Below are 72089 nucleotides of genomic sequence, written 5' to 3'. Positions count from 1 at the left end.
TTTTATGAATTTTTTAATGACCGAATTTCTTGATTACTTCAAATTAGCACCATATTTTGTTAGTGTTAATGATTAAACTTTACTCTTCATATCATTAATAATATTATGTTTATAATTAAAAATTAGTTGGTAATTACAGAGAGGTAACAACAAGATAAAGCTGCATAGAACTTATTATTTAGTTTAACTCATTTATTATTATTTTAGTTTTTAATTATTATTAAAAAATAAAAACTGTAAATAAAATGTGTGAATATTATTTTATAATTACAGAATTAAATGAGTTTTCTCCCGATTGATAATTTAGCATGAGAATGGATTAAAAATCCGGTATCACCGTTGAAATTTATATTTCCTTTAATATTCATGAAAACGAGTTTGGAAAAAATAGAGAAAGAAAAATAACTGCGGAGTGAGATTGTAACCGAAGTTATTATCACCGGACCAGACAATAGAAAAGCGAACACTTAAAAATGCGTAACAAAAGACGTCAACTATTTATGCATCTTTTATTACTGAGGCGAGATGTTTTTAAAAACATTCATGAATAAAAATAAAATAAAAAGTGGGCGAAAAAAATCTTAAACTTTTTCACAAACAAATACCGTCTAGGGAGGAGAAAATAATTTCATTTCCGCCGCCTGTACAAGCATATACTTTGCATACCGAATGGTTTTAGCTTACCATCGCCCCTTCGTCATTATTTATTATGATTTAATCTCCTTCAAGAATGCTCCTATCTCATTTTCTATTTCGAACTTCTGATAAAATGATTATACAAAACGTACTATTACGTCTCTTATCGAATAAGACTACCCTCAATATTTTTAGGTTTTATGATTTTATTCATTAATTTAAACATTATTTCTTCTAGATAGTCAATACATTTTTATATGGGGGATCTTAGTTCATAAAATTAAACAATCTGTAATCTAAAGTGCCTTTAATTTGGCTACCAAATACAACAAAACGCTATTGATCCTCATGCAACGTTACTTCAAAGAGACAGATATTGTACCTTGAGGCTGGAATATGGCCAAAATCTTTTTTATCCCCCCTATAAAACATACTTTTAGCCATTCACGTGTTTGGACAAGTTTGAAACAGGCTTTATCCGTTCAAATACTCGTAAAAATGTTTCTTTGAAGAGTCCAGGACAATTTTCAGTTCTTAATAAATCCTTTTTAGCGTTCCTCCGAGAAAAGTTGACGCAAGACCCTTCCCTATATTTCATGCAGTAGCCCCAACGATATTACAGCTTATCGTAATATATTATCATTTGACCTTGAGTTTGCAACAAGATTTATTTTATTACTGTTTTAATGAAAATTTATATGGTTTTGTTTTATATTCTCTTGGCGTTGTTCTATTTATAATATACAGGAACTTTAGGAACACCATTTGGTGAAATGCAATTAAATAATCTTTTATTTTTCAGAATTTATTATAATTGAATTACATTTTAATTTTTTTAATAGATATTACCTTCGTCTACCTAAACAAAACTTTTATTGATATAATTTCAGATGCAGAGCAGCAACTTCTAGATATATTGCTTTGTTTTGAACACAACTGAAGTATTAAAAATTCCTCAAAGAAATAATTTCAATTTTCTGCAACACAAAATCCTTCATATAAATGTAGCCAGTGCTCAGTGATACAGGAATCATAAAATATTCTATATGTTGTCGGCAATTCGCGGAGTCTGCTGAATTTTTATGCGTTTGAGAGGCGAACTAATGCTGGCAACTCCGACTATGAAGTTTAAAGCTAAAGAGCAATATAACTTCTCAACACGTACACAAAAATACTCTTCAGAACTTGTTTGGTAAATGCACAATTTAAATAAAAATTTACATAAACCTCTAAATGCGTTAATACCACATAAAAATGAAAAATCTACAGGCGCAGCGTGAAATATTGTGGCTTATATTACTTTAAACGGCTTTCGAAATATATGTCCAAACTTAAATTACTTAACGAAAAATTTTTGTTATTTATTGTCTCTTATTATTGATTTCTGTAAAAATTGGATAACAAATTATAAGTAATAATTATATTTATTACACAACATTTATATAGATTGTTAAGAAAGTCAACCTAAAAAAATTAAATGGACAAATTAATTAATCTTATTAAGACAACTAGACGCTTTTTGATATTTCCAATGTGTTTTAGATGGCTGGAAAATTTAAAACATTGATTAAATGGCTGTTTCATTTTTCTTTTATACAGCCTGATCCTGAATAAATGGCTAAACGATTTCAAATAAAAAGTTTACACTTTAAATCAAATTCTTAAATATAAATTATTATTTAAATTAAACTTTTGGCATAAACTGTAATATTCAGTACTAATTAAACTTAATAAAGTACATTGATTAAACGACTGTTTCATTTTTTCTTTATGCAGCATTCTCCTGAATAAGTAGTCAAACGATTTCAATTAAAAAGGAGTTTACACTATAAATCAAATTCTTAAATATTAATTATTATTTAAATTTAACAATAACTTTTGGCAGAAACTACAATATTCAGTACTAATTAAACTTAATAAAGAACATTGATTGATTTTACCTTTATGCACCATGTTCCTAAATAAATTGCGAAACAGTTTCAAATAAAAGGACTTTACACTATAAACCAAAATCATAAATATAAATTATTATTTAAATTTAACAATAACTTTTGGCAGAAACAGTAACATTCAGTTCCAATTAAACTTAATAAAGTACATTGATTAAATGGGTGTTTCAGTTTTCCTTTGTGCAGCAAGGTCCTGAATAAATGGCGAAACGATTTCATATAAAAAGGAATTTACGCTATAAACCAAAATCTTAAATATAAATTATTATTTAAATTTAGCAATAACTTTAGACAAAAACTACAATATTCAGTAATAATAAACTAAACTAAACTTAATAAAGAATATTGATTAAATGGATGTTTCATTTATAATAAATAAATATATTTATTAAAATGAAAAATAGTAATCAAAATTCAAAACAAATTTTAAGAAAAAATGTCATTGAATTAAATTCTCGGTTTTAACTGATATTTTTAATGTTTAACACGTAATTTACCCGAAATGTTTGGTGAATATTAAGTTTAAAATGAATCCCCCCATCTAGATGCTAAAACTTGGCATTCATTTCTTGGCAACAGCCAGCCAAGCATATTTTATTATTAAGTCTGTATCGTTTAATTTGTGTTTTGTATCGAAAAAGTTTCGCACTCCATAAAATCTTTATATTGTGTCTGAGAAGCTCTGATACGAATTGAAAGTTTTACCACTGGGACCAAATATTTTCCTTATCCCACTGGACACTTTTCTCTATTGCTTTTCCGATACTACGATGCTCGCTTGCTACCAGCTCGATTACGCCATAAATACTATTTTAGAAGGGTGTTATTAAAGAGTTGGCCTAGCGTAATCCCCAATTGGGACGTTTTATATTTTATTAAAAACATAAGTTCACATTTTATTAAATTTAGGTCAGCAGTGGCTTAAAAACGTCCCAAGGCTTCATAATTTTTAAAAAAATTCGGTGTTTAAAATTTTTAATAAAAGAATATTGTACACCGTATTGCGGCATCTTCTCCTATATTAGGAAATGCGAATAGCAAGTGTTGATTAAACTTTTTATTGATATTGTGGTTACAATTCCAATTTTTAATATCGCCATATATGTTAAATATGTTTTTATTAATAAAATTATATTGGTACATTTATTACAAAATTTGCATTTACAACTACGTATTAATTAGTTTTCGTACTTAATATTCGTATGAACTGTTTTATTTTAGACAAAAATATAATTTACGTAGAAATATAAATTAATCTGTATAAATATACTGAAATACCTTTTAAAGTGTAAAAGCAAATTTAGAACAAAAGTTGAGGAGATTCGGGTGCAAAAAAAGGACATACTGAAATTAACAGTAACATTAATTCTCACTTCTCCTTCCTCCAACGTAATCTCCCGTCGCTTCCGCTTAATATATTAAGTGGAGTGCAGTTTTATATGCAACGAGCACACCTACTTAATTTCGAATTCCTCCGGAGCCAGAAGAAAACTACGAGACACATAATTCATAAGAGTGCATCGTTATTTGGTGGTCCCCCAGGACCAAATTAGCAAGTTTCCCCAGTTAGGCTGTCCCGGCTCCGGTGATGTATACGACTCGGTCACAACGAACTCGCCATTAGTTCCAATTAGTGTTGGAAAGGTGGCGCCCTGCCGGCAAGTTTCTTAACCGCAAGAGTCCACCGCACACATACACAACGTGTCTATTTGGAACGGGGCCCTAAATCCCACACCTCGACATCCTTAAATACATGAGTAAGGAAAGCCACTCACCGGCCCCGTCTAATTTAATCTCGGCCTGACTAAGATATGTTTGATAATTTTGTTACCAACAAAGGTTTCTTGCAATCGGGAAAGTTAGACCTTTTCCATCAACCTGAGTGTTAGTAGAACAACAAGTCCAGAATATTTTTTACCGGGAGACCTTAAATCCCGTTATTGCTCATTAAACAAGCACTCAATGCAAATTGATGTCAAGAATTTTGTTAATTTAACCATTTCTTGTATTATTTTCCTTATAGAAGCTGATTCAATTTTTCAACTTATGAAATATTTCTAATAACAAATCTTATGTACTTGTATAAAGTACAAAGTAGAGTACCTCTAGTTTACAAAAGTTGGCAGCATAATTTTTTAGGGACACACATAAATCCATCATCCAATATAATGGCGAGGGTCCGGGGAAATCTTCCAGAAAGGCCAGTCAACAAATGTGTTTCCGTAAATCATCCATTCGGAAAATGATAAAAATATATATATGCATCCAATAAACTACGAAATTGGAACCAAGTCCTTTGACCTAACTCCTTTACGGTCGACATTTATCTTCAGATTGACAATTTTCTTGCCTCAAAATTGATTCATTTATGATAATGATAAAATTTATATTTATAAAATAAAGCACATTATAAAGTCAATTATTATTATTATCATACATTATTATTTGCCTTTTGATTAATTTGAATTTACTGGATTAAATAGACTTAAAAATATTTTCAATATGTTTTTGACCATTTGAATAATACAAGTTATCTAAGCCTATAAAGTATGACAAGCTGTAAGTAGCGTTTGGAATCGTTACCGGTAAACTGATCATGTCAATATATAAAATGGTGGTGGTCCACAATGAGCTACGATCAGAAGACCGTTTTCTGATTATTTCTGGTAGACGAAGTCGTACATTCTCTAAATCCAGGTTTCGTACAGATGTTAGAATCATTGTACGTGTGTCTACCATTAGAAAAAAGTTACATGAAGTTAGTCTTAGAGGCAAAAGACCTTTTCTACATATCCTGTTAAAAAAGGAGCACCTGTTTACCCTCAGAGCATGAGCAACGTAATTCTTGAGATTGTATTGTACTTGGATAGACGTATTTATACATGGTGAGAGATATCACGACTAAGACATGGCTCCAAGCTCCAAGCTATTGAGGTGGTTCTCTAATAATGTGACAGACTTTTCTTAAGGACACTTCCAGGCTTGATTATTCAACCAATTAGTGTTCCATGAATTCAAAAATTTGATCCAGATTTCTGTTGAGGATACAATTTAGTTTGATTTGTGCAGGAGATTCCATTGTTTATTAAAACTTATTTTAATAATATACATTGCGCCGCAAAATTATGGAATACTTTTAAAAATTAACAAAAATGAAATAAGTATGTTACTTTTCTTATATTATTATTATTATTATTATTATTATTATTATTATTATTATTATTATTATTATTATTATTATTATTATTATTATTTTAATAAATTAAGGATATATTTTTAAGGAAAATCTATGAATATTTATTGAAAAAGAAAAAATGCAATACTATTGGAGAAATAATTAAATATAACAAAATTTTAACATTTTTCAAGTTAAGTTTGTTTACAATAATATGGAATATTTCCACCATCTGTATTAAAGACCTTTTGACAACGTCGCAACGCAATGCTTAAAATTATGACATCCTGATCAATGCCCTTTCAAATTTCCTTTCGTTGGTTTAAAGTGTTTGGTGGTGATTGAGGTACTCTTATTTATCTTCCCATATAGTACCATAGACGTTCAATCAGATTTAAGTCCGGACGTCTAGCTGGCCAGTTCATCAACGGAATATTTACCTCATCAAGGTAGTCTCTGACAATTCACGCAGTTTAATGACGAGCACTGTCATACATAAAATAAACTGTTACAAGTAAAAAACTAACTGTTTTAAAATTACAAGAAATGTCAACGTTTTGTTTTTTCTGTTTAATGGACAAAAACAAATATTTTGGCATAAATTTTAGGATATCCAAGTGTCAAAGCTTTTTTAATTTAATATACAAGCCTCAAACTTTAATTAGTTTATTGTTGCATTTTATAACCCCATTCGTACTTTGATTTTTTAAATAATTTAAATTATCTATTTCAAAAGATATAAAGTGTATTTAATGTAATTAATGAACAGAACATGTATTACTTACATTGAATAATTGTATAAAGATCCATTTTCGAAAATTAAGGGAGGAACCACATTGATCATTAATTATCACATTAATCAAATATATAAATTCTTATAATCACCCAAATAAGGATGATAACATACTTGCCACATTTTAAGGATAAATCCAAATCCCAGGAGGGTGTGCCTAAAATAAAGGCCGAAAATAACAGTCGAACCCATACATATAAATTGATTCCTGGTCATAAATAATAAGCAGCGACTAACTCCTGAACACTTTTCCAGATAGGACCCAATAAATTGTAATCGGTCCCGGAGATATTAAAGCGCGCTCTCGCGAGCAGACGACGTGCGTGCGAAACAAGGCGAAGGGGTGAAATTCGCATTAAGTCTGAGGAGAAATGTATGCCCCTTAAACGCCTCCATTGGCACAAATGGTCTGAAATGATCAAATCTTTGCGTTTATTCGGCATTTGATTGTTATGAGAGAAAGTTTCATGCATTCGGTTTTATTGTCGACGTTCCCTTTGTGTTTCTAACGAGCGCCATTACCAGATTAAAATATCGAATGCACTTTTCGGATATACATACATATATTCCACATAAATCTTTCGAAAAATTATTGTATTATTTTTCGTTAGCACAAAAGTGATCACAAGTAATGGAGTTATTCAATAAAAGTATTAGACCACTTCTTCTGTTATTAATAATTACGATGCACCCGATTCACAGAACAATTCAATTTCAGATTTGTCCGATTTTATTCAATCGGTGTAAACGAGATTATGTTTCGATAAAGTGAAAGAGTAAATTGTTTGATATGACCTCAAAGATAATATAATTTGATAAGATTGAACTTTAACAGGAAACTTTTAACTTAAAAGGGATCTAAGAACAAAACTTTTCCAGAAATCCGCTCAAGATAAACCGATCAAGATAAACAAGGAGAATCTTTTACAGTGTCAGTTTGAAATGTTATATTTCTGTTTCACAGTAATTTAATATAGGTATAATATTTATTTTCCTTTCTATATTCGCCTTCTTGAAGATTTTCCTACACCGTAGTACCCCGACCAGTAAATATTTATTTCGTTTTATTCTTAACTTTTTTATGTAGTTCGTTCTTTAATTAAGACTTGGTGTTTTCGTCTAGACAGAAACAGTGTCAAACAACTGGGATTACAGTAACTTTTTTCAGTTCTCATTTCGTTCGACTTTTTTCTAACCAAAGACAATATAAAATGACTTTTGTAAAGTTTGTTCACTATTGATACATCCCCAAATAAACCAAAGTCCTTCGCATTTTCCAGTCAGTATTAACGAAAAGGAATTAATTGTCCAATGAAGTTTATTCAGCGATAAAGATTGGGATAGAACAAAACACGTCAATGTACAACGGAATGCACATTACTAATAATTAAAGAGAACTACAACAAAACATTTCTCTCGTGAATAAATTAGGGGTTGGAAATAGATGTAATTATGACCGAGGTAAACTACACCTTTAATTTGGTTTAGTTGTCTATTGTTTGCTTTAATGTCAATACTAATTACTAGTAAATTAATTAGGCCTCCCCTAGTAGCAACAAACTACGTCTAAATCAAACTGATACATTTACATTGATCAAGTCCTTAAATATCTTACATTGTTTAATACAAATTAATCGACAATGTCCATCAGACTACATCCAATTAGGTGGTTTTGTTCATTCGAAAAAAAACAAGCAAAATCTAATATCCGGGACTATTTTTTACTAATCTGTTCTTAATTAATCCCGGAGAACCCCTAGAAACCTTACAAGAAACTAAATTAAGTTTGTTAGGAGACGACTCCATTGTCCAGAGGCGGCACAACAATGCTGGAAATGCTGTTTTATACATCTTTAACACATTAAAAATTACGCCATAATATATTTTTTAAAACTATCATTGATCTGGATTATATTCCTAAAAACTGTCTGACAATTCTTACGAAAATTTAAGGCAGTTTAAATGAATTCTACTGGGGCAATACATTTTAAATTTTTAATTCGTATTGAACCTAGGATTAAGTATCTGTTTTCTTATTTTCTGATCCGCTACTGATATTGCAGGATTCGAAATGCACTTGTCGAAGAAAAACTTCTACGATCTTAGATTCTTAAGGAGCACAATAAAGAGAAAATAAGAAAATAGCAACACAAAGGCACAAGGTAGAAACTCTTACGAGAATCCGATTAGCAATTAGTTTTGGCTCCCTTTGGGATAATTAAGATGTTTACATGTTGCTCTTTGCCAAACTTAAATACGTGTGGTGAAAAGGAAAAAATATTTAATTTTACTATTTCATTGGAATTATTAGAATATTTATATGCAAGGTATTTCACAACTTATCCAGATAATTTTAACATACTCATTGTTATATAAGAAGTCCATTTATAAAAAAAATTGTAATAGAGCAACAGGAAACGAGATAAAAAATAATTCAATCCATCTATAAAAGCTGTCCTAAATTGTTCCCATCGATTTGAATGCAAGCTTTGGTCCGCCAAATCCAATTTTAGCACGCCGTTCTTTTTAACCTTCTCTACAGAATGTTTCGCAACTTATCCGACAAATTTTAACCACATACTCACTGTTGCATAAGTAGTGAATGAAATTTTTCAGAAATAAAGATGATCCCCTAAATTTGCACCCGTTTAGATCAAATCCGACCACTGGAGAATTTTTTTTATATTTGGAAAAGTCAGTTTTTTAGTCATTTTCATAAATTTGTATCTTAGCTTCAAAATTTTACCTGTTTTCAAAATGCTTTAAATCTACAGGATCCAAACTGTTGATATTTTTTGTGGAGGTGTATTTTACCGATGTAAATATTGATCATTTTTTCGTTAATTGTGTCGATTTCGTTATTATTAATTGGCTTAAATATTAAAAGTTGTGCGTTTAAAAATATTTCTAGACATAAATTTTATTTTAAACCTTCTGCATTCGTAAAAATCAGGAAGGAGTTAGTGCATGATACAAAACAACGGCGACAATAGAATTTATTGCTATGAACGGTTCAGTTCCAATTTAAGCATTTTTCAATAGAAATAAATTTCGTTTTACTTACGGCACCGAGTAATTTAAAGTGGCTAGATCACCACGATTATCAATCCTACCAAGTGAGTGGTCTGCAATTCGGAATTTATTTTGTTTATTAACTGGAAAAGCGATTAAATTTAAGCAAAAAACCCAAATCGCCTTTGTGTATTTAACCGTAATCCAATCTCGCTTCAAGTGTAAAGATAGCAATGAAACAACATTAATTTAAACACAAATCCAAGAATTAGTCAATTTGTTTTTGCAATCCTTTTATCCTTGTCGTCCCCTTGCAGTGTTTTATTGAGCATTATCATGCCAATCGGTTTTTTTTCTCTGATGGAGAAATATATAGAGGGAAGGCGGAGTGGTATAAATTCTGTTGGTTGCCAGAAACTAAAATAAAATAGAAGACATAACAAATGTGCCGCAAAAACGACGTAAATGCTTCGAACCAAATGATATATTTATTATTATGGATGTGATACCGCGATAAATTTCATTGTTTGACGATATAGAGGATTTGAATAAATTTTTCGAAATCATTACCGTTCTTGAAAGTGTTTTCCTATCAGATTTTTCTTATATTGCTACATATTTTTCACTGTTAGATATGATAGATTTTCAAGTTTACTCTGTCTCCGTTACAATGACTGAAATTAACACTGTTTTAAATTTGAAATAGACGTCTTTTGAAGTGTAGAATTTGAGTTCCCTAGTTTAATTAAATTTATTTCTAGTCTAAAGCCTCTAGCATTGTAAATTTATTTTATTTTCATAAATTTAATTGACTTTTTTGGATTTCGACACATTTTATTCGATGATTCTTTATTTATCTGTTGTTTAACAACGAAAAATAACTCAGAGAAAAATTTGGCGGTGCAAAATCATGATTTTACTCAGATCCAGTGGACCTCTCTTTCACCAGATAGCAATCCCATTGAACACGTTTGGCCTACAAAAATAAATATACATTCGAAACCATCAGACCCAAAATTTATTATTGGTTTAAGAGTTCTATTGTTGATTATTTCGTTGTAATATAATGTTACAGCATTACTGATTTTTTAAATAATTCAAATAATAATGATTGTTTCAAAATGGTCAGTGCAAAAATGTTTTATTTGTATTATTTTTAATATTATTTTGTTGGAAAGTATTAATAATTTAAAAATCATTAAATTACAAAGTATAAGAAATTTTTATTTAATATATTACTATGATGACGATCTTTTGTAATTTATGTTAATCTTAAAAAAGCAATTTTAAGTAAAATCTGATTTAATTTTATAAATTAAACGACTTCTTTATACCTTATTAGTGTAATTTATGAAATTAACCATAAAATGTTCACGCCTTCATTGTGTTTAAACCGTAATCCCGTTCGAGATCCTAGATTAAAATGTATGCCGCTTATCTTTGAAGATCCTGTATAACTGCACACATTTTAGCCTTTCAGACACAGGCCTCTCCTAGAAAATTAACACGAGAGCCTTTCTGAATAAAATAAGGAAGCGCATTTAAATAAAACATCACTCCATCGACGCCCCACTTTTACATATTCAAGTTGTTGTTATAAGGGCCAGAGACGAGTATTTCATGTTTGCGGCTGAGTATGCTTATTTTTAGAGAAGAGTGAAACATTTCTCTTGGCAGCCCACATTCTTCAGGCCGACTACAAATGGCTAAAAATTCATTTGTTTTTCCTAACACCAGTAAAACTTTCCTGACGTAGGAATACAAATGCCGAGTGGAAAATTCACTTAGTATGCTTATTGTCTTTTCTATTCACGCACCAAAAAAAAAATTGAAACATTTTAGATGGTTAATGTATACACCCCGTTCATATATGCTTGGCATGCAATTCGCATTGTTTATAAATTGATGTCGTTTGCCATGGCACTTGCAAATAAAAGATTCATGCTGCCGTTGCCACTTTATTACACTGCTTACTTTGCTAATATCAATTTCTTTTTTTACTAGTTGTACTACTGTATTGCATGCAATCTGTACTAACTGCGGCTGTTAGTCATGGTAATTCATATTTTATTTTTTACGAAATAAAAAGTTCCGTTTGTTTTTCGTGCTAGACAAAAAAGCCCTTTTTATAAACACGTACACGTAGTTGTAACATAAAATGTCCTTAATGTTGTTTAAATAAAATTAAAGAGTGATGTTTTCAAGTTATTGATTATCAACTCGTCTTCTTTAATATTTTTACACAAAAATAATTATAAACTTTTAATAAACGATGCCAAGCTGAGAGACTTTAATAAATATTCCGGAAAAGCTTTGATGTAAACCCAAATTGATTTTCCATAAAACACTGTTTGCGTGACAGTAATTACCGAAGTTAAAGTGTAATATTCATTCCCATAAAAAATTAGTTAAAAGTTGCACTAACTCTTTGAGCTCAAAAGAGATAACCTTAAGCGATGAAACCTGCGTTATCTCCGATAGTTTTACATCATTTCAGTACGCTTTTACGGATTTGCGCAAAAGGCAAAGTCAGGCGTATGAAATGAAATTTAAAGAAGTTGAATCACTTTAATGAACAATCCCATTGAACGGCCGCAGAGCTATAGTGTTTAAATATAGGTTGCCCTATTGCAGTAGATTGGGATTCAAAGTGTGCACTTTATACGTTCCTGCTAATTACCACCTGGTATTTCAAACTATTGACAATGAACAAGTAACTTTGAATTAGTCGATTCAGTAAGCAATAATTATCGCGAGTGAGCAAAAGGATATCACAACAAGAGTTAATCGAAACTTGAAAGACTAATTATGTTAAATGGGTCAAATGAACTGAGCTTTACTTCTGCAAAGTTTACGCAGGACGATTAAGGCAACAGTTTGATAATGTGATTGCGGCCGGTAATACAGCTAACTCCACCTAATTTTGATATCGATGTGTTCATTAACTATAAGTCAAATTGGGTATTATGCAAATAGCTTAGAAGGAGGGATGCGTATTTATCTTTAATTAAACAATTTCCGAAGTTATTTGTGCCGTAATATACCGACTCGGGGTATGTGTTTGACAGATAAACATTAATCGCGAATCCTACGGCTGTGGGACAATTCAAATGACCGAATAATTGTTTAATTGAATATCGTATAGTGGACCAATTTATCGTTAATTTAAATTTTAAATTGTGCCAGTGCATGTTCCACTGGAACGTTTCGTATGAATATGTTTAAAATAATTTCAAAATTCAATATAAAAATATTTTACTTACTAAATAATTCATAAGTAAAAAATTACTATTGATAATTAAAATAGTTTTCAGTTTTTCGATTTATAATTAACATCGACCGTTTTTAATTAAAATTTTTTTTATAAAAAATAATAAGATCCCCAAGGACGCTTTTACTATCTTAAATATCTTATCTTATTGCGATGGCTTCATTTTATATTCTTTGCGAAAATTGAATTAAACTAGAAGTTGTTAAAAAGTTTTCAGTGGCTTTAAAAGCATTCATACGTACGTTTTACTGCTTTTATGTCTTTTGGTCCGTTGATATCATTACCAAACTGCCTTTTTCGAAATTTTACTGCAAGAGTAGTTACCAAAGGAATTACTCAAATTAATTTGCTCGTTATCGTGCATAAAGTGTCCTAAAATTACGTCTAGGCCTAGCGAAATCTATTAAATATTGTAAAACATTCTACTCACAATTTCATTTCTGTGTACAATCAGATTAACGCCCATAATTTGAAATAAAATTATGTCTTCACTTAACGTTTAAAATTATCATAAAAAATATCGTTTTATCAATTTATTCCATAACAGTTCTTCTAAAACTGGATTTTGCTTATTCTGATAAGTGCCTTTCAGCGAATTTATGTATTGACTTTTGGTTACAAATTGAAATGTACTTTTCGACTCACTGCTTGATTTAATATCTTTCGAGCGCTTATTTAAACACTCGCTTCTCCGACGCCCTCTCAACACCCCCATGTGTCACCGATTGCTTAATTTTTTCGATATTCACTTATTAAATTTCTCCTTTTAAAAGGCGAGACCCATTTTCGAGTAAATTAAATTCGAAATACTTTTGTGTTAAAACTTCTTTTATTTGAAAAGGGTCTTTTAATTTTATTTAAATTGGTAAATATTGTATAATTATTAATGTCGCAATTGTAAAATTAAGGAAACAATTTTACTTTTAATGAATTAGAATATTCGACAATTTTTGTTTGTTACAAATATGACGAATCAGGCTTAAATGAAAAAAATTAATAACTACCATTTTGAAAATGATTCTAAAAATTATGTTTAAAGAGTGACTTTATCAAAAACTGAAGTGTTTAACAGTGCACAATTAAACAAGTACCAAGAAAAGTCATTTAGGCTTTTGATATATTTTGAATAAATTAATTTATATTTCAAAGCTTTTTATTGATTGGATTACCGATCTGGATAAGAGATTGGAGCAAGTAAAGCTGGTATAACAATCTTAACTCAAGAAAGATTTTCAAGGTGAACTCTGGGTGAAATTTTCTTAATTAACAAACAAGAGGTCCAACGATCAATTCACTGCTTCTTCATAACACTTCACTTCACTTGTCGCATTTGAAGCTCAAAATGTTAAATGGAATGTTCTCCGTTATCCATCATACAGACTTGGCATCTGCCCATGTGACTACTATTTATTTTTATCACTGTTAAATTTTTTAAATAAGTTAAAACTGAGGTTGATTTATTCTTCAATTTATTAAACAAATATTGATATTAGGATGATTAGTTTAAAGAAAGTTATGTTGTTTTAAATTAAAGTTAAAACGTAAATTACTTCACTTAGATATTCTTAAATATTAAATTATATAAAAAAAACTGAATTATAATAAACATTGAGTGAATCAGTTAATTAAAATAGAATTACCCCCAATATGACACAAAAAAGCAAAGTCACTTTTTCCCCTCATCATATGAGAAATATAACACAAATATTCCATGAATACCAAAAAGCATTCGAAAATAAAAACGCAGAACAGAGAAGTGTAATTCAGGCTTTATGTGTACCAATGTATGCATGTACGTTTCCACTTAGTATAAAATACTATTTTTACTAAAAGTATCTCTCTGAAGATTTAGCGTCCGCAGGATAATAAAAGTGACAGAAAGCTCTTTCGAAATTCCCATTCATTTTGAAATTGCCACACCCACCATTCGATAAGCTTCAATAAATGGTTTTTGTGGCCAGCTCACCATTTATTGTCATCTAATGAATCACGGAATTTCTGATTTTATTCAATGGTAATGCAGTCGGTACATTAAAGTTTATTAATTAATTAGGTATGCACATGATTCGTATAGTAATGTTTATTGAACACGGGAATTAAAAAGAACACATTGCTGTTATTGTTGGCGTTTACAATTAGAATTTTATAGGTGTTGTATTGTGATTTAACTGTCATTTGCATTAGCAGTATTCTTCTGTGATTTTATGTTTATCACACACAAATAAATACAGTTGTTTTCGACCGAGCGTGGCAATTATTTAACTTTATGAATTTCATAATGGGATACTGCATTATATTGAAAGCTAATGACTATATTTATGCATTTATTGAATCAGTGTGAAATGAACATGAGTATAATAATTATTATAATTTAATGACCGAATTTATCCCGCAAATTTATTTAATGTGAACTAAATTCAATACGTGTCACGATACAAAATTGAAAGACGTATAAATTCTAGGGGAAAACATCAATCAGCCATTTACCTTCGAATTTCTACGTCCGACATATGAAATAATTCAAACCTCGTGATCCGGGATGCGCCTGCGGCAAGTACCTATCGAACATACGAAATAAAGGTATTCCCGATATACCGTCTTGGGAAAGGCGATTCATTTGTGTCAACATAAACCACATTAATGCGATACTTTACCTGGGCCCATATTTATTATTCAGCGAATTACTTGCATCCGCCGCGTTAAATATGAAAGCTCTGCGTGCGTTGAATGCCGATGCACTTAATAGACTCATGTTCATTAAATAATAAATGCAGTTGGACGGGCCGACTTAAACCCCTGCCATTTCGGTCGGTATTGTTGATTGAGGGTGGAAATGTTACGTACGGAGTACATTTCAATTGGCATTATTCAAACTGGGCGTAAACTCACTCAAATATAAAACATTTTGTGTAATATATGTGCTATATTACATACTATCATACTAAAATCAATACTTTTTTACCAAATTCATGAAATTGAGGAAAAAATCGACCTCAGTTTTGACTTATAACAATAACAAAAATAAATAGCAGTCACATGGGGTATTGTCAAGTCTGTGAGCCTCGAATGTGACAAGTGATCTTGTTGTTATGAAGAAGCAGTGAATTGACCGTTTGATCCCTTGTTAATTAATCAAGAAAAATCTAACCAGAGTTCACCTCAAAAATCTTTCTTGAGTTAAGATTGTTCCGCCAGGTTTATTTGCTCCAATCTCTTATGCAGGTCGGTGAGAATAGACGTAACTCAATCAATAAAAAGTTCATTTGTGTTACGTGACGTGACGTGAACAGAAAATTGACAATTATAAAAATAAGACACATAAAACTGTAATATATATTTATCAACTTTTTCGCGAAATGCCTCTGGCCTATTTCCAAACATGTTTAATAAGGATTTTGATACAGGTTTCAGGACAACTTTGACATTATTCATATGGAATGCTTTTATTGTCATTTTTCAACCGTCGAAACCAAAGTAGTTCACTTCATCAATTAATTATTTATTATTAATAATTTTGAACATAAAAATATATTTCAAATATAATGTAGAAAAAAATAAATATATAAAATAATTATTTATTATCATTAACCTAAAAAAAATCTATACACATATAAATAAAATTGGAGTGTCTGTTTGTAATATTGAAATAACCGTTTTTTACTACATGCATATGAATATAAATACGGTACATACACCAAAATAACATTTTTTACAATTTTTGTCTCTCACTCTGTTTGTCTGTTTGTTCTGGCTAATCTCAGAAATGGCTGGTCTGATTTTGACGAGACTTTTATTGCAGGTAGCTGATGTAATAAGGAGTAACTTAGGCTACTGTTGCAATGTCCAAGTACTGTCCAGTACCACACGCAGCTCACGCGCATGCCACCACTGGGCTGTCACGTCAGGCGCCTCGGACGAAATCGCGGGTACAGCTAGTTAATTTAAATTAAAAAGAATTGTTCTTTTAATAAAATGATGTCTTTTAGTTATTTCTTACGTTTTTACTAATTTTAGAAGACAAATTAGAATTATTTATTTTTACTTTTTTAATGATTTTTCAGGAAATTAGTATTATTAAAAAACTAAAAATCCACAGAGTTATTAAAGTGAAACTATGTAATTTATTTAGAATGAATTTAATCGTGTTGATTTTAATCCAATAGATTTTAATTGTTTGGAAATTAATCGTATGGATCAAAAGATCGTATAGAATTTGATCCTATGGAAAATGATCATATGGATTTTGATGATATGGATTTTGATCGTATGGAAAATGATCATATGGATTTTGATCATATGGATTTTGATCATATGGATTTTGATCGTATGGATTTTGATCGTATGGAAATTCATCATATGGATTTTGATCATATGAATTTTGATCGTATGGAAATTGATCGTATGAATTTTGATCGTATGGATTTTGATCGTAATTGTAGCAATTAATGCACCCAAGAAATTTCGAAAGTATTTACTACTCATACGGGACATTTTCTTCGAAACTAAATTGTTCGAGAGGACCGAAATTTCTTCCAATTTTGCTTTCACAAGAAATTTAACAATAATTTTCACATGAAATTTTTGTAATTAAAAATTTTTTGGTTATAGAAGTGTAATAAAAAGCAAACAAGAGCATGGTATAAATATAAAAAGGTTTCAAATAACAATATTGCTGAAATTTACATTAATTTATTCAAAATAAATCATTAATCAAAAACCTATATTATTTTTCCTGGTACTTAATTGTGTAAATTTGTATTAAATACATACAATTTTTGACAAATCATGCCAATCTAGAACTTATCACATACGATCACGAAACAATCACTCACCTATTACGCATCGATCACATGCCACACACGCACGATCATATGCCAATCATCATCTATCACGCACCTCTCACACACAATCACGCATAGATCACGCGCCAATCACCCACGATCACGTCCTAGTCACACACCTATCATCCATTGATCACGCGCCATTCACGCATGATGCATGCACCTATGACACATCGATAACGCACCTATGACGTATATATCACGCGCCAATCACTCACGATCACGCACTTATCACGCACGAATCATATACAAATTACACACAAACTCACCACATGTTCAAAAAACTAAAGAAAAACTTGTAGTTATCTATTTTCTTCCAAGTTTTTTAAACTAGTTAATTTGTATTTTAGCCACCACTTAACCAGTTTTACCAATATTTTTAATAATATGAGAAACGATTAACTTATTTAACCATAAATTCTGTGAATTATAATTTTCCTTACACTTCGACAATTATTAAATAATTATAATAAGCAAAAAACCGTGAATAAATAATTGATTTACTTTCAAAGAGAGTAATGAAATACTATAAATTAAAATTTGTCATTTTGTCCACTGAAAAATAAAAGGACTACGTAATTTTTTAAAGAATAAAGCTAAAGGATAATCAGACACAAGAATAACAGAAAAAAAACATTATAGGTACTGCTTTCAAATTCAAGTGGTACAGCATGTATTTTGAGTTGTGTGGAAAAATATTAAAAAGAAAACCGCAAAAGTGAAATTCTTTTTAACAAAGCAAAAACTAAATAAATATTTCATCTTATCTAACCATCCAACATGTATAAATTGCTTAGCTGTTGAAAATATCGCCCCGGAATAAAAACTCATTATTAATTTAATTTCGCCGACTCCCCCATCAATTTATCACATTCCTCAGACGTACATATATCCAAAGGAAAGGAAAATTTAAAAGAATGCATCTCGGGTCTGATAAAGCATTCGATATATCTGTAAATGTATGGCACCCCTTCAAATGTCCGTAATATTTCAGACTTGTCTGGAACAGTCCTGTGATACAATCTCATCCCGCTAACATGCGTATATACGATCGTATGATCAATATGACTACACAAAATAAAATTGTAGGCTTTCAGAAGGTGCGTGCGGAGAATGCGGATCTATGTTTTTTTTACATATGCAGAACAGGGTCGCGAATATTACTGTTATTAAATAAATGTTCCTGGGTAAATTGAAAGATTCTCATACCGGCTTGAATTTATGAAAGCCGGGGAGCAATTTATTTTAATGCTAGTTGTTTAAAATAAAATTGCTTGGCTATAAGATAAGATGTTAATGATTTTTGGTGGACACTAAGAATATTTAATATTTCTCTGTGTTAGTAGTTTAAGTATCACAATATGACAAACCGTTTGATAAAAGTTAGTAAAACAAATTTCTAATAATGTTTTTATAATATAACATGATTTTTTAAACTTACTACACGGTATGTATAATTTTGCATAAAATAGTCATCAAATAAATTCTTCAAAAAAAAATAGAAACTAAAGTTCCACCCTTGTTTCAATGTTGCCCTTTTCACCTCATAAATAACCTTAATAAAAAATGTTTAGCATGCGTCAAGACGCTGAACACAAAAACAACGCCTCCTTAAGTTATTGCCAGGTCAACCCATCCGTATTTCTGAATATGTATATGGTTCTTTGGGGAAACTCCTACATGTTATGAGAAAAATTCGGGAATCGAATGGGTGTGAGTTATTTTTAGCCATCACGTCGCTTTTGTCGCATTATAATTATAAATTCTTTAAAAAACTCAGAGGCTATAAATATTGTGGATTTAAATTATAAAAATCTGGAGATAACAATTGGTCGTATATTCTAATAAAGCACATTTTATTGTGAACATTTGTATGCGTATCCAGGATGCAGTAAACACATAAATCCACTAAACGATTCTAGCATTCAATTTACAAGCTACCACCTTCCTTTATTTTCATTTTGGCTGTCGCCAGAATCGTAAAAAAACAATAATTTATTGTATAATGGTAATTTTAACTATTTCTGCTTTCCACGTATTAAATTAGATTAAATTAAGCTTGTGTTGGTGATGGATCATTTCGAAAACAACAACAACATAGTGCAGTGTTGCATAGTCATTCAAACTTTTAAATTATTTGTCGTGCGTAGCCATTATGGAAATTCTTTTGAAATAGTAGCAGATAAATGGAACAAATGGTCTGAAAGACGTCATAAAGATTCTACTTCCACCTTTTAAATTTACGTATGTGGCGCCACTAAATTGTTCGTGGAAATATGTACGTGATCTTTTATAATAAATCTTTCGAATACATTGTTGGAGTTAATAAAAATACAGAATGTGAAGAGAAAAGTTATATATTGTCTAGTTCATTTTCTTTGGCTTATTATGATAATTCGAAATTTGCTGAATAACGATAAGCAGAAGTGTTGCCGGTAACACACTACACACTATAAAATGTAATATTTTATATGAAACTTTATGACAATTTATAATAAGAAGTGTACAGTGTTGTTTTAGTTATAATTAGTTCTTTGAATGTATTATATAATAAAAAATTATATGGTGTTACACTTATTAAATTTTCACCTTTAATACACATTATTCCTGTCTCGAATGAAGAATTGATAATATAAATCCTACGACATTTGTAGAAAATTTATATATCTAAAAAATAAAACAACAATGACAACATCAATAAAAATTGTAATATAATACTTAGTTTAGTTAATTATTTGTTAAATACTATTAACCCTTCACAGTTTAAGTATATTGGACGTTGACTGTGCATTAAAAATATTTTATATAAACACTAGGTACTATTGGTCCAAAATAGCCATGTACATTTTACACATTCCCCGTATGTTTCTTGCTAAATAATTTGTTTGGTTCTTAATATTTTCTATATGAAAACTTACCTCACAGAAAACTTTTTGATCCAAAGATGCACCCAGGAAACTCAAAAGTATTCCTACGAAAATTGTAGATGCTCCAGGTATTCCTTTCATAAACATTTAAAAAATTGAAGTATTAAGAAACATATATAATAATACTTACAGCCATAAGCATAAATAAATGACCGAAACCATTGTTAAAAGATGTGATGTTAACCAAGTTATATTGAACATATTTATTAAGCTGAAACGATGGTAAAACTTCTTACTATAAAGCGACAAAAAATGTGAAATAAAGTAAGTAAAAAAACATTTTTTGTTTCCATATAGAATACTCACAAAGAAAGAAAGAGGAATAATGAGTATGTCCATAAAGTCTACCTGTAAGTCTGAATATATACGAAAAAAATTTAAGATTACAATCATAACTAAATTAATCACAACCAATGTTAAGACGGCCAAGGAAATGAAAAGTCAAATGAAATTTTGCACTAAAAATATATACAGAAAAATCCATCATGTAAAATATTTCAACCTCTAAAACAATATTTAATGTTGAAATAATATTTTTATACTACATGAGTTGCCTTACTTGGTTTATCCTCTGCCGAAATGTTTATATTTCTAGTTCCAAAAACAGAAGAAAACAGGTAAATAAAGTGTCCTGCAAATGCCATATTTTCAGAAACAGTATGAAACTAAAATAATGAGCAAACTACGACGCACTTTAATCATCAATTAATTAAAAATTTACAATAAAGAGTAAGTACATTAAAATCTATTTAAAAGTGATGCGTTTTTAATTACTTTATTTGATTAATTAAAATGGAAATTCTCTTCAAAACCATACTAATTTAAAAGCTTAATTATTAATTAGTAACAATAATTTCGGACTTGAGGTATAATTAAATGTAAACTTAAATCTTGGAGCATTTTATAAATCTAATTATAATATACATACAATATTCTGTTTTTAATTAACTAATTTTTTATGTCCTTTTATAGTACATTTTTATATATACATATGTGTATGTGTATAATTATATTATAAAATTTTCAAAAAACCCAAATTAGCATTACCTGCGGCTGATGTAAAACATCTAGAAGGTATCATTCTTCTTTTTGATTCTAAAATAATCAACTCCTGCTAAACATAATTAAAACTAAGTAAGTTTTATCTTGTTAAGTGCTTAAATAATAAATAAATTAGAAAGAATAATTTCTGAGATAGGAAGTCTTCCACTATTTGACCACCCAGTATTTACTAAGTAAGTTTCTGCCGTATTTCAATACATATACTAGACCATCAATAGACTGGACTGAAGATTTTCTTCTAAATTTCAAAAAATTTGGCCTTTATCATTTTCTATTTTAATAACATGATGTAATGCAATAAAACCTGTATAGATCAGGTTTATTAAAGTGACAAAAAAATTAATTAAAATCTATCAGACAATAATTAATCTTATTTTAATATTTTTATTTACGTTTTGAATAATTATGTAAATAAATAATAATTATATTACATGCTTTTAATATAGATATTAAGTAGCTACAATATACATGAAACATTGAAAACTTGATCATATAAGAGATATAATGCAGTGAAAAATTCAATATTTTTTCTATAAATAGAGTAATTAATTTTTAAATTTTTTTATAAATATTAAGTATGTGCGTTGCATGTGCTTTATTTTAATTAATATAAGCATAACTACAGTGTTAATCAAACAAAACTAATACTACTGATATCCACTTTGTATTCACTTTGTTATTCTCACAGTTTTGAGCGAGAAACAGAAAATATAAAACCGATGAAATTTGTAGAAAATTTATATACCTAAAAAATCATAACAATAGTTTACAAAAGTTATATAAAAAAAATTGGATGTAATACCTGTTTTATTAATTCTTTGTTAAAGAGTATCAAACCTTTACAATTTAATAGCGTTGACCGTTGGCTGTGCATTAAAAACATTTTGTACAAAATTTGATTATTTTTATTCCAATATTGCCAGGAACATTTGACACATTCAGAATATATTGCTTCTTGCTAAATAAATTAGTTATTAATGATTTTTAAATGAAAACGAACTCACCTCATCGAATACTTTTTGACCCAACAAACCACCCAGAAAACTCAAAAGTATTCCGATGAAAAGCAGCGACGTTCCACGTATAAAATTAATAGTATTTCTTTCCTAAACATATGTAAAATTAAAATTTAAAGAAACATATATGATAATACTTACTGCAATAATGATAAAAATAAACATTGAGGGTGGATTTAAAATGGCTGAAACTGTCGTTGGAAAAAGTGATGGTAGCAGACATATGTTTAACATGTCTATAAAACTGAATCAATTTTAATTAATTATTATCTCTTAAACTAAAGACAAACTTACCTTTTAATTATTATGTGGTGATTAATAATACGTTTTAGACTATGTTCAACATGTCGTTGGTATTTATGGTTAATCAATAAAGAATTATTCAAAGTATAACCGTGGTTTATATTTTTTGTAGCGTCTTTGCAAAGGTACATTTGAAATATTACAGTGTACATTACATAAATTAAAATATTAGGTGCAGCAGTAACAACTATCGCAATATAGAAAATACAGATACCAATAATTAGTTTCATATAAATGAGATATTCATTAAAATATTTGTGTATTATCTTCAATGCGAAAAATAACTCTGTATCATTTGTAGACCACGGAATCATACAAGTACTGACAGTAAAAATTAAAATACAACTTGACAGAAAAAGTAATTTAATAAACTTTATATCTGAATTAATTTTTTTGAAAACAGATCTGGAACCAGAATTCCAGCTTCTCAAATTGAATGGACGAGTAATATGAAAATCGTTTCTCCAACGATACAGTGAAATATACAAGCTTGAAAACTGAAAACATGAAATTTAGGAAGAAAAAAAATATTTGTCATTTGATACTTACGAATAAAGAAAGAGAAACAATGGGTATGTTTGGAAAATCTAACGTTAAGTCAGGAGATAAAGGAATAAACACTGTGATAACCATTGCCATTAAATTAAACATAACCAAAACTAACACTGCCAAGGACATAGCCAACTGAAATTTTGAACTGAACACATAAAAAGAAAAATCCATCAAGTAAAAAAGTTCATCCCCTACAAAATGACAATTTTAATTAATTTTCATAAAATCTGTTTCTAGTACATGCGATATCGTACTCAAATTATCCATTTTTGAAATAAATATATTTCTATTTCCAAAAATAAAAGTAAATAGGTGTTTTGTAAATGTCATGTTTTCAGGAACAGTAAGAAAATTAGACTAAAATAATGAAGAATCTACGATACATTTTAATTAAAATTAATTAAAAATTTACAATAAAAAGTATATTAAAATCTATTTAAAAGTGATGTGTTTATAATTACTTTATTTGATTAATTAAAATAGAAATCCTTCAAAACCGTCTTAATTTAAAAATTCCCTTATTAATCAGTAACAACAATTTCGGATTTTAAGTATAATATAACTTTAAAGTTACAAGAAAAAATTGTTCTGGCATGCCGATGTTTCTTTTCAAATAAAAAATTTATTTGTATTATATTAATATTATATTATTTTATTATTTATGATTATTTAAAATTAATACACTGAAATAAAATTTAAAAATCAGTTTAAAAAAAAATAAATTTTACTTTAACATATCCATTTGCAAAAATATGCAGTAAAATCGATTTCATATATTTTCTAATTTATAATTTTATTTATTAATACATTATAGTTTTATTAATTAATTAATTCCTTTTGATATAGCAAGTATGTACTAATATAAAGAATGTGGTTATTTTCTATAAGATAAGTAATAGTGTAAAATTGTTATATAAAAATGTAACGAACAAAGTATTTCATTAAATTAATTTGATAAATTATAGATATAATTTTAAAAACATAATTACATAAAATACTCTTTGAAATACCCTCAACTAAATAATTTGAAATTAATGGGCTTATATAAATTATTATATAAAAACTTTACTAGTTACCGAGCCATTAGTCTTTTAAAAGCAACATGAAGAGTAAGTATGTATATTTATTGTATTTTAGTTAAACCACTGTGTGTTCCAGAATATTTTGCAAGTGCGTCCAATACGTTTAAGAATTTTAACCGATATAAAGGTAATGTTTTTAAAACTTAACCTTAAAATGTGTTTTGTTCTAAAATAATGATTGTATTAGTTTGTTATTTGAAATTAATAAGCATATTATTTTTGTTTACATAAATTATCAGATTATTATTAAATCAACAGTTAGATTATACCATATTGTAATTAAATTCACTTCCTTTGTAGATGATGAAATCAACCATATCATTAATATAGCACTTTTTATACCAGAAAACAAAATGTGGTGTTTATTATTTGTAATTTTCTACACATTTATTTACATTTGCGGAGCAATAATTTATTGTATAAAACAAAAAAATGTGATGTCAATCCTTCAGCTTTCTACAGGCACGTCTGCATACGGGTTGGTAAGTAAGTAACGATCACCATTAATATTAATTGCCTTAATAGCAATTTATTTATTTGTAGAGCTTTGTTATGTCAATGTCCTTATTGTATCGTGCAAAACAATTTCGCAAATTTTCAAGACGTATTCAGGACAATCGCTGGCATTTACAATGCGCCACGCCTTCAACTCGCAAAAATATTAAACAATTCATTGCAAACACTGAGAAAATTTTGATCTTCGTGTACCTTACAGTTTTAACAGTTGCTGTAACATACACTCCAATTCCGTTCCACTTGGAATATAAAGAAACAGCCCATCTTTACATGATCATAATCGGCAACATGAATTTGGCTGATTTTTATTCAGTAATTTTGGTTTATGTTAACGCCGCTATACTTTATTTAGTAGGATATCATATTGCAGCGTATGCCGCTTTCATTATATATTTTACTACATCGTTTCAAATACAATTAATGTTATTAGTTGACAACATATCTAGAATTGGTGAAAGGGGACAACATTCAAGTCAAACTTATGATGAGCAGTATCAAACACAGGTTTATTATGATATTTGCCGAAGTTCCAAACATCATAATCAAATTGTTAAGTTAGTATATTAATCAAAATATTACAAATATACAATTGATTGATATAATTGATCTAATAATTTTAGGTATATAAAAGAATATACTTTAACAGAGAAATATGTAACATTTATTCATCTTATCTGTGCTATTTCATTAATGACCACATTGTTATTCACTTTACTTTTGGTAAGTTAAAAAATATGGCATAAAAATTATAAATTAATTACAATTTTATAATTAGTTTAGAGGATTGAGTTTCCCATTAGGCTGCATTACTTTTCTGATCGGGGCCTTATCTGTCTCTTTCTTGTACGCCTTGTGTGGAATAAGAATAATAGAATTCGTAAGAATATTTTATAATGTTTTAATATTATTAATAATTTATTTTTTATTTAGAATGATATCATCAGAGAAACATTATTAAAAACAAAATGGTATTTGTGGAATACGAAGAACAGGAAGGCTTTGTTACTATTTCTAACAAACACAGAGGAAAACTTATGTTTGAAAGCTGGTCACTTTATAATCAACTACGAGCTATATATTTGGGTAATTAAATTAGTTAAATACATAACATAATAACTGGTTGAAGTTTGTTTTAGATGGTACACAAAGTTTTTAATTTATATACTGCACTTTTGTGCTTGAACCCTGACACATTGCATTTATAATCATAAGTATCCAGTTAGTTATAATTATATTTTTATTATAACAAGTTTCTAGGTTAACAGGATGATTCACCTAACTGATTTATTAGGAATTTATAGAAAACTAAAAGAGACACGAGAAATTTTTTTAAAATAGTTCCAATATGATGAGACTTGATAATATTGAGTGTCAACTCAATAATATAGTATTTTTAAGTTTTGAACGTTTTTCCTATCTTTATTTGTTTTAGAGTATTACCAATTGCAATGTTGAAAAGTTCATTCTTAATATACACATTAATAAATGAGTTTCCTATCAAAAATCATTAATGGTATATCAAAATATTAAACACAAAAATAAATAATATAAAATAAAAAAAGAGAAACACTTGTTAATATTTTATAATACTATTATTTTATTTTGATTATCTTTGGAGTTTTTCATGTATGAATATTTAAAATAAAAAATAAATGAAGTTAGGAAATAGTTCAACGAGAAGTAATAATAGGTCCAGAATATTAGGTAGAATTCAAAAATGCAGTCAAATTTATGAGATTCTATTAAAAAAAAAACAAATTCAATGTCAGTACACTGAAAATATCTTAAATAACGTTATAGCAACAAATTTCAAATTCATTCTCATTTACTTCTCTATAAATGTTTAATAACACATTTAAATGAATCACCTTGTAAATTGATTTCTTAGTATTTCAAATTTACAATAATGACGTTACTATGTCTAGTTTCACAATTAACACATTTATTTGTAACACACTATACTCTGTTCAAATTAGACACAGAGTTAAACAAACATACATAAACAAAGATGATTGAATGATAAGCACGTGATATATTTGTCTAAAAATATTATTTGTATATTTTTATTTTTAAAGAGGGCCCTGTCGATAGAAAATATTATAGTATTATACAAGTAATAAAATTTTATCACAGAATTGTGTTTAATTTATTTATTTGAAAAAAAAAATTAATCTAATAATCACTTTTAATGATAACTACAATAAATTAAAATAATACATTATAATGTTATTTAAATTTCTCACTCCATACTTTCACTGAACCTATTTCCCAATATGAAATATAAAACAGGAATATATAAATGATCACGGGGATTAGAATAATTAAATCAGTATAAGCGGCACAGCAAAAAATCACCATAAGAAATAACTACCCTCTTCCCCATTGTTTTGCGACCCGAAGTGTTATTCAAGCGTCAATAAGAGAGCGTTGTTTTCTTTGGGACCCCGAGCTCTGAATCTGTTCGGCTTTAATTGCTTTAATGCATGCAAATGATTTTCATGGAAAGATAGATGTAAACAGCGACGTTAGTGAGCCACGAAATGAGACAAGATATTGAGGCAGAGTCTGCCTGGATCCGGTTGGCGTCTCTCCGGACTCTCTCCGAGTACCAGCCCAAAAGCAAGGAGACGCTATCATTAACGAAAACCGGAATTCAACTCGCAAAGGAGCGGATCCTTCATTTTCATATTGTCATACAATAAGTCCTTTTGTCTGTAATGATGTTAATAAATTAGGTGCCTCGTTTAGTGGGTTTTGCAAATTAAATTTGAAGATTGCAGGTCAAGAACCTTGATACAGATTAAATGGTTGTTTAATCTTAGATAAAAATGATTTAAACTCTGAATAAATGAGATATAGCGACTAAATTGGTTATTCTGGTGGTTTAGTAAACCATTTAACTCATATAATTGGATTTTATAATAAAGTTTAGTCCAAATTTAAACCCAATAACATTTCCATAATTATATTTAAATGGTAACATACGCCGTGATATAATGATGACGCAGGACTGGCATATTCAAACAATAACACTGCAAAATTTTCATGGGACTGCAACAAAAGTACAGATAATTAGATTTTATATGTAAATTCGTGTAAACTTTGTATACAGGCACAAAATGGGGTGTCAGAAATCGAAACACGCCAAGCTACCTGTCAGTCATGTGCATTTTAATGTGTGCTGTTAAATAATTTAACGAATTCCTCATGCACAGATTTGAAACAAAAATACATGTATGCCTTTTAAAATATAATAAAATAATATTTTGTATAGTGTCAATCGTATTCAAAACTAGGAGCTGGATATCGAAAACTGTTTGCCAAATAATCGATACCGAACGAATCAAGGAACCGACATCCGATTCAATTTGATGCAATTTACTTTCACATGCAAAATGTTTTTAATAGAGTCAGCGAAGTGCCAGTGAGGCGAACATGCCCGGTCGTGTTTGGTAGTGCAATAGTGTTGTTGGAGTTGAAAGTGTGCACGCGTTTTGACCGCACATTGGAAGCAAGTAGCCGACCCTTTTGCTACACCAAATCCAATTTGCGGCAAATCAAAAGCTGCCCGTCACTCGCCACGCAACAACCTCAGATATTACTAACTTTACTGCACCCAAAAAGGCGATTGCATTTTAATATTTCATCGGACCGCCGCAAATATGTTCAGTTAAATTCAATAAGGGCCCTTTTTACGCTCGTTTTTTATACATCCGAAAGTTGATTTACCGAATGAAAACAGGTCATGGTTTTGTATTATTCAAAAGGGGACTCAATGTGTTGAAGTTTGTTTCGTATTTTGAATAAAACTATTAGATTTTCCGTTCCTATGTGTTATGTCAGAGAGTCGTTGAAATTTTATTTTAATTTCAATAATAAAAGCAGTATTTACAAAATAAACTATTGAATATTTAGACAATAAGTCATGTTAAAATATCTAAACATGATACAGAAGGTACATTTACTTTTTGCTTCTTGACACTTTACTACAACTTAAACCAAAACCCTGTAAATTTTTTATTTATAATCTATTTATACAATGAATAATTTTTCTATAGTTTGCCTATAAAATATTCCGGTCGCCCACCCAAAACACATTTTGTAATAAAAATATTGTAATTTAGCTAAACTTCTCTTATTAAAATGTTATAATTACGTAAATATTTATAAATTATTTTAGAAGAAGAAAACAGGCAAATTGAGTAATTTTTAAAGAAAAAAGTAAAAAAAATGTTGGAGCTTATTGCATAAAATAGTAACTTATCTATTGAATTTAACACCTTTCAAAATGGATACTTAAAAATTCAATGCCTATTAAAATATAATTTTTAACTAGATTTAATCAAATATTGCTCGTGAACACAAATAACAGAGAAAAGTGTATTTTTTATAATTTATTCCATGGTTTACCTAATATGCCAGACTAAATTCGTCGAAAAAAAAATTATTTTTAATTTCACAAACTTATTAACGGATAATATTTATTAAAGTATGCCAATACTACGTATAATTTGCATAAAAAATGTTTAATCCATGTTTTTTATTTTTTAACTATAAATAATGTTAAATACATAGCGTGATTTCAAGTATATCTTTTTATATAAGATATTTCAAAATTTATCCCACAAACCACTTATTCACTGTTAAATAACACGTCGATTTATTAAAAAAATACAATTGAATAATATAATTAATAATAATAATAATAATAATAATAATAATAATAATAATATAAGTATGTAAGTTGACCTTCAGGGTCTCCAGACTATTTAAAAATGAGGTATATAGTAGTGAAGTTCAAAAATTGAAGAATTATGTGACCAATAGCGGCGATAATTTGTGTCTTTGGAATTAGAAGGAAGGAGAAGCAGCTTTTGTAGATAGATGAATTAAACTAGTAACAAATTTTATTATTTTTTATTTTGCTTCCTCTTAGTCTTTTATTAAAATATTTGTTGATAAATCGACATTTTAAATGGTTAAAATTTGAGGTATTGAAGTGTTCGATCATTCAGATCGAATTATAAGTAAAATTAGTTAAGGAGGTGTTTCCACCATTTTATGCCAAATCGACAAAACTTTAAACCTCATTGGATTTTTGTGTTATTCTACCTCATCAAATACCTTATTTTTCTTTTATCACAATACCTTTTAAAAAATACGAATTTTGGAAAAGAAGAGCATTTATTTCTTCAAATGATTGTAACTGCGTCAAAATAAACCAAATAAAACACTTTTTTAAGTTTTTTATAAAACTTAGTTTATCGTAAAAAGTTATTCAATTTTCATATTTCGTCACTTTTTACAAATAAACATTTTATTCATCCTCATACCATCATGTGCTAATTTTTACTTCTAATTTATTTTTCATACATGACAAATGTTTCATTCATAGTTTAAAACAAAAATATATAAAAACTTCCTTTTATACAGTATCGAAAAGTAATTTGAACATAAAAAAACAACAATTTTCCTCTCATTTGGACCATTCATCTAGATTTTTCAAATTGTTCTTTTTGAATCTGAAAATTGATTTGAAATTTTATCAGCTTATCTTTTTTTAATTCGATAAAAAACATTTTCAGGCATGAATATCTCCATATTGGACATTAATTTAAAACTAAATATAAATTGACAAATAAAAATGTATATTTTTTATAATGTATGAAAAAAAATAGAAAAGAAACAATCGGTCCGTAATGGAAATATAAAATTAATATTTTTTTCGAAAATTTCAAAAATCTCATATAGTATAAATTTTTGTTTTGTAGGGTTGATTCAAATTCTCTTTGTTATAATAAAAAAAATCATTCCGATTATTTGAAAATGTAAACGTGTTTTTGAAATTCATATTGTTTCGGGTTGGCTGAAAAATTCATGAATATGTGTTTAGCAGGATAAAAGATAAAAATTTCAGAGAAATCCAAAACCCCATATGTATAATATTTAAACTATTTAAAATTATATACAGGGTGTTAAAAGACGATTTCTTAAAAAAAAAATTTAATAAAAATCCAACAGAAAACGAGATAAAAAATGTTAAAGTTTGTAACAAACCTTATTCTACAAAAGCTGTTCAAAGTTTTCTCCATTGATCTGCAAGCAAACCTAGGCCCAATTTCGTTGCACTAGTTCCAACGTTCCTCCTTGCTGCTGTTCCCGAAGACGCAGATTATAGGCAGCCGTTGTTATCCGTTCACGCAATTCACCGATATTTTCTACTTCCGTACGGTACACTTCAGTTGAAAATATTAAGAAGTAAACACTGCATAAAAAAAGTATCAAAACAAGGTTTGTTAAAAATTTTAATTTTAATTTTTATCTCGTTGTCCGTTGGACTTTTGGATAAGTTATAAAACACCCTGTATAAAATAATACTTTTGTAGGTATATATTAAATAATAATGTTCGCAACATGTTTAGTATATTGTAAAATCTGCGCAGTAATTAATTAATTTATTTGTTTATAATACAATCCAGCATGTTCCATTCAAATAATATGTTGCTAATTAATTATTTTGGAAGCAATGTAACAAGCTTTTCTCGCTTGCATTAACGAGAAAGTTTTCATTTTACGAAAGTGGACCGGCTAAATATGTAAATCTTCCTTATTTAGCCTCCGTAATTATCTATAAACAAGTTTGTTTTACATTTTCGACCAGACATGTTTTCCGCAACTTCCTGACATGGGTCCATTTATCCTTTGGAAATGTTACATCTATCACAGCACAAAATTCGCTAATGTTCTTTGTTGTTTCCGAGTTGTACTTTAATTTTAATAATTAAACACATCAGTAATAATTACGTCTGTGATGTTATGCATCCGTTCTGAATACAACCATGGATGTATTCAGTAGAGTTTACTAAATATGTACTTTGAAAATTGCCTCGCGGTCAAACATATCATTCCACATAACGGATCTTTCCTGAATGGGAAGAACAATCTTTCATCTCAATTAAATTAGATGTTAACAAAAATTCATTAACATTATAGTATTATTGTTCTGATTGACAAAATTATAATCTGTATTTATTTAATATAATAAATTAATATAAAATAAAATAATACTATCCCTATTATTATTATAATTATTTTTATTTTTAAAATAAATTACATTTATATTAATTAATCAAAATTGATTGTTTATCGCACGCTATAAGTAATTTGAAGGATAATGTGATGCGTAGAAAAAAAGCAATTTATTTCAATTCCGTATCGCAATCATCATCCTACTATAGTATTGATTGGACAGATAGGGGTGCGTGTGTTGTTGTACGGAAAGATTGTTTGGAATAGAAATACAATTTCCTACAAAATTGGAATCTAGAAGTACATGCAAGAAATTAAGTTTGTTATCAGCTTTCCCAAGATACATGAATATAATTATGTTGTCCTAACTGAAATGGAGCCCACCTACCCAATAGCATGCATCTTGAGGTTAACGAGAAAAAAAAATTATTCCGTGTTTTATCTCTCGACGGAAATCTGATTTCGGTGTAATTCAATTTTGTACTTTCTGGCGTTCATCAACCATCATATAATATGTATGTTTAAAAACATCTAACAAACAAATCGTGTCCGTATTAGTCAATTAAAACCGTTTATTCTTAAATGCATTTTAAATCCTGAATTAAAAATGCCTCGAATGCCAATTTTACATTCGTTTAATTTACATAGAATATAGAATAAAATGTCCGTGGGCTGAAAGTAGCATAATTGCGTGTCAACGGTTTAAATGTCCTTTTTCTATTTTTCGGTAAATTGCCTTTATACCTAAAATTAATTTTGGACTACGTCACGCGAGACTAATATTTTATATCATATTTTCTCTAATGGGAAAGGAATATTCTTAATTCTAAAGAAAATTGACATAAAATTGATTACGATTTATTTATTTTAAGATGTTATATAAATATTTTTCCTTTCACATAAATATATTGAATTGTAACACATTTTGCTTTATTAGTGTTCAAATACCATATATTTTGATATTTTAGTTTCTTCCAAATTATACTATTGTTGAATGAATTAATATTTTTCATATTTTGAATAAAAATGTTCTTTACTAATAATTTGGGTTATAATGCCGTCATATTATATGTTATTTACAGTAAATAATTCTTACACTTCGTGGAAAAAAAATCCATTAACAGTCGGAATACTCCATAATGTCAAGTATAATCAATAAATGTCAAATATAATAATATGCATAGACTACTACAAATTTTAAGTTGAAATAATACATTTATTTGTTTTTATACAAGATTTTCTCAATTTCAATCTTTCCAATATTAATAATTTTCGCTATGAATTATTATAGGAAATAAATTTATTATATATTCAAAAATCAATGTCTTCAGATAGAAGTTGTACAAGCAATAAACGATTTCCCATTTCACTTCTCTCCAATGTGGGAGGACGGAAATAAAAAGTGAAAACGTCATTTTGTCTGACACTGCTGAAAGCAAATTTTACATTGAAAATTTAAAGTCAAAATTGATTCTGGTACACTTGAAAAAAAATTCTATGGCGTTAATCAATGCTTTAATTTGGCTTGGAAGTCCATCCTTTATATTCATTCGTTCAGTTTTTTTCACAATGTTGTCACAAATCCGGACTAATTAAAACAAATATATATAATACTTTGTATATTATGTCAAATAAAGACAAATATAACAATTTACATGAAGATTTTACATGATTTAAACTTAATAAAGCTCGTGCGACGTTCATGATAATATTTAAGAGCTCCACATACATACATCTCACGAATTTAATTTGTCCTGGTTTTATTGCCATTATCACACATCCAACCGTGTCACGTACCGAATAAATGGAAATCGTGCTTCTTTAACACATAAACAAGCAAAATTTAATAAAAAATCAATGGGAATTTCTGGAATCTCCGCGGACAATCGCGTAAAAAATGTGAAACCTTTTGTTGTTAGAAAATATGAAATGTTGTATGAAAAGAGCTTAGTAAATATTGAGTTCTCCTGACTTATTATTTTGATTTTTTCTATCAAAAAAAAATTATTATTTACGTTTTTTAAAGAGACATAATAAACTAAAATAAAAACAAAACAAATATTAATCCATAATTTTTCATTTTAATAATCTACAGGTTATTAGAAATTAATAGGTTAATAAGTTTATGTTTTACTTTTATATTTAATTACTGTCGTGTTGTATATTGTGTAATGTAATTTGTTTTATCTAAACCAAAATAACCTTTGACTTATTTTATTTTTAATTTATTATTATTAAGAAAAACCAGATAAATAAATAAACAGTTTTCACTTTCATTCATTTATTCAACCTAGAAGTTTTTATACACTCGCTCTCAAACAAACTTCAAATCATTCAGTAAATAAATACTGAATTAGTTATACCAGACCTTAATGAGATTTAATTCTCAATTTAATGGAACAAATAGCATTTCCGTGTAAATTCACCGCATAATAGGGCTATAAAGGGACCTTCTATATGTATATCTTTAATTTGTACAGCGAAATTAAACACGTTCAAATAAGCGCCCCGGCTTTCATTTTATACGCCAATTCGTATGCTTTTTGGGGATGTGCTTAGGGGTTTCGCGGCTAGTGATTAAAACATCCGCCTAGCGTGTGCTACTTCTTTACCACGTATATTCAATTATATAGCTATTGAAACAAAGACCTTTCTGATAATTTAAGCTTTTTATAAATATTATTTATGAGACATTTTACAAAATCTTATTATAATATTGAAAATGTCTTTTCAAGTTTATTATATAGGTACAACATTTATATTCGATATAAAATATTGTAAAGTTATGAAATATATCTATCAATAAATAGTCCCAATAAAAATAAAATGCAGGATATGCACCATAATATTTATTTACAATTTTAGTACGTCTACCAATATATTTGATCATAATCGAAGAATTACTACATTTTATATTGTTAAATTGCTACAGCCTACAAAAATTCTACCAATAAAAGTTGATATTGAGGGCCATATGTTTAGTTTGTGAGTAGTAACTATTTACACAGAAATAACTCGTTGCATCTCTGACAAAATTGGAATATAGTCATAAAATTTTGAAGAATTAAACTAATATTCTACTTAAAACGCATTTTTCATTAGATTAGATCCAAACTCATAATTGGAAATAAGACAATGACCAATCTGATGGACAATCTACTGCAGCATCTCTCAAAAAAATTACATGAAAAACTATAGGAATAACAGTTATAGCTGGAGCTAAATCGCTTGTAAATTTATTTTATACAGCTATTGACAAGGCTGAAAAGACAGTGGCTGAAGGTACTTCATTTCTATGATTGATGAATATCATCCAGATCGTCCAAGTGAGGTTATCCTTTCAGAAATGATGAATGAATAAAATAATGACTGAAGGCATCTCAATTGACCGGGTATATTTTAACAATTAATTTGATTATAAAAAAGTTTTCCTGTAATTGCTCAAAATTCATATATAAATATGAAAAGATGACTCTGATGGTGAGGTACCATTGCTAAACGTTATTTGAATTTTTAGTATTTTTTTTTTTGAGAACTGAAAAGCAGAAGGTAAAAAATAAAATATATTATTGTTGTATTGTATCATACATTTCTCGTATTCCACAGTTTTCTTAAAAATATAAGTTTGATGCGGGCGCATTCACCATATTTACAAAGGAATTTACATTCAACTTAATTTAACGAAATGGGATGAAATAAATCCGTCGAATTTCGGAAGGTAGAGGAAATGTACGAAATTAATTAAGCACATCTTAACTACTGTTTTTTTGTTTTCCTTTGAAAAACAATTTTACTGTAGTACATGCTCACTAGCGGTGAATGAAATTGATCGTCAGTATTAAGGAAGAAACGTGGAAATGTGGAAAATTAATTAGGCACATCTTCAACCGAACACGGCAGATTCCTCTCATTATGCGAACACAGTTTATAAATTGCTTTAATGCCGAATGTCATCTTGTATAAACGAGAAGTTCATTTTAATTTAATTTCATTACGGGTTGAAACGCCAAGTCGGCAAAATATAAAAGCTAATAAGAAACAAAATCGCCCCCCGTTCCTCCGATTCGTAAAATTACATTCTTTTGTTTCACCTTCATTTAGTCCATTGTTTTGCCCCTTTGTTGTCGTCGTTTGCTTTTTGTTTATATTAGAAGGAAAGAGTTATGTTAATATATTTGAATTGCTGGCGTGTTTACAATCCAATTGAAATAGAATTTAAAACGAGGAGCTCAAATTGAAGTTTTAGAGGTGACAAAATTTTAACAAACAATTCAATAAGTGACATTATTTTAATTAATTAATTAATTAATTAATTAGTTTGAGACGCATTGCCATATTTAATTAAGCAAGTTTCAAAGCCACACAGAATGTAATTAGATAAGCAGCATTTAACTGTGTTAATAAAGTCTGGACATTTGTTTTACGAGGCATTTGATTGCTGAAGATGCAGCCACTGGTTACCTTTAATTACCAAAACCACTTGTCTGGTAATTTCATTTAATTAAATATGTGGACGGTGCTAAAGTTACACACCAATTGTGTTGGTAGTTTGCAACAATTTACTAGTTCTCACACCACAATTACACTTTGCTAATTTAAATAGGTGAATAATTGTGTTTGCGACAGCCGGTACGTGTTGTGTTTTACGATTATCACCAATTCCACATTCGCATCCTCTTATTCAATTAGGCCTCTAAGTGCTACATGAAAAATCATACATTTATTTAATTCTCCAACTTCAATATCTCAATCTTCACATTTAGAAACGAATATAAAATATGTGAGAAAGAGCAAAGAGTGTGACTATGTTCCATGCATGCACCTACATCGTGTTGCCATGAGAACCAGGTCTTAACCATTTATCAGGAGAACTTTCATTTCAAGCCACGTGTACCTAATATGTTATGCCCTGCAATACGCAGGGGAATGATTTTCTACGCAACTACAAGACGCACACACACACCAGAGCAAGCCGCTAGAGAGATCACTATCTGCTAGACAAATAGCGCGCTGAACAGCGGGCTAAATAATTTAAATCGGATGTACACCTTGCAGAGTGGTCCTGTTGAATAATTAAAATTTATTTTTTTACTCCGCTATTTTCTTATTTTCGGTGCTGCTTTGCTGAAATATAGGTGATTCACTATGTATGAGTCGGGACAGTGTAGCTGGGGACGATTGTCGACATTGAAAATTTAATGGACCCCATTAAACTTCAGCTTAAGGAATTCCTTTTTTTTTGCTTCAACTAAAAAATCAGGACAAACCATATAAGTGTCTCTAAAAATGTCTTTGCAGTAAATTTATTTTATAATTTTTGAACTAATGGTCTGTTTGATCCATATTCAATTCAAAATTATCCATGAAGTATCAAAATATTTTGTATTAGTGTCTTCTTATTATGTTAAAGAACTTATAATGTAATCCTTGATATATATTATGTGCCAGACAACATCCTAAGTGTAACAAAGCTTAGAAGCGACAGTCAAAAAATCATTATCAAAGCGAAATTAATAATCTAAAATGCAAAATATGTTTTTGTGATGACTAAGATAGAATCATAAATCATCTAATCATAAGGTACACCATTACGGTTCTTATAAATATTAATAAACGGAGCAGCAAGAAAGGAAACGTATTAACATTTCTATGTTGCAGCCTCTGCCAAGCGTTCCGACTCGAAATCTGAAATTCTGGTCCATCTGAAACGGCATAATTAAAGGATTCCTAACTTTTGTGCGAAATACTGACAATGGCATGTGATGAATTGTGGACATTTGATAAAAAGACAACGGCGGGAATTTCACTGTGAAATTACATCTTTAGATATGTGCAATATTACGATATACGCGAGAAATGTAACTGTCGGTCACGTAGAATAGTTCGGATTTGTGTTTGAAGAACGGAATTGAATTACTTTCCTTTGATGTTAAACATAAATTTTTCATGTATTTTTCGTTTGTCGCTGATATGCGAGCACTTTGTGACTAGGAAATTCACGCAGAAAACTTTACTGCAAGGACCAAAATTATAACTTTTTATTACTGAACGTCTTGGAGTACATGGAAGTTGAAAGAAGTTTTTTAAATATTCAATCTCACATAGAAACTATAACTATAATATATTTGTGTCCACATTCCTAATTCAAAGATGGACATAAAAAGTGTTAAGATAAATATAGTTTCACCAGCAACCCATAAACTAGACCAATAATGATTGGCTTCATTAAAGAATTTTTACATACTTGTTTGCTTCAGGATTGCTCTTATCAAAGGTTGTGCGTGCATATACAAACATTTTGTATAATATATAAAATATGCGCATGTTGATATTTGATTGTCATTAGCCAGGTTATTGTATATCTTAGAGTCATTTTAAGGTTAATGTACCTTGTTCACTTCTAAATAATACAACATTAAACTTTTTTTGCAATTTGGGATGAAATGGCCAGCGTAATACAAGAAGAGGAAATCCGGCATTGTATTCTCTTCGAGTTTCGAAAGACGTTCAGATTCGATAATTTTGATCTCTCTGACTCCTATCAATGAAGAAGACCAATGACATTAGACAACGACATGCTAAGAGCAGAAGTGGAAGCAAACCAATAATAAACAATCGAAGAACTATCAAACTCTCCTAACCAATCTTCGTTGACCATCCAGGAAGATTTACAGCAGATTAGACCAATAAACAGAGCAGGTGTTTGGATTCCTAATAACCTATCCGAAGGGAACAAAGTCAACTGACCCATCACATGCAACGCATTGCTTCAACGACGCCATACAGAACCATTTTTTGATCGTTTGATCAAAGACAAAAAATGGGTACCATATAATAATCCAAAATGCAAAAGGTGGTGGCTCTCTCCAAATGAATCACCATGAAGTATTGCGACGACAGATTTACTTTCAAAAAAGGCGCTTCTGAGTGTTTGGTGTAATATTCGCGAAATTGTTCACTTCGAATCCGGCGAAGTGTTATTGCAAACCTTTATTGTGAACAACTGGATCGAGTAAATCAATCAATCGAAAAATATCTGACGATTGTCAACAGAAAAGGCGTCATTCTGCAACACGACAATGAAAGACGACAATGTGTAGACAAACGATAGAAATTAGTGAATTAGGGTGGGAGGTACTACCTCACCCACCACACTCACCTGATATTGCACCCTCGAATTATTCCGATCACCTACAACATGTTCTTAGTGGCAAATAATTTGAAAATTTGGATGATGTCCAAAATGCCATCTCGAGATATTTTACTGTAAAACCAATTGATATTTATCAGTCCCGGATTGAAAATTTGTAAACTAAATGGCAAAAGGTGATTATATTAATGATTAAAAATAAAGACTTATTAAAATTTTATTCGTTTGAAAACGACATTACTTCTAATATTTTTCTACGTCAGGATTGTCTTCCTTCAAGGTGGTGCGTGCATATCCAAACACCTTGTATAATACATAATTTAAATACTTACTTTTTAAAACAATATGCAACTTAAATTCTCTAAATTTTCAAATAAAATAAATCAAATAACATTCATTCTGGTAATTCATTTGTATACATCATTGGTAACAGTACTTCAACAAATTTAAACAATTCATCAACCGGCAAGATCAACACCCCATCTCGATGTCTGACAGCCCCACACAAACAAAGCTTAAAGAAAATGAAATTTAGAATTCGTAAAAGTTTTGCGGGGTGTCGTAAACACATTTTTCATTGCGTATGCATGACGGAATGGAAACAAATGGAGTAAAACGGAGATTGGTCCAGACTGTTGCCGGATGCAGAAACTTCGAGTTCTTGGAGTCCCATTGTGAATCCAAGCGGGAGTGCAAGAAAATAAAAACTTCATTTGTGTTCTGTAGAGGGAAAATCGAGTGATTTAATATCGTCGAATAATAGTTTCAACATTACGTCCAGAACTAAGTTTGAAAAAAAAAAAAATGTGCGAATAATAGTATAAAAGTTAAAAGCAGTAACAACTGTTTTATTAAATAATAATTTTAATAAAATAATTGTCAAGACTAAGAATTTAATTAAATATATTTAGTCAGAAACGACTGTCCATGCTAGTCGGAAACTTTCCGTTCATCTTAATAAACTTTATAAAACAATAGAAATTGCTAAAATTTTAGTTCTCTTATTCATTTGCAGTAGTTTATATTAATGGTAACCCAACATCAATTAATCAGCCTTATTGATAGCGGTTTAGTTTAATAAAATTCTGCTGTCAAACAAGTTTCTAGCAACTTATGATGTTCGGCTCCCCAATTTGTTTTTGCTGTCGAAGAATTCATTTCGTCCGCCTAAGATAAACAAGGCAAACTTCCCAGACGCGTTCCGAACTACAAACAAACTATCCCCCTTGTATCATGTGTCAGTATATCAAAAATTTTCTATTAGAAAAGCGGTAACGGGCGGCCGCTGGCCATTTCTCATCCTGGCGACATCGCGAATTCGCATCGACACGTCGAGAGGAAAAACAAATAAGTTTAAATGTGCACACAAAGGCGAGGGTTAGCGGTTGCCCGCAGACACAGGAAGTGGGACGGCGCTGTCGACTGGACATCCGGACATGGGGGGTCATATCTCACACGCCACGGCGCCAGAGGACTCCCGGGGGAACCGGACCACTTTTCACGATGGGATAGGTGTGAGTAAGTCGCGGGAAGATGTGTTTTATGTTCTTCGGTTCCTGGCCGGTTGTGTATACGGTTACGGAGACTTTTTATTTCCGGATACATGCTCCGACTACCAAAGGCAGCGCCAAACACTTATCGTCCCACGTCTGTTCGGGATGTTTTTTATGGCTAACAGAAATCGATTATTTGCATGAGCATATATCTAACATATTATAGACTGAGTGCAAATTATATATCTTCTAATTACGCATATTTATGTCAAATAGAAGAATTTTTTATGAAACTTCAATTAATAGAGAAATAAAAGAAAATAATCACAATAGTTAAATTTGTCTAGGACAATTGATATTGTTCTTTTTAAATATTATCACATCACATATACTTGTTTCCTTGTTTTATATACAGTGGTGATCATTATTAAAGCAACTTCTTAATAATTTTCTAAGTTGAGCTGGATATAAATATAGTAAATTTTGAAAGGTTTCACAAAGTGTTAATTTCACATTAACACTTTGTATAATATCCTAATATACCCCTTCAAGCTTTTTGAATTGCTGTGATTAGTTTCACATTGCACAAAAAATTTGTAAATAGTTTATATTTCAAACTGTTTATAAATCATCACTTATTTACAGAACACCCTGTTTATACATATGTCGTTTACTTGACAGAATAAATCAAACAGTCAGGCACCGAACCTAAAACGCAGCTCTTATTATCAAAGGTAAGTTATAGAAATGCCTTTAACATTACAAATTAATAGCAACAAATGTTAATAGGGAACGTTCCTTTAATATATTTTAAACATGTTTTCTGGACTTACTAACCATGTGACATCTTGGATTGACAACATTAAAGAGAATCGAGATGAAAAATCAACTTCTTTATTACACGAAACTGATACAAACAACACGAACACGCCCAACAAATTAAGCACATCAAAAATAGAAGGAATAACAGGATGGTTCAAAACTAACATTCCCAATTTTCTCAATAACAAAGAAGACGACAAGTCATCCGATGCATCCGGTGAAACTACCAAAGACTCATCATTCGAAATAGAAAATGACCAACCTACAGCAACATCTGCCAAAGAAGAAATTACATTGAAAAATATGGAAACAACAGTTCTAGCTGGAGCCAAATCGCTTGGAAATTTATTTTATTCAGCAATTGACAAGGCTGAAAAGACAGTAGCTGAAGCTACTTCAAAGATAAAAAAATCCGTTGAAAAGCTAGGTATTTTAGATGAATTCAACAAAGAACAGTCCGAGTTTATAAAAGATCAGTCCACTAATGTTACATCAGCAGTTCCTCCATGGTTCAGTTGTCTAAATGAACAAAATTTTCGAAGTGAGTGTTTAACTTTGTCCACCGACAAAAGAAACTTCATTAAAAGCCCACCAGCAGGTGTCAATTACGAGTTTGACTACGACATGTCCTATCCCATGGCAATAGCTATAATGAAGCAAGACCCAAATTTGGAAAAGATGCGTTACAACCTCGTACCCAGAGTGATATCTGAACGAAATTTTTGGAAAAATTATTTTTATCGTTTAAGTCTAATTTGTCATGCATACGAGTTATCATTCATCTCGAATGATAAAGATACGAAGTCCGGAACTAATTTAATGACTTCTGATGTAACAACAAATAGTATCAATATTGATCAGAATAATCACGAGTTTGTTTCTGATACTTTGGAACCGACAACTGAAGACTTAATTGAAGTGCAAGAAGGTATGAAAAAATTAATCATGGGATCAAAAACTAAAGATGAAGATTGGGAAAGAGAATTGGAAGCTGAGCTTGACGACTATGAACTGACCAATGAACAAAAACCAGAAAACAATCGTTTGGAACTAGAAATTGAGGAAATGTCTCTAGAGTAATATATTGTTATATTTTACTTATTTTATTTATTTATTTAAAAGTATATTAATTAAGTATATTAATAAATAATTGTACTATTGATCATTTTACAGTAATAAAAATTTTATTTGAAATGTGTAATCATTTTATAGATTCAATTTAATAGCATAATTTCAACTTATGGTCAATAGTCATAAAAACGGTAAACTGGTGCCATAAAATGAAACAACAAATATTCCCCACAAGTCGTAAATTTATTGTATAAATCGTACCGTAACTTGGATATTTTGTATTTTTAAGAAATTTTCAGCGTTCAGCAGTAGCGATGCTAAATCTACAACGTCATCCAAATTGACTCATTTCGTATAGCCCGACCTTAATTTCATGCCTCGAAATTCATAGTGACAGTCACTATGCGCCTAAATTCCCATTTCTCCTATAGTTAACACAGCGCCAGCTCGCTAATAGTTGTTTACCACTATTTTAATTCGGTGGCAATAAATTGCACGTGTCGTAGTTGGAGGTTGGCGAACCCCGTGCAATATCCTCAACAAAAAGCCACCCCGCTCAGGGTTTAAGACGTCGCTATGCCAAGGGCATTTCAATTAAAGTTTAAAGTCTCGAGGCGGTAACATTTTTCGACTGTTTGTGCCACAATATATTGTTTCTTCGCATACATTTCCCTCATCTTTAATAATACATGTTCCATTGCATTCTTTATAAGAAATTTGTCGTGCCGATATTGAGACGAATATTGAATTTTTTAATGTTGATTTGATGGCCCCGTTCTCCTTATGTTTCAAGATTTGCAAACACGATCCCTTCGAATACTAATATAAATACTTGTTTGTTGCAGACATCAGACATTCGATATTCCGTGGTACGTTTCGGGAAATAACGTATTGTATTAAAAATAAAAAGGCATATTTCTTGCATATTCGAATGCAAGCGATACTTAATAAAAGAAATTTGAATATATATTATTGTTTCATTTTATTCAAATTGATATCCCATCTTCTCAGGAAATATATTATTAATATAATAATAGAGTATGAGAAAAATTTGTAATTGTAAAAAAGTGTTGATGTAATTAAAACTTAATATCAATTTTTTACCTTATTTTTTAATGTATTATAAATAATATGGCATCGTGACGTAAGGTACACATTTCTCACTGAAATGTCGATTACTCCGATAAAAATTATGTTCGTACGTTTTATCAAACTTTACTGCAGTCCCCTTGCGGAATACCACAAACATCAATACCACGAAAGCCATAAAAACAATGCTCATAAGAAAAACGACATCGTGATAAATTATTCGGTTGACAACGCCTCTGTGTTATTTTCCTCTCAATCATTGTAATGATGGTAGATTTTGTGATGATATTTATGTGTGGTGTTTTATGGGATCTCATCAGTCTGGTCACCACAATATTATTTAGACGATGCCTCGTTCAGAAATAATAAGCATTTATTCTCACTTTCTAAAAATCTGTCAGTTATATAATGAATTAATCATATTTTTTTTACTTCTAATATATAGTACATTATTTGCTGATTAGTTAAAACCTACAAAACTAGTGCATAACAAATCATTTTTCTAAATGAACTTTATTATTAATTTATCCAGCCAGTTTTTATTAAAATATTGAATTTATTAAACGCCATACAATTCATAATACTGAAACAATATAATTTCCACAGTCCGTGCAGATGTTACTTTCTTAGAGACTTTTCAGAAGCAACACGTGTTCTCTTCAACACATAGTCAATGAAAATGCATTAACAGTATCTGCATATTAAACTCTACCTTCTCTATCTTTCCTAGTTAAATTAATAACTGACAAACAACTTTTCTTCCAAAGCCGTTGTGGGTATTAGTCTAGTTCTTGAGGATTCAGTGTAATTTTTTAAATTTTTTCACTTATTAGATTATTAAGTCTCAGAGAGAAGTAAATTCATCATCTATGTCTTCTGGTTTCATAAACATCTCTTTTAATTTAAACATATTCTTTATATTTAAAATAATAAATTATTATAAAACTAAATTAAAATGAAAAACTATATATTGAACCATTTTTGGCGTATATACACCAGTTGCTCTCGTTGAGGCTTTTCATAAGCAGTGCGTTCCACTGTAGGTCATTCTCTTCAGCTCATTGTACACTTAATGTGAATGCATTGACAACTTCAGCTTTCTCTAACTTTACATCATCTTTAATCTGACTATAAAAAACATTTTTAGTCAGCTAAGTTGTTAAATCTTCCCAAATCCCCCCTAATCAAGTTATTTTCTGGATCAATAACTCTTAAGTATTCAAAATTTAAAAAATCTAGTAGAATATCTCCATGACCTAAGTCTTCTGGTTTCATAATTTTGAGCCTCAATGATGTCCAACTTTTTCCAACATTTCTTTCAAGAGTGTTGAACATAATGGCTGCAAGCAAAAAAGAACGTTAAGAAGAATATTCAATAACTGCATGTTCTGGAAAATTTGATTTTTATTAATTTTAGTATGTGTAATGTTATTTTCTTTCCAAATTACAAAAGTAAAATCCTCAAATGGCCCAATAGAACCCAGAAGTCTTCGTACTACCGATGCTTTACTGAGATAATCATCAATCAACTATGAATACCATAATGGAAAAGTGTTTGCCATAAATATTATAAAAACAAATTAGTAGTATAAATTTAACCATTACATATGAACTAATATAAAAAATAAAATTTATTTTATTAAACAATTAATTTAAATTTCTATCTTAAATCTGACATAAGGTCTATTTTGGAATAATTTAGACAATTTAAGATCTGAATTTGATTGAGGAAACCAATAAAGTTAGGACATCTTGCAATAAATATTTCAGGCCATTCGCACCGAGGAACCGACACAGGAACGTAGTCATATAAGACATACACCCCGGCACAATAAATTATCCGTATGACAAGGCGTCGGTGTTATTTTTCCGCAATCAGTGTAATGATGGTAGATTTGGCGATGATAAACCTCCGACTGATATTTCGCGTAGTTCGCCATATATCGCGAGCTAGAACTGGACGCAACACCTCCTAAGCTTGTGAGTGATGGTCCTGTCGTCAGTAATCGCAGGGGATCTGCCAAGGTTTTTGCAATTTTCCGAGTGGCTGTGCATCAAGCTGCCATCCCCCGGCCCCACGTCCCCCACATTGTTTCGCTGACCGCACTGACGTCTTGGATTGGGGAATTTTTGCTATTTGTTTTTGAACAGAACGCTCCCCGAGTTTCGTTATCAAGTTTTTGCAAGCGGCTCAAGAACCACCAATTCGGATTTGTATGTGATGTCCCCGGATCACCGGCTAGAAATTGAAAATGTGTTTCTATTGTTTTCTTATTATGTGGACTTAACATGGGAGTTCATGATAACAGAAATGTTAATATTTATTTATTTAAGGTTGTTCTTTGTCATAATCATCATCATATCATCGTTTTACTTTAGTAGGAGATGAAATACCATTTTTATTTGACAAAGAACCTGAAAGTGTTAAAAATGAAACGTTGAAATTGATGAAAAACGAAATATAATAAGAACTCGTAGCGCAAAGTAATGAAATTCAAGATCAGACTAATCGCAACAAGTTACGGAAAACTTTCTAACAACGTGGAAATATATTAATGAAGAGTGAAACACAAAAAAGCCGTCAGCTTCAATTTTTAAATTAGTTGCTACACCACGACTGATTAATACGCTGCAGGATAATGAACTGAAAGGGAATAACTAATACGTATCCTCTGAAATCCATCAACTCTAATAACGTGAACAAAAATTAATCACACCATCAGACTAGAGGAGAGAATCCATTATCTGTACAATATGCCGCACCCGGGACTAAGACAAATACTACACCATGGTGGAACGGGAGTGAGAAATTAATAAATAAAGCAACCTATTTGAACGGGCTCGATCAGGCTTTGGTAAATGCTTCGTCGCCCTCGCTTCATTTTCATTCATAAAAAGACGTTTTATTTTTAATCAATCAACGAAGGGTGCAAGCCCGATTTACTCAATTAAAAGGTAAATTAAAATTATTGAATGGCGCCAATAAATTGGTTTAATGAAATTAACCGCCGTCGTAATGTTTAACTGCGATTGTGTATTGTTCTTTCGTATCGTCTCAATGTAGTTATCATTCATGCGGATATGATTTAAAATAAAAAGTGTGAAGTCTAGACTATAAATTTATCAACAGTTTTTTTTAAATTATGTTTCACTCGCTCCCAAATATAGAAATGCTTTAGGTAAGTTGAGGAAAATTGCTTTCTGTCACATACTGTTAAAAAGAGAAAGGAGAATGAAGCCAGCAAAATGAAATATGCGACGAAGTTACAACGCAACTATATCATTTGGCATTATTAACCATTGGAGTAAATAATGCGATATAAATCTCAGTTGCTCCTTCTAATATAAACTTTCTTAATATATAAAAGAAGGAGTGAAAGCAGTAGAAATAAGAAAGAACTAGATTGACATACATAAATCAAAAAAAGAGTTAAATATATCACACGAATATGTAAAAAAAATTTAATCAAAATCTTTTATATACACTGTGCCTCTTTTGAAGTGAATAATTTAATTTTACTAGATTCAATAAATTTTAGGTTACTAGTGTTTGCAACTCTCGATGATCATTATTTTAAATTTGTTGTGTATTCAATAGAAATGTGTTTTGGGATTGAACAAATTTTATTTGGTTCATTTTAATTTATATTATTGTATGTTTAGCACAAAATATGCCTGAAAGAGGTGGAAATTTTGTCTCTATAATTGCGACTTTGGAATATGTCAATCTGATTCAAGAAGCAAATATATAATGTCTCACAAAAAACTGGTAATGTCAATAAACGACTAGGTACTAGTCGAGCTACGTCCAGAAGGCAGATTATTTTTGCCAGATTTTCTACATACAAGCTATGTGCTGACTTCCCATCAGAAGAAGGTTGCATGAAGCTGGTCCAGGAGTCAGAAGATGTTTTCGACATTCCCAGTTACACAGGGAGCATTAGGTTGCCCCCAGGGTTGTTATTCATTTGGACAACCGAATTTGGAAATGGTAAACGTAAACGTGGTGAGAGATATCATGAACAAAACATGTTTGTTTTATTAATTTCTCAAGGAATTTGGTGGTGTTAAATTTTTTAGTGGCTTAAAAGTTCTGTTACTGATGGAATTTTGTTTAATTTACCCAGGAGATTACATAGAAATGCATTAAAACTTCATGTTTTTGATTGTAGTTAAGAGACTGAATTTATAATTGTTGTACATATAAATTGCTGTTAATTAAACAAGCTATTTCATGTCATTATGCACCTGATTATCTAGAGTTAAAAATGGGTGACATTTAAAAATTAACGATAAGCCCTATAATCATTTCTAAGCTGTTGTCATTCCACCCAACAATGTAGACAATGCCATCCCATTATAAGCTTTTCAAAGCATTAGACAATTTTTCACGGGCTCATCAACATTCAAGCTTGATATTCGATAATTAACATTTTATAAAGCTACTGGCAAAACGTTTTACATATTAACGACACATAATGTCACTTACAAAGACCGGTTTTAATGAGAGACCGCGTCTCAACTGAAGACATTATTAAGACACAGTCTGGTGCATTCATGGCGAAGAAATAGTCTACAGAACCTGTAGCCTGGGGCACGCTGTGTATGACATGCAATATTAAACAGACTTTGAAAAAGACCCCGTTTGTTTATTTTACGGGCAACTGTACGCACTTCGGAGTTGCGTGATATATGTTTCTTTTTACGCTGGAGTTCACTGTCAGCCAGCCCAAACTTCTTGCCGTCTCTTGATTTATTTATATATAATTTTACGTATTGCAGTAGTAGTTATTCGATCCACAGGTTTTGAGTTCGTATGTTTATAATTGACTAACAATCAAATTACAAACTGAATGTTGATGATGAATATTTAGTTTCGCAAATAACAATTATTATCAGTTATCCAATCACACTCTTTACACATCAACAACTTTATACAGAATTAGACTTAGACCGTAGTCAGTTTCTGAAACTACATATTAGCATTGTCGATGGGCAAGTTGCATTGTTGGAGATGTTCCGTCGACAGCATTATGATTTAACAGGCAACTATGTAGGTCAGTTCGTCTTAATCCTTTAATGAGAGCACGTAATCCTGACATAGACCATCGGGACTGTAGCCCTTCATATAAATAGATAATAATTGTTTCAAGACGTCTGTGGTTGTTCCAAATAAACAGGATTATCATGGTTAATGCATAAGATAAATGAGTAAACTTCATGTAAGATTAATTATAAATAACATTTGGACAGATGGTTGTAAATGTTTGTATTTGCTTGTTAGTTTCCAGTGCCGCAATGAGGAATGACGTTCGTATAACAATTGTTTTCCGAACAGCAAACAATTTCAGTACAAATCCCCCTGAAATAGTTTTAAAAATGCTGAAACTTTTAATTCACCGTAGTCCGAACAGAAATGTAGTTAATATCTAATTAAACGGGAAAGTTCCTTTCGCAATTGTGTGGCCGATCCAAGATACGATTAAACCCGCAAGCGTAGACAGGAAAAAAGTAACCTCCTTATCATTGAATTCAATTATAGAAAATCTTCTGAATCTGAAAACTCGGCGCAGGGAGAGAATTTAAAATTGTTATTTAATTGGATCCATGCACAATTTTATATTGGACAGATAAAAGAATTTCGTGTCCAGCGCAGCGCTTTTATAATAATGTGGCGACGAAATTGGGAGCCTGCGAGTGTGCACTAGACGGTAAGCCGTGCTCGTTCCTTCCTTCAACTCCTTTTGCGAAAAATTTTATATTAGTCTAATATTCTGGTCCGAGTTTTAGGCAAATTGAATGTGTCGACAGTTTCGATTTATACTGCCACCATTCAAATGCTTCCTCCGCTTTATTCCTGAAAAATGGTGGATTTATTTTTCAGACACACGCGAGTTAAATAAATTAGTGTGAGATATTATTTACTAGCACCACGATTTCAAATTGTAGCTACTAACTAATTGTTGGTACCATATAAATTTTTTTGTAAAAATATAATAATTAACATATAAATGAATTTCAATGTAAGCAAGCCAAAATATAAATGACGATTTGTTTAAACTCCCCAAATGTTGATTACGGGGTCTTAATTTAATGGGTCTTTTATGACTCTCTGGGTTGACTTGTGGAGTGCGGAGCTCCAACTTTGAAACGGCTTATTTGCAACTGCTACATTGTAGGTTTATTACATAAATAAAAATTAAGCTCTTTGTGACAAAATGGTTTTACTACCACCACACATTTTTAACTATTCAAAACACACATTTTAAATTAAAAAATAAAACTGGAAAAATGCATTTATTGACGTTAATAACTTTATTGGTGTTTATAGAACTGTTGCACATAAAGTGTTCAATAAATACTATTTATTGTTTTATTTTTTCTGTTGCATTAATCAAATTTAAAATTATTTTTCAATGAATGTAAATTAAAAAGACTTTTACGAGAGAAATATTTAAACCATCAATGTTTATTTACTTATTTAGTCATTATATTGAAACAAATAAAATCGAAATATTATTTTTTTAGATCTAACCCCAAGTTATTTTCCCCAATTAGACGAATGCTATCCAACAGATGGCGTAGAGCATCCTCCGCATCAGAATGCGAGACAGGAAGAGTTGCGGCTGACAGTCTAGAGAAAGTTGGTAGACGGAAACGGAAGAAGTTAGGGTTTCTAGGGGAACGCAGCACACCAAGAACGGAAACTGTACATTCTTTGGCATTAATGTCGTCCGCCTGGAAGACAGTTGCTGTGAACGCTGAATTAAACACTCGCGAGTGAATGACGACAGAAGTTGTCTTATCCAGAAGGAAGTTGGATGGGATGAGTGTGAGGAGGACGTCGATGGATTTAATACGGACTAAACATAGATACTACAACAGATTTATCATAATCCTCATTATTACCACAATTTGCATAATGTTATCTATAAATCTTTTAAAGCTACACATGTCAACGGTTAACATTTCGTAATCGTTTAATAAATGTCGCAATATTACATGTTTGCAATATTATAATGACTTATTTGATAAACAAAATTATTTATTAACGAATACATAAACTAAATGAATTTATAAACATAAATACGTTGAAGCTAAAAAGGCACACAAATCACAAATAAATTTCACAATGTTATGTATTTTAGCCGAAAAACTAAATGATAAATAAAATAAGGATAAAAGGGGGAAAAGGAAAACTGTCTGGAAGAATGTTTTAATAAAATAATGCAAAAGAGAGCAGACTTGAAAATTACGGTCCGTAAATAACAGAACCGCACATGAAACTGATTTAGATCTGTACAAATAGTCTCGGAATTTGTTTCAATGAGAAAATTTTCAACTTCTTGTATAAATAAGATAAGGAATTATTGTGAATATTTTAAACAGTGCGGACAATAGATAAAAGTGAGGACAATCATTCGGGCTTTCATCTAAAATTCCTTACTGGAAAATAAATTGGAATTATGTCCTTTTAAATTTATACCTCTTGGAAAATAGAATAAACTTAATTAAACTTTACAGCGAGAAATTCATCTGATAATGAGATATTTTTCAACAGACATTCGCAATTTCATTGCAAAGAAATTTTGCACGTAAAAATCGTCTGTTTGTTTAAAACTTTATAAATTCAGATAACTGTGAATTTGACAAGTTTTCTTGTATCTTTGTTAACAGAATTTTATTGAAAGATGTCCTAAGTCAAACGTTCGTAGAATTCATTAATTAATTTCAGACAATTTTAATATACACTTGAAATGAATATTATACACACAGTAGTAGCCCTAATTATACCAACTTATAAATATTTTCAATGGATAAAATTAATTTTTTACTTCATGTTTTTTCATTGCTCTCTATGAATTTAAACTGATTATTACCTTTATTATATTGCTTACTATATTATATTGCTTAATATAATTACTTAATAATTTGTCGAAGTGAAACTCTATGAAACGTTACCAAGATTAAGAAAAACAAGAAGAGACTGTTAAGAGTTTTCAGCTAAATAAGTTAATCGTTTCACTTGTTATTAAAAAATTGAGTTCTAAAAACTTGAAAGTAATTCAATAACTGGATAATTATGACGTCAAACACAATCCAATCATATCGTCACCTGAAATTAAAACCAACCTTAAATGTGGTTCACTAAAAATAGTTCAAAAACTATGAAAAGATGTTTAGTATATGTTTAGTAGTCCAATTTTGAGTTGCTTAGGATCCTATTTGTTAGACTAGAGAACACTGGAGCCGAGTAGTTTTTATTAACGAGTCTAAATTTAATTTATAAAAAATGATGATGCTGCTTATGTTAAACAGCCTACAAGGGCTTATAGGATATATTAAACAACAAATTCCTTCCATATATTGAAGAAATGATGACCTTTAATAAATGTGTTTCAACATGAATACAATCCCAAACACAAATCCGAATTAACAAAAGAAAAAAGCATCGATCTTTGCCTGGCCCTGATCTTGATTTAATAATCAAAAATTCATTTCAAAATAAAAGTTATGTTTATGACAAATTCAATTAAAAAATATATATATTGTAACATTTTATATAGTAGTTTTTAAAATACTGTATAAAACAACAGTAAATTAATATTATTTTAACAGTCCACGTTAATTAAAGGAGTATTAGCTAAAATATTTAACACAGTTTCTATAATAATACACCACTGCTGTACATAAAATTGGCCTATAAAATATTTTGTATTGTATATTTTTAACGAGGGGACAAAACATGTGTGTCCAATTGAAAATAATTTTAGGGGGACAAAAGGATTTGACCTCCTCCAAGATTCTGTCGGAAACAGTCCAGTAACAGGATATCCGGCCAAGTTGACTTTCCGGTTGATAAAATATGATGAACTTTGTTTTTTTCTTCTACTCCAATGCAGGGGGAGTTTTATGTCCATTTTTTATGTCATATTGATTTTGAGTCAGTCAATTAAGTTGAAAGATCTTTAATTAATATTTCAAATTATATGTAAATATATATTGGTTTTTATCAACGACACTTTTAACCACATACAACACAATTATCTCTCTTATAAATCTTTCCAAATGAAAACAAAACAATCTAAGAAAGATTGGAGTGAATAATTATAATATTTAAGAAATTAATTAGATTTCCTTAAACACCATAAAAACTAGCTGCAGCATCTGTGATTAATGAAATATTTCGAGGGGAATGAAGTTATTGTTTTAGCGGTTTCGTGTGGAAATAAATTAAAATTTTTCTCGTTCCTGACAATTCAATTCCGAACAATGAGTGGCAAAAAGATGGTTTTCTTGCAAATAGCGCGAAACAGGAACAATACTAACGCCAAACAGATAGTAGAAACATTATAAACTGAAAATTACTTGGTACGTAATTTATGAAAACGTAATGACTTTCTCGGCGGGGAACTCATTTATCAACGTAGACCGTCTAAGGGACAAAAGTTGCCTCTATCACTGCTTTTTGGATTACCATGGCCTAAATAACTAAACTGGATGGAAGTAAGAGATAATTTTCGGAAAAGATGTGCGCAGACAACTTTTAAGATTTATATCTTGCATAACTTTTGACAGAAAATTAATCATTATCATTATAAGCACCTTAGCTACGTGTCTACTTTTACACTTCACTTGCAGCCTGCTTATATTAATGTAATATTGCCCGCGTTATTTATCACATTTATAAATTGCAAAATAAGCACTTTAAGTTTCAAAAAACACGTCGTATATACCTTGTGCGACATTTTTTCTTTTTCATAATTCTTTTTGCATACCCTTATCAACTAGTAAGTTATTCTTTAAGTTGGTTTAAGAAAAAATTTAGATATGAAGTCATATTTTTATATTTATAAAACTTTTTAAAACTTAAGACAATAATAATAAAATTTGTTTGAAATAAAATAAATTAATTAGAGTCAACAAAGCCTTTGAATTTTTCATTCTTTCAAAATAGCTCTATAATAGATTTAGTTTAACAAATAATTAATAAGCAGCCGAGTCAAAAGTTATTTCTATTATAAAAGAGTTATCCCGTACACATGAAGGTGACCAAGGACTAACTTTTAAATTTTAAGAATCCAAATGATTATAACTAATGAAATTTAGTATATTTACAAAAAATTAAATAATAAATGTGTTATGGTTTTTAAAATTAAATTTGAATGAAAAAGATGACTTGCATAAAATTAAATACTTACATATCTAAATGCCAAATGCGCCCAAAGTACACAAGAACAATTGTTTCAAAGATTAGTTGTATTTGCCCGATAGATAAAAAACGAGTACTTTAGAAAATGGTATAAAGCAACAGTTAACTGTTAATGTTGATAATTAAAAATTGTCGTCAGTAATACTTAACCAACATGTTACTTATTAAGTTGAAGTGTCTACATGGAGATGATGGAGGAAAGAAATCTCAAGTTATTACTATCCTAACAGGTATTTTAAAATGTGTGATATTTATTACGAATAAGTTTAAATTATTGTAGATTACGCTGTAATTATTTTTCACTTCTTTTGTATAGATAAAATTCATAATTTCATAATTTTTGATATTGATCAAATAAATATTTTACCAATTGGATGAATGAATTGGATACTTAAAACACTAGTGCACAAACCAATACAGTCCATAAAATACTCAAATAACATAAATAAAAAAAACACTTTCGTAAATTAACAATTTAAATTACATATTTCCAACCGAGAGAGGCATTCCCTTCCTTAATCAAAATTTCAATTGATTCTCTGCTCAAAACAATAAATTATAATAAACATTTCCTACCTATTTGCTATTTACTATATTATTGAGATGTTACTTTTTTTGTAGCCACAGTCGCATTTTTCATATGCGGCCTCTACATAGGATGGTCAGGACCCACATTAAGGAAAATTTTATCCGACGAATACCCTTTCGATGTCTCAGAAGATGAGGTTTCTTATATCGTTATCATTGGACCCATCGGCGACATAGTTGGAGGAATCCTCAGCACTTCTATAGTCGACATTATTGGAAGAAAATGGACAATACTCTGTCTGGCAATTCCACAGTTCCTAAATTTTGTTACAATATACTTTTCTTATTATTCAGTTTCCCTTTTATACGTGGGCAGATTTGTTGGTGGTATAGCTGAAGGAGCCGTAATAGCCATTGTACCTGTGTACATTGCTGAAGTGTCGGAGCCGGAAGTGAGAGGACTTTTTGGATCATTCATATCAACGACCTTCATATTGGGAAAATTAGTGATGAATCTACTGGGATCATATATAGACATTTACAACACTGCATTAATTTGTATGATCTTCTCGTTGCTTTTTGTTTGTTCTTTCATACACATGCCGGAATCCCCATATTATCTTCTTATGAAACAAAAAGAATCGGAGGCTGAAGCGTCCTTGAAAATACTTAGAAGAAAATATGATGTTAAAAAGGAATTAGGAATGCTTTCTACTGATGTCCAAAGACAAATGAGTGAATCGGGGACGTTTATGGACCTATTCAAAATAAAATCGAATAGGAAAGCATTATTGTTGGTACACGGAATATATTTTTTTATGCAGTTCACTGGAATAACAGCATATAGTATGTATCTACAAATTCTTTTGGAACAAGGAACGAATTTATCACCAATACTTGGGTCATCATTAGTCATTATAGGCCAACTAGTTTCAAATACGATAGCCTCTTTATTCGTGGACAAATTGGGACGCAAACCATTATTAATATTTTCTATTACCACCTGCTGTGCAATTTTATTCAGCCTTGCAACATTTTATACATTAAAAGACTTAAACTTTGATCTTAGTGAAGTACTTTGGATACCATTACTATTAATCGTATTATTTATTTTATGCTTTCAATCAGGTCTGGGGATTTTATACAACGTTTTTGTGGGAGAAATTTACTCCACTAGCATCAAAACGAAGGCTTTATTTGTAGGAAGTATAAGTCATTCAATATTTATGATTACAAGTACAAAATTCTACCAATTGACAGCAGATAGACTAGGATCAGCCGTACCGTTTTATTGTTTTGGTTGTATTAGTTTACTTGGGGTGTTTTTTATTATATTTAAAATACCTGAAACCAAAGGCAAAACTTTGGAGCAAATTCAACAAGAACTCAAGGGTCATAAAGTCACATCAAGCGAAAAAAGTTAAGAAAGGTGTACATGTATTTTATTAAAATTCTAGTCAGTACACTGTAACCAAAAATTAAATGAGATAGTTGTTGTTGACAATATCTCCTTTAATTTTTTCAACATTATAATTTAATCATCATAAAATGCTCTCTGTAAAATTAAATAAAATAAAACGATGGGAATTATTTAAATTATTTTTTTTATCAGTCCCAGCCAAAAATTAGATGAAAATTATAATTTTACTTATAATTAATATAATAATTACTATTTTAGTTTAAAGCATTCTTTGAATATTCGATCACAATGAAAATTCATCCTTTTACAAAGTTGCTTAATAATATAATCAATTTTATAGCGGTTGAGAATATGGATCCACTATCCTTTTACGACTTCGTTGAGGTTTTATCGTTTACATACCAATTTAACTTGTCAATATGTATTACATATGTATTTAAATTCTTCCACGATGTAACATAAAAATTTATATATGCAGAATCGTTAATCTCTATTGGATATTTTTTTCAGAAACTGAAACATAAACATAAACTTATGACAAGTGATTATTTCCGTTGGAGCAAAATTGCACCCTAAAATAACTATAAATTTCAACGGCAACTTCAAAATAGAAAATATTACTTGGCATAACGTTCTTTTAATGCGCGTTTTAAAGTTTATTGCGCAAAGTTTATGTATTACGAATTCTATAGAAAGTTTATTAAAAGCAAGCTGTAAACTTAAACATCGTTAATAAACAAAAGTAACTGCTGTGACACTATTTACATGTATTCAATTTAATTTCTAGCGGAAATAACAAAATAATTGTTAATAAATATTAATCAACAATTTTTATCAACTTTCAGTTGTATTGTCAGAGTTTTTTCGTAGATAAACACGACGAAGGGATGGACTTTATCAGGAATGATTAGCTCCAGGAGGGATCTTTATCGGTTGCAGTCTTGAATCGTTTGAGAAGGCCATGATTGATGACGTCGCAAAGTTTTACCGAGTAAAACCTAGAAATACATTTATTTAAGAACATACATTTTTGATCAAATGTATGTTTCCCTTAATAGCAACTGACAATATATAACGACTTGAAAATTTGTGTATTTAAGTAGTTTATATTTTATAAACCAATCAAATTTACAAATTCATTTCAATAGAATACGAATATATGGGGTGAATTAATATTTTTATTAAATGTTTGTAAAAACAAATATACTCCAATAAATAATGTTATTTGAGAATTATTTTTACCGTATTTTTCTACTATAAGACTACTATTTACATAGAAAAATTGACTCAAATTTTGGATGTGCCTTATATTTGTATATACATTAATTATTATTAAATGTATAATAAAATAAAACATTTGTTGTTTTTTCAAATATTTATTTTAAAATATGTAACCAGAGCACATTCTAGCTTCTAAATAAAATTTAAATAACCGATTAGTTGAATTAAATATAGTGGGCCTCCTACAGCTATTCCAACAGATCTAAATGTATATCTATAAAGTAAATAAATGTGGGTCTTTGCAAAAATAGTAATCTTATAAAGAACACCTTCAATAAAATTATTCTAGACTAGTAAACCCTCACAAAATCGAATAATTTACAAACTACTCTATTAAGAGCACTTCTTGCGGACAGAGTATAATTGAGATATATATTCGAATAAGTCATTCATAATTTAAACACACCATAGAGTAATTTCAATATTATAATGAGCCGGTGCAATATCGTGTTGCTAAAAGAAACAAAAAAAACGTGAACAATAAATTAAAAGCGATAACATAGATAGCTATATTTGGTTTCAAGAAGGAAAGTTAAGACAGTTTTAATAAATGGGGGCTACCAATTCAAGCCGAGTACTTACATATATACAAAGATGCCTTATATTAGTATCCACATAGCCTTCATTTATTAAAACGTTTCAAAAATATCACAAACATATAAATCGAGATTTGTACAAACTGCCATTTGGTACACCAACATGAGATCGGAAAACCAAGGGAGAGAATATGTCCGTTATCAGATAATCGGAACGAACTTATTCAATCCCTTGGATGTCCTGATGTCATTCTCACCGTTGTGTTGAGAATTCGATAGAATATATTTCTCATTAAACAAAAAAAAACTGGTATTGGTAACTGTTAATTCTCAACACATTCACGGAAACATTACAACGTGTGATAATTGAGTTCGGTACGAGCTTTGTAGAATTTAAATGCGACGAAACCAATAGCAACAAGACCAAGGGCCAAAACAATTCCGCCAACGAAACTGGGACCATCGAATTTCCTGTTGTTCGGTGGCGGAGGAGCTGCAGTAGTCTTTGGTGCCGGCGTTGCCGTAGTGGTTGATACAGTTGTTTTTGTTGTCGGTGATGGAGATGTAGGAAGAGTGGTTTTAGTTGTTGGCTTACTGGTGGTTGTGGTTGTTGCTGTCGTTGTTGCTGTTGTCTTTGTTGTTTTTGTTGTTTGTGATGTAGTTGTAGTAGGAGTAGAAGTTGTTGTATCTAAAATCAAATCAATGACATCACAGAAACTCTATGAAAATACCTTACTTATCATATTCACATTAATTTAAACATTTAGAGCGAGGCCATTTATTTTTCTATCTTTCATACTAGTTTAACAAATTTTAATAGGCCTTACCAAAAACGGATATTCTTACAACTAGCTTCACAATTTATACAAATTTTGAGTAATAACACAACGTAATATTAAGGTTGATTAATGTTTCTGTTTAGAAGTTTTGTTGATTTCAATTCAAAAAACGTAATTTGAAGATTTGAACAAATTTTATTCATTTCATTCATTCATTTATCTGTTGTTTAGCAACGTAAAATGACTCAAAGAAGACCTTCTTCTGAAGATTTTATCGCCATACATACAACAACAGATTCAAGCCATAATAATGTCTCATAACACAGTATACAAAATAAATTTGTTATTGAATAAATGATTATTTTAATACATATCATGTGACATACATATGTTTACTTATCAAATAAAATACAGTCTACAATCTTCCTTCTATTTTTATAACAAGACTTTTATCATAATTTAACATAAATAATATTGAAATTTTAAAAACTTTCAATAGAAACACTTTATCCAAAACATTACTAGGCAATTTATATCAATAGTTTACAATATGTTATCATAATGTTATAAAACAAATAAATTAACAAAGTATACTTTAAACATTTCATAAACAAATGCATTTATTTGTTATGTTTCAACAACCTTGTTGCAAATTATACATTTATTAATATTAGTGTTTGAAAAAATAATAGGATTGGGGCATATCATTATATTTCTATTGAATTTACTGTTACCATAATAACTTACCATTGCCTGGACTTGTTGGATATGGCTCAGTAGTACCAACTTCAGTTATAGGTTCTGAAGGATAAGTAGTGTTATTAATATTTATCTCCGGATCATTTGCGGTTCCTAAAAATATTGGAAAAAAAATGTTAATAACGACATAAAAAATATAACTGTTAATTTGACATATCCAAAGAACATCTATATATACATATATATGTAAATCAAACCTTTGCTTAAACTAAAGATGAAAACCACTACAAAGGGTAGAACAACAAATTTCATTGTAATGTTTATAGTATTACAGTCAACAGAACAATATCACAAAAAGCAGAAAGTGATGAAATAAATATGGAAATTTAAGAAACGTCAAGTTGAGTTTGTGAAACGTCAACGGACGCACTCTTGCCAGTGGTAGCTCACCAACAAAGAAGCACCTTTTTTAATAAAGACCATGTATCTCTGCCTACTGTTAATCAGAATATTAATTTCATACTAACTTTCTTTACTGCTTTTGATTCTAATCAATATTTGTTAGATATATATCTTTAATCTTTAAAATCTCCGATCTAATTAATGTTGTACGTTTGGCAACAGTGGACGCCTCCACTTATTTTGACATCTGGACGCATCTGACACAATAAACAAAACTTAAAAATATAAATAATAGTAAAAATATTCATTAAACGAATATGACTACGACGGATGAGAGAGCGGTGTTCGCCAAATTGGAAGCTTTAAAGGAAATCAGGTAAGTGATTCGATCCTTTGTTTGGAAACGACTAAAATCAATAATTTCAGAGCTAAAACAATCCAACTTGAAAAGCTGAAAGCCAGATTAGTGTACGAGGTAGAAACACAAGATCAAGAGGAAAAATGTCTATCAGAGTACAAACAAGAAATGGATTTGTTGTTGCAAGAAAAAATGTCACATGTGGAGGAACTACGACAAATCCATGCAGACATAAATGCTGTGAGTTATTTTAGTATTTCTTATGCAAATTATAATATTTTAAATTGTGTTTAGATGGAAGGAGTGATAAAGCAAGCAGAGGAGTCTCGTAACAGATCCATGAATGCAGCAGTTAGGTTACATGAGGACTATTTGCCTCTGAAAAATGAAATTGATAGACTGAGAAGGGAGTGTCTAGGACTAGATCGTTTACCTGATTTACATGAAGAAGAGGGATCCACAATTACACCTGAGTATGTGTACATACTTATGTTTATGAAAATTATGTCAGAGATTTTTATTTTTTGTTATATGGTATCAATAAATAAGACATTAAACATAAAATCTTCAATAAAATTTACTTTTTTAATATTTTCTAATTAGTTGAAGATTACTGTTTTAGTACTTTTGTAGATTATACATATAACAATAATAATTAATCTATTAAGTCATGTTGGTTAAGAATACTGCAGCAAATATATAATTAACACTTCTTTTCAGAAAATTCCAGCAGCTCTACAATTCAAACAAGTCGCAGACGCCTAGTTTCCAGAAGAGTGCAGATTGGACAAGGCCTATTCCTCCATCAGATACCCCAATAAACTCACTGGCGCCCCCAATGCCGCCCACGTTTCTGCCGCCTCCAAATCCTTTGAGACTTGTTGCAAACAAACCGGAACCGGGCAGACCGGGTACCAATATGGCTCCTGCGTCTCACCCTGGTCCCCCCACACCCACATTCAGGTCGGATCTTAGTTTGAGGTGCACCATGTTTCTTATAAATTATGTTTTAGTTTTATAGATTGCAAAAGAGTTTAATGTAAAGTCAACAAATTCGAATTAATGTCTTAAATTGAGACCGTTATTTGTTCATTTGGCTTAAATTTTCAATTTAATTTTCAGGCAACAACCGCCTCCAATGAAATCGTGTTTGAGCTGTCACCAGCAGATCCACAGAAATGCGCCGATCTGTCCATTGTGTAAAGCCAAATCAAGGTCCCGGAATCCGAAAAAGCCCAAGAAAAAGGAACATTAGGTTTAAACAAATCATTAGTTAGGATAGTTTCTCCTAAATAGTGTGAAAAAAAACTTATTTTTAAAGATACTTAGCAGTAATTAATGTTGTCGTTTATTTTCAGTAATTTCATTTACTGATGCCCTGTTCTGAAACGTTAAATATAAGCTCCTGTACTTAATAATTAATGTGAAATCCAAATTTAAACTGACAAAATGAACTGACCGACATGACCTTAACTTTGCCTAAAATTAATGATAGGTGAAATCGAGATTTTTGTCGATTATTTCCATCGTTCAAACTTCACTATTGTTCTCTTGCGATCAACAGAAAAAGATTTCTAAGTTGAGGCATAACTCTATCTTTAATTGTTTCATTTGACTGTTTAACATCTCTGACTCGCCCATCACTGAAACTGTATTTCTGTGATCAGAAATTTTATAAGCTTCTATATATACTTTTATGTAACCTTTCCTTATGATTTATGTAAGAATATTTATTGTATGAAGTAAGTGTATTATGTAAAACTAACAATAAAATAATGGAATTTTATTTGGCATTTTATTGACGAATAAAACACAAAAATCGACAATTTCTCATCCTGTATTTTCAATCTTACCTTCATTTAACCAACTGTATAAAATTAAAATTCACAGCAAAATAAACAAAATTAAAGAGTAGCTTGTGGTAATAAATTAATATAAAAATTTATGTAAAATTCAGCTATAATACATAAACACATGAACTAGGATGTTGGTGCTACAGTTAAAAATGATATCAATAGCGCCGATAAAATACAGAACTACGTGAAGAAAGCCCCAAAACCAAACGCCTGTTTCATTGCATCCCAATAATACCGCTGCCAGTTGTCCTTGGTCACCTGAGCCTCACTTGAGGGTACTCCTGTTTGCTCTAAGGACACAAGAGTGTGATCATCCTGAAAAGATATTTAACATTGTAAAAGAACAAGTCCATTAAATAATTTTAAACCTGCTATCAATATTGTAAAAAATTGCAATTAAATTTCTTGACTATTATTACTATCAGAAAAAACCAATTAAAAAAAGCAGTAAATTTAAACACAATGTGTTCATAATTTTGACAAACTATAAACTTGAAAAATAGTAATTCTTATTTTAATTCAGTGAAGACTTAAATAAATAACAAATATCTATATGGAAGCAATAAAGACATTAATGTGCATCAATCAGATAAAACAAAAATTAGAATATATTTTTATAAACATATTTTAATTCAATCAGAAATAACTACAACTTGTTTTATATTGATATTCATATGAGTTTAAAAAATAAAAACCTAAAAATCTTATAAGACTTAATAAATTACTTATTAAAAATAAAATGTTATGATAATCACAAATAAGTATTTCTAAAAATTATTGTGACTCTCAACTTACCTTCTGGTCAATTAACAAAGTAACAGTTGAGAAATGCCCATCAGGCCACTGTTTATACCGCCATTGTTTAACAATTTTCTTTGCAGGAACCAATTCTTCAAACTTCCCTACAATGTTACCACCAAACAATTCGAATTTACCCCCCTTAAATGCATCACATTTAACATGACCCCTGGTGAAAGCTGTAACTAATTCAACCCTAGTCAATGCATCAAAGAATTCTTGGGCAGTGCATTGGAACTTTATTGTGTCTTTTATGGTGGTTGTATCTATTTTTAAGCCCAAGCTTTGTTGTTGTGATTGAACTGGTTGCATATTCACTTTCTTGTTAAAACCACTTGTTAAAAGTTTAACTTGTTCTGGTTTAACTTCATCCTTCTTTGGCAAAATCATACCTTTTGAGAATTCTAGTTTTAAACCTGAGATGTATTTACTCAATTGTTGTCTAACAAGTTCTTTGCCCTTATTAAACATAATCTTTTTCAGCTTTTCCCCATCATTATCTTCATTGTCAATGGTAATTTGAATCTAAAATATAAATATATGCTTCAAAAAATGAAAGATAAACAAATCAAAACAGAACTTACATCTAAATCCTCAACATCATTTTCCTCTGACAAATTTGGTACATTTATTTTACCACTATGTTCTTTACTATCCTCATTATTAAGTTTTCCCTTCCATTTTAAGGTTAGATCCCATTCATAAAAGAAGATTAGTTTTCCTTTTCGATTGTTGGCAGAAGCTTCTCCTGTACACTTGTCTACTTCTGTTATTCTAATATCCGCTTCAGTGGTGTTAACCTGGACGTTTTTAAATAGTTCTTTAATTTTCTCCTGAGACCAAGGACTGGCATTTTTTTCTGTCCAGTGCCAATTATTTACATTTGTGGCATCAGGCCTTTCTTCTACAATCCACCTTGGGTCACCTTCGCCCCATTTAGCCATGGTTTCTAATTAATTTTATATAGGAAACACCTAAAACCACTAAGCACAACATTAGAAGAGCACATGGGATTTTTTTTTAACATACCTAAAATAATTACGGTAAAAATTGATTGATTGATGGAGTTCTATGAAGAAATTTTGTAAAATTTTGGGTGAAATACGCAAGAGCAGTTTTGAATAACTTGCAACCGTCAGCGCCGAAATTGTCGTCAAGAATCGAATACCTTCCGGTATTTATCTCGAATATTCGACACCGCTGGCGCACATTAAGCGAATTTTCTAGAATCCGACTTGAATGTCAAAACAACTGTCAGACATTTTACTAGTATACCCGATAGATGGCGGTACAAATTACCTTGTTTATTTAACAAAAATATAACTAAGTATAAGAATGTATAATTATTTTGATTAATGATATAATAATTGAATTCATACCTAGATGTTTTTTACATGATGGTTAACGAATACTGTATGCCGAAAAACTATTAGTTGATTTAATATAAACTAGATGTCGCTAAGCTTTAAAATACTTTCACTGGAAGTACACATTTGCAAATATCTACATATTTGACTGTTACAACTCTCTAACACACGACATTTATATTTAATTTTGAAACTTTTTGTTAGATGTAATGCAATAATTGGTTACTTTATTTTGAATATATAATTAAATTAATTGTTAGCAATTTTTACATTATTTAATACTACCATATATAAACTTCAATTTAAACTAAAAGTAATATGCTGCTAGTATTGGCTAGAAATGATTATAAATTAACAAATAAATTGTACCATATATTGTGAAATAAATTGGAGAGTATAAAACAGCTAATATTTGAAATAATACAACAATAAATTCAAATATACATCCTACTTATCCGAAATATCTGTATCTATAAATAACGAAACCATTTATAAAAATAATTTTCCAACTAAAAAGTTTAAGTTAATTTAATTGAAACATCATCTAGCAGATTGTTATAAAAAAGTGTATAAAATATGACTCTAACAATCAAATTTATGTTCTCATATTATCGACAATAAATTTATGAATGTAGTTTTGCAGTGGAAATTATATGTAAACTGTTAAAATAATATTAATTTACTTAATATTTCTTAGTACTTTAATTTTGAAAGAATTTTTTGTAGATATCATTTATTTTAACAATAATTTTTTGTTTAATCCTTTTTGTTATATAATTTCGACACATTTTCATGACAAAGATTTCCATGAAAATTTTTCTAAGCTTCTTGAAGAGTAGGTTTAAATATATATAATTTTCTATCGAATTTGGTTACTATGTTTCATATTAACCAACAAATGAAAGTATATTGATATTTAATATGTTCCTGACCACAAAGACACATAAACCGATTAGTGTTCAGGTGTCTGTGTAGTTGTCAGAAAACGAGAACCATCTCAGTATCACATTTGAACCACCATAGAACAGAAAATTTATTCCAAGTACTAGAACAGTTTATACTTTTAATATATTTTAGTTAATTGCATATTTATGGCCAATACTGTTGATTAGTTAATTAAGACTTAGGTAACAAGACTTCAATTGTTTATTATATTGTCTTTACTTTATTATTTATATTGTAGTCAATGTTAACTTTAAAATATATAGCATTTTTTTTCTAAATTTAACCAATTTTTAAATGGAGATCTCAAATAATAACAATATAATTAATAATGTTACTAAACCTTTTGCACTACCATATTATTTATATTTATGTTAAGCAATATATTTCTTTAGTTTTATAAATATTTATTGAATTACTAGTTTAATTATTTATAGTTAATATTTAAAATTAATAGTTTGTAAAATTGTAAAATTTTACATCAAAATAATCGGTAAAAATATTTGATTTCTTATATTTGTTAACATAATTTTACTCTACACAAATTTCAATTTTCAGTAATTTGGTACTTGTTAACGGTACTTGAAAAGACAGAATTTGATTTTCTATAATATGAACAAATTTTCTTTTAAAATAAGTAAAATGGAGAAAACTGATGCGATTTTTAAAATTAAGTCCATTCAACACCGTAGAACAGAATTTGAACAATATTTTAATGTTGAATAAATTACCTCGCAGTAAAAGAATAATTTTATAAAATTGACGAGTTATATAATCTTTTAGTTTTAGTAAATCTATTGGCAGCACCACAAGAGCAAATGTACAATGTAGTATAATAATGTAATGTACAATAGAAGACAATTAATTGTCTTCTATTGTACATTATTTTTCAACATTATTAATTTTAATATTTTATAATAAAACATAACAAAATATAAAGAACACATCATCTAAAATCTGAAAATATACATAAAAATAGTTTTTAACAGTTTATAAAAAAGTTCAAAAGATGGTTGTTTAATGTGTTTCTTAATTAATATTGCAGAATTATAATAACATAATATTAAAGCGTAGAACTATTAGAACATAAAGTAATAATTATAAGAAGAAATAGTAATTATGATGCCATCCTTTAGTGTAAAACAGTAACAGTAACGATAAAAAAATATTGTAATAAAGATGGACATAATTTTCATTTTTATAGCTTTGCTATTTCGAGAAAGAGAAATACAGCTTTGCTATTTCGAGAAAGAGAAATACATTTACACAAAAATTGAAATATATGAATTAAAGTGTATTTTAAAAACGAAATGTGTTATTTTATATTCGTATTCAGTATGTGATATTACTAGACTAGCTGGTTGTCAATAATAAGCCGTAAAGGTATTGTCGCACCATAATGGAAAATAATTCTATGTTATCTTGTAGCATTTGTATATATAAATTTATGATAGTGGAAAGTCAATCATTTATAGAAACTGTTACAAAGGAGTTCTTGATATAGTGGCGCTTGTGTTCACTCCGACACCGAAGAATAGACGTGAAAGGTACAATACACCTTATTTATAGATTCTCCATTTAACGATGCGTTGTATGTAATTAAAGGAAAATATCCTTCGCTGTGCTACAGTGATTTTATACCGATGTGTAAATTTTAAAACTAGTAAGTTGTTATCAGTGCTTTACCTTATTTCTGTAACATTAGTTCGTAAAATATATAATAAATAAATTTTGCAACATCATAAAGATGGAGAATAAGTTAATTTGTACATAAATTTACTTTAGAATCTGGTGCTTTTCTGAAACAACTTTACGGCGAACAAAATATGCATGTCAAACATCCATTAGATGAGAGGCACATAGAAAGCCCATTTGTTGACAGTGACATTGAACTCTTAAACTCCTGAACAGGCGTGGCCGAATCAAAGCCACATCTTCAGTAGCGAAAATTATTTCTAATTAGGAAAAGTGAAAACGTGCGAATCATTTAAGAAACAGGTAGGCTAATGCGGTTAGGGCACGGTTTAAGATTTTCAGTCATGCAAATATTGGGCGTGTGATATTTGAATGTAGATGGATTGGAAATTGCGTGTGTCATTAATTCTTGACGGTGTTTTGTGGACAGTAAATCTTCTGATGTATTCAGAAATGTTTTTTTTACGATTATGGAAACGTTGACCTCTGTCTTGTATGAATTATTTTAACAAGTTTTAAGAAAAAAATTTTGAAACTTAGTTTAAACTGATCGACCAAGCCGTAGAAGGGTTTAATGCCTGGTAGTTTCCAGTTAAGTTAAGTCTTTAAATTTAATTTGAATTTCCAAATTATAGGATTAAATTTACAGAATTGTATTAATAATTGAGCTATAATTACAGACAAAACAAAATTACAAAGGAAAATAATTTTTTAATTTTGTTTTGAAAAATATACTTTAATGGTACATGTTAAAAAAAATTGTATATTTATTTTTTAAAAATAATCGGGATGACCTATGTAAGTAAATGTTTTATATTCTTACATATATTTTATAAATTAATTCATCTTATTAAATTATTGTATATAAATATTTTATTAAGGTAAATTAAAATAAATTATTTCAGGCGAGGACTGTTTTAAAAATGACGAATGCGCCAGTTTTTTAATTATATTATATTTCACACACTATTATATAAATATTAAAGCAACATTTTGTTTTACTCAATGTTGTTGATTAAAAATGCTCAAGAAGCCAACGTACAAAGGTCGTAGAGGTATGCGAGCTATTTATGTCACCAAGAGTATTTAGAATATTACTAAAATAAAAGAATATACCTTGCTATGCGCTTTGAAAGCTTTGCACAAAACTCTCTTTAATAGAAATAAAGTATTCAATTTCAAACATGTTTCATACAACTTATGTGGAAAAAATGAAACAACCGTGGATTAAATGGAATCGATATAGCCACTAGTTGAATAATATAACTTTTGAATTACATTGATATAAAGCTAATGCCAACTACTCGTAATTTCAACTGAACGTTTGAGCGCAGTCGAATAGGTTCACAAATACATAATCTATCTGAATTACATTTGGTCAGCCGTTTAAAATGATTGGTGATGTATAAGCTCCGCATGCTCGTATTTATTTTAACTATAATCTTCTATGGTATTTATATGAACAGTAAAATACTTGTTTTATTACGATTGCTCATTCATTTATTTTTTGCACTTTATAATATAATTAGATGAATTTTTTTATTTCTTGAATTTTTTTAATTATATATATATATATATATATATATATATATATATATATATATATATATATATATATATAATTATATATATATATATATATATATATATATATATATATTATAATTTTATTAATTTATAAATATTTATTTTACAAACTAATAATTATTTTATAATTTTACAGTTATTTTACAATTTTATAATTATTTTATATTTTTATAATTAATTTTGTAATAATTATATTATTATTTAATTTATAATTTTTATAATTTTATAATTTTTATAATTTTTATAATTTTTATAATTTTTATAATTTTTATAATTTTTATAATTTTTATAATTTTTATAATTTTTATAATTTTTATAATTTTTATAATTTTTATAATTTTTATAATTTTTATAATTTTTATAATTTTTATAATTTTTATAATTTTTATAATTTTTATAATTTTTATAATTTTTATAATTTTTATAATTTTTATAATTTTTATAATTTTTATAATTTTTATAATTTTTATAATTTTTATAATTTTTATAATTTTTATAATTTTTATAATTTTTATAATTTTTATAATTTTTATAATTTTTATAATTTTTATAATTTTTATAATTTTTATAATTTTTATAATTTTTATAATTTTTATAATTTTTATAATTTTTATAATTTTTATAATTTTTATAATTTTTATAATTTTTATAATTTTTATAATTTTTATAATTTTTATAATTTTTATAATTTTTATAATTTTTATAATTTTTATAATTTTTATAATTTTTATAATTTTTATAATTTTTATAATTTTTATAATTTTTATAATTTTTATAATTTTTATAATTTTTATAATTTTTATAATTTTTATAATTTTTATAATTTTTATAATTTTTATAATTTTTATAATTTTTATAATTTTTATAATTTTTATAATTTTAATTTTATAATTTTATAATAATTTTATAATTTTATAATTTTATAATTTTATAATTTTATAATTTTATAATTTTATAATTTTATAATTTTATAATTTTATAATTTTATAATTTTATAATTTTATAATTTTATAATTTTATAATTTTATAATTTTATAATTTTATAATTTTATAATTTTATAATTTTATAATTTTATAATTTTATAATTTTATAATTTTATAATTTTATAATTTTATAATTTTATAATTTTATAATTTTATAATTTTATAATTTTATAATTTTATAATTTTATAATTTTATAATTTTATAATTTTATAATTTTATAATTTTATAATTTTATAATTTTATAATTTTATAATTTTATAATTTTATAATTTTATAATTTTATAATTTTATAATTTTATAATTTTATAATTTTATAATTTTATAATTTTATAATTTTATAATTTTATAATTTTATAATTTTATAATTTTATAATTTTATAATTTTATAATTTTATAATTTTATAATTTTATAATTTTATAATTTTATAATTTTATAATTTTATAATTTTATAATTTTATAATTTTATAATTTTATAATTTTATAATTTTATAATTTTATAATTTTATAATTTTATAATTTTATAATTTTATAATTTTATAATTTTATAATTTTATAATTTTATAATTTTATAATTTTATAATTTTATAATTTTATAATTTTATAATTTTATAATTTTATAATTTTATAATTTTATAATTTTATAATTTTATAATTTTATAATTTTATAATTTTATAATTTTATAATTTTATAATTTTATAATTTTATAATTTTATAATTTTATAATTTTATAATTTTATAATTTTATAATTTTATAATTTTATAATTTTATAATTTTATAATTTTATAATTTTATAATTTTATAATTTTATAATTTTATAATTTTATAATTTTATAATTTTATAATTTTATAATTTTATAATTTTATAATTTTATAATTTTATAATTTTATAATTTTATAATTTTATAATTTTATAATTTTATAATTTTATAATTTTATAATTTTATAATTTTATAATTTTATAATTTTATAATTTTATAATTTTATAATTTTATAATTTTATAATTTTATAATTTTATAATTTTATAATTTTATAATTTTATAATTTTATAATTTTATAATTTTATAATTTTATAATTTTATAATTTTATAATTTTATAATTTTATAATTTTATAATTTTATAATTTTATAATTTTATAATTTTATAATTTTATAATTTTATAATTTTATAATTTTATAATTTTATAATTTTATAATTTTATAATTTTATAATTTTATAATTTTATAATTTTATAATTTTATAATTTTATAATTTTATAATTTTATAATTTTATAATTTTATAATTTTATAATTTTATAATTTTATAATTTTATAATTTTATAATTTTATAATTTTATAATTTTATAATTTTATAATTTTATAATTTTATAATTTTATAATTTTATAATTTTATATTTTATAATTTTATAATCATTATATAACATTATACAGTAATTTTGTTTATAATTTACAGCAGCACATTTTTATTTATAGTAACTTAATAGGAAGCAAATGGGTATTAGTGTGAAGTTTAATAATTCGTAATATTGGCTGTTGTTCAGTTATTGTGAACACGACTACCTAAACAATAGCATGTCAATGATATACAGACCGAATGCCATTAACAATGCTTAAGTCTGAGTGTTCTCGATATGGACAATATTATTGCTCAATCTACTTAATTTTGGAGGGCACAAATTTGTGCTCTGAATATTAATAAAGCGCCGTGATCATATTTTAACAAACATGTCAATTACGGTTACCTTCATTAAGGCATAAAATGTGTAAACATTTTAAATGTAGGAAAAACAAACTTAATTAAATTGTTTGTCTTATGTGCTTTATGCATTAATTTAATATTGAATGAAGTTTATTAGAATAACAACAAGCTAAAATGTATAATTTTGATTTCTTTTTCAATTTGGAAAAATATAGATTTTTCATGAAATTAATTTTTGATAGAGAAATTTATATGAGATTTGGGTTTGACATCGGCAATTTAGATGTCCATTAAAAAATTGTTTATGAAAAATAATTGATGTTTTATTTATTAGCATCAAAAAGATCAACAATGATATACTTATTTTTTATATTGTGTAAGTTTTTTTAATGATCTTATTGTTTCAGTTAATAATAACGATTAAAATATAAAATTTCTACTGTTCCACAGTTTATGTAATGTTTATTTAGTAGCTAGTATCAGTTGTGGAATACACCTGCTTCTTATTTGACTCTATTTACAAAATTAAGGAATTTTAATCTGGAGATAGGGCGGACTACTTCACCGTCTGGGAATAGTCAGTGACAAATTTATTTTAATCACAACTATTACATTATTGTATGGAACGTCATTATGAACTTGGATGCTTAGAAAATAAGAGTCAATTTTGCAAACCATTCAAAAGAATAGTTTTCAAAATTTAAAAAAATTAAATATGACATCATGAGCAAGAAAATCGTAATATGTATTACTAATTTAATAGTTGAAAATTACAGAACTCTTAATAATCATTTATATTTTTACATTAACATTGAAATATTATTTAATATTAAACAAATATTATATATTTATGGTATATTCCACCCTAGTATTATTTTTTAATTCAGACGAAAGGGTAATCCAGGTACTGTTAATCATTCGCAGATTTCATCCTCGTTTAAAATAATAAACACCCGGTCCCGGGGCAGGTTGCCGTGAACAAGTGGTCACATAACGAGCGTCGCTTAAAATTTAAAGGGACGTACGAAGAATGTTCCATCGCCGATACCGAAATGCTGTTCTGTAGATGAGCCAAGACGAGCCCAAAGACTTATGAGGCACCGATTGAAAGTGTCCAGCATCGTCAAAGAGTTGACGTGAAATTAAACAAGCA

At 28.8% G+C, this 72089-nt stretch overlaps 5 protein-coding genes and 1 long non-coding RNA gene across 7 annotated transcripts; 4 read left to right on the top strand and 2 right to left on the bottom strand.

Moving 5' to 3' along the window:
- Positions 1-25906: 25906 nt before the first annotated feature.
- Positions 25907-26318, top strand: LOC126264900 (uncharacterized). The gene is made up of 3 exons (XR_007547499.1): positions 25907-26012; positions 26066-26218; positions 26272-26318. It is a non-coding gene; the product is annotated as an uncharacterized LOC126264900 (long non-coding RNA).
- Positions 26319-41488: 15170 nt separating this feature from the next.
- Positions 41489-42830, top strand: LOC109596543 (synapse-associated protein of 47 kDa-like). Its single transcript, XM_020012112.2, has 2 exons — positions 41489-41541; positions 41597-42830. Exon 2 carries the CDS (start codon positions 41624-41626, stop codon positions 42707-42709), a length of 1086 nt encoding a protein of 361 aa, XP_019867671.2. The 5' UTR covers positions 41489-41541; positions 41597-41623; the 3' UTR covers positions 42710-42830.
- Positions 42831-54156: 11326 nt separating this feature from the next.
- On the top strand, positions 54157-56943 carry LOC109596538 (facilitated trehalose transporter Tret1-like). Its single transcript, XM_020012105.2, has 2 exons — positions 54157-54232; positions 54624-56943. Exons 1-2 carry the CDS (start codon positions 54157-54159, stop codon positions 55952-55954), a joined length of 1407 nt encoding a protein of 468 aa, XP_019867664.2. The 3' UTR covers positions 55955-56943.
- A 363-nt stretch (positions 56944-57306) lies between these two features.
- On the bottom strand, positions 57307-59683 carry LOC109596542 (integumentary mucin C.1). The gene is made up of 3 exons (XM_020012111.2): positions 59503-59683; positions 59294-59398; positions 57307-58455 (listed from the first exon to the last, which is right to left on the bottom strand). Exons 1-3 carry the CDS (start codon positions 59555-59557, stop codon positions 58118-58120), a joined length of 498 nt encoding a protein of 165 aa, XP_019867670.1. The 5' UTR covers positions 59558-59683; the 3' UTR covers positions 57307-58117.
- A 147-nt stretch (positions 59684-59830) lies between these two features.
- On the top strand, positions 59831-61791 carry LOC109596540 (zinc finger C4H2 domain-containing protein). 2 transcript variants are annotated; one of them, XM_020012108.2, is made up of 5 exons: positions 59831-60023; positions 60074-60245; positions 60300-60478; positions 60726-60968; positions 61128-61791. In XM_020012108.2, exons 1-5 carry the CDS (start codon positions 59965-59967, stop codon positions 61258-61260), a joined length of 786 nt encoding a protein of 261 aa, XP_019867667.1. In that variant the 5' UTR covers positions 59831-59964; the 3' UTR covers positions 61261-61791. The 2 variants fall into 2 exon arrangements, with proteins under 2 accessions (XP_019867667.1, XP_019867666.1); XM_020012107.2 differs by having other exon boundaries at positions 60726-60986.
- Positions 61792-61824: 33 nt separating this feature from the next.
- On the bottom strand, positions 61825-63882 carry LOC109596539 (activator of 90 kDa heat shock protein ATPase homolog 1). Its single transcript, XM_020012106.2, has 4 exons — positions 63689-63882; positions 63244-63642; positions 62657-63184; positions 61825-62176 (listed from the first exon to the last, which is right to left on the bottom strand). Exons 2-4 carry the CDS (start codon positions 63601-63603, stop codon positions 62042-62044), a joined length of 1023 nt encoding a protein of 340 aa, XP_019867665.1. The 5' UTR covers positions 63604-63642; positions 63689-63882; the 3' UTR covers positions 61825-62041.
- Positions 63883-72089: the final 8207 nt, after the last annotated feature.

This window comes from Aethina tumida, chromosome 3 (genome assembly GCF_024364675.1).
Source record: "Aethina tumida isolate Nest 87 chromosome 3, icAetTumi1.1, whole genome shotgun sequence".
NCBI classification, from domain to species: Eukaryota; Metazoa; Arthropoda; class Insecta; order Coleoptera; family Nitidulidae; genus Aethina; species Aethina tumida.
This window is presented reverse-complemented; position numbering and strand designations above follow the sequence as displayed.

Excerpts from the sequence above, each read along its gene's own strand:
- LOC109596543 (XM_020012112.2), top strand. The coding sequence starts at position 41,624 with ATGTTTTCTGGACTTACTAACCATGTGACATCTTGGATTGACAACATT.
- LOC109596538 (XM_020012105.2), top strand. The coding sequence starts at position 54,157 with ATGTTACTTATTAAGTTGAAGTGTCTACATGGAGATGATGGAGGAAAG. Across the intron at positions 54,233-54,623 it reads AGTTATTACTATCCTAACAG|CCACAGTCGCATTTTTCATA; the intron begins GTATTTTAAAAT and ends CTTTTTTTGTAG.
- LOC109596542 (XM_020012111.2), bottom strand. The coding sequence starts at position 59,557 with ATGAAATTTGTTGTTCTACCCTTTGTAGTGGTTTTCATCTTTAGTTTA. Across the intron at positions 59,399-59,502 it reads CATCTTTAGTTTAAGCAAAG|GAACCGCAAATGATCCGGAG; the intron begins GTTTGATTTACA and ends CAATATTTTTAG. Across the intron at positions 58,456-59,293 it reads TCCAACAAGTCCAGGCAATG|ATACAACAACTTCTACTCCT; the intron begins GTAAGTTATTAT and ends ATTTGATTTTAG.
- LOC109596540 (XM_020012107.2), top strand. The coding sequence starts at position 59,965 with ATGACTACGACGGATGAGAGAGCGGTGTTCGCCAAATTGGAAGCTTTA. Across the intron at positions 60,246-60,299 it reads TCCATGCAGACATAAATGCT|ATGGAAGGAGTGATAAAGCA; the intron begins GTGAGTTATTTT and ends AATTGTGTTTAG. Across the intron at positions 60,987-61,127 it reads AGGTCGGATCTTAGTTTGAG|GCAACAACCGCCTCCAATGA; the intron begins GTGCACCATGTT and ends TTTAATTTTCAG.
- LOC109596539 (XM_020012106.2), bottom strand. The coding sequence starts at position 63,603 with ATGGCTAAATGGGGCGAAGGTGACCCAAGGTGGATTGTAGAAGAAAGG. Across the intron at positions 63,185-63,243 it reads ATGATGTTGAGGATTTAGAT|ATTCAAATTACCATTGACAA; the intron begins GTAAGTTCTGTT and ends TTTATATTTTAG. Across the intron at positions 62,177-62,656 it reads CTTTGTTAATTGACCAGAAG|GATGATCACACTCTTGTGTC; the intron begins GTAAGTTGAGAG and ends ATATCTTTTCAG.